Below are 72089 nucleotides of genomic sequence, written 5' to 3'. Positions count from 1 at the left end.
GTCTTGAATTTCGTTTTTCTAAGTGTTTTTCTTCCTTTACTTCTGCATGCACTCTATTCTTATGTCTTTCTGTTTTCCTTCTTTTGTTGTCTAATTTTTCAGGTTATGACAAGCTGGACAGGCGTATTCTCGGGCTGAAGGACAACTTGAAGGATCCCATTACTGCCACTCCTGACAATCCTCCTGAACTTTTTAAAACTCTAGAGGTCCGTGCTGGTGCTTTTAAGGGTGAGATTCGTTTGTCTCCAGTTGAGCTGAGAGTTGTATTTGGTACTATGACTGCTGCTAATCAGGCAAGGTCTGGTCGTGCTGAGGATGAGCCTTCATCTTCCACTGTTGGGAGTCGGCGGGAAATTCGCAAAAGGCCTTAGGATGTTACTTCGGGGTCTGAGGCATTAGTGGCGCAAAATGTTTCTTCTTCTAAGAAGCATCCTGCTGCAGCTTTCGGCCAGGTGGCACCTCAGCTTCCGTAGTAAATAAATCATTGAATCAAGCTTCTGATGATCCTAAAAATGAGATAATGCTGATAATTTTGGTGACAACGTTTTTGAGTATCCCTCTAAGGGGGAGGCTGAAGTTGACGTTGCGGTGGGTGAGAAATTCACAACTTTTGCTGATCATGTTCTGCTCTATTTTACAAGCATTGGTGCTACCCCATTGCTGCTAAGGACACTATTGATCCTTCTGCTGAGGTTTCTGCCTTTGGGTTACCTGATGAGTCTACAATGGAGCTTCCTAAGATTACGCTTCTGTCCATTAGGGTTCGAGGCCGTTTGCGAAGTTCTAGTAGGGGAGGGCACTCTCAGCTTGGGTGTTCGCATAAGTAGGATCATCCAGTTATCAACTTGGAGGATGATATGTGGTCTCTCCTTCAGGTGACGTCGACCAGTCGGTTGCCAAAAGGGCTCGTACTTCTTTTGTTCTTGATCCTTTTGCCTCTCATTCTGCCAACACTAGGCTTTCTAATGAGAACGCTATTAAGGAGACTAGCACTCATAATTCTAGTGAACTTAATCGTTGTGTTCACCATTTTTTGAGTGATGCATTTGAGAATCCTCTCTCTACAACCTTGATCTCTGCTGGAGGTACTTTTTGTCCTACTGGACCTATAGAGTTTGGGAAGGTACCCATTGATGCTCCTCTTCGCCCTTTGTTGTTCCCCGTTAGGACTGAGGACGCTCCGTTTCGCCTTTTGATGAATGTTCAGGCTGATGAAACTTTGGGGTATCGCCGTACTCAAGGTATTCGTCTTCCTGCTGATTCCACTAGCGGCTAAGTCGGTTTTCCCGCTGCCACTACATGTCATGACTTGCAGAAGGTTAGCTTTCGTATCTCTGGCTTTCTTTCTGCCCTAGCTTTTTTCTCTTCCTCTTATTTTCTTTTTTTACCTTAGTTTACTTTTATCGCTTTATTTATTTGCCTTAGCTCATTTTTATTATTTTTCATGTTTGCAGCTCACCAAGTCTGTTGGCGACTTGGCTAATGCTTTGCTTACATTGGAGAAGGATTACCAAAATCAGAGTGCAGCCCTTATTCAGAAGGACAAGGATATTCAGTTGGCTCGTTCTGAAAGGGATGTAATGGCTAGTGAGGTGGTTCCCCTAAGAGAGAGAGAGCGGGTGCCCTACAACTTCAGCTAGAAGAGTTTCAGCTCACAAAGACTAAGCTAGTAGACTGCGAGAGGAAACTGGAAGCTTCTCAAACCAGGGTGCAAACTTTGGAGGCTGAGATGGCCAATTTGCAAGCTAGGAAGGAAACTGAGCTAGGGGCTGCTAAGAAAGAGGCACTTAAGTTTTTTGTGCTTTCTCCAGCATTTTCTAAGTTGCTTGTGGACCGTCATGATGGGGGCTGAGAGGCCACGGCACGTTGCGTGAGTGGCCTTTATGGAGAAGCTGAATATTATAATCTACGTGCTGACCACCCTCGTGTTGTTAATTACAAAGTCCCCAATCACGCCGTGCTGAATTTGGAGGTGCCTTTATGTGCTGATGCTGCTGCTGCCATTATAGTGGAGACTCTAGCTAATGGCCAATAAAGGTTTTGGTGGCTGTCTCCTCCTTCCTCCAGCGGTTCATCGGAGTTCCCCTCACCTAGGTCTGTAGTTACTAGGTAGTGCTTGTTATTGTCTTTGGGGTGTATAGCCTCCAAAGATTGTATTTTCTGTGTGTTTTTGCTTAACACTTTATATTTCTGCTTGCTGGTTCTACCCAGCTTAACTCGAATTCTTTTGCTTTTCTGACTGTTTCTTATTGAATTTTTCTTCGACCTTGTTGATGAGGGTTCAACTTTGTGAATGTTGTAGCTTTTGGCTGAATGTTTTCTCTGTCCTGGTGGGCATAGGTTCAGCCTGTTAGTGTAAGCATTTCATAAGTTTTTCGTTATTTTGCTTACTACTTAAATTATTGTCAATATGCTTGCTTAAGTCTGTTGCTGAGTCATGGTATAGTGGTACCTAACTTAACTCAGCATCTTCTTCTTTATATTGGGTAAAACCTCGTAGCTTGGGTTTTCTTTTATTGCTCCCTTACTTAGTTGTATGGGGCTTCATTGATTTTTGGCCTTCACTACGTTGGGTGGGGACTTTTATGTTTATGTCACTCATCTTTTTGTGACGAGGGCTTGTATGTTATGTCGCCTACTTAACTTTTGTAGAGACTTATGCGTATGTCATTCAGCTTGTTTGGCTGTGACTTGTGTGTAAGTCATTCCGCTTGTTTGGCTGTGACTTATTGCTCATGCTCCTTACTTATTTTTCGTAAGGGCTCATTGCTGATCTACCTCTCCTCCTCCCTCAAACAAGGTGAGCTGGGTGGGACCAAGATAACCTTGGTAATACCTACTTAGCTTGTTCCTTTGTCTTTCATTCACCCCTCCCTGCTCATGTTGAACGTGTTAGGCCTCCTCCTTAGGCGTCCTCGAGGTGGTGCCCTGTGTTACTTTGAGCAGTTAGGTCAAACTTAGGGAAATGTGATATCCACAATTTTAACGATGTCTTGCTGCATCCTCTTTTGATGCTTTTTGCTTTGACTTTTACATATGTACAGTGTTTTCTGCATGTTAGTGCATGATGCTAAAGCATAACTTAACAAATAAACACGTTTAGGAGAGTTTATATAGTATACTCCTCACGTAGAGGCTCGTATTTCATTCAATTTAAATGGCTTAAATCGCCTTGATTAACACATCGTAATTTAAACAAAGTTCTTGCACAGCTTAAACAAAGTTTTTCAATTTCTACTTAGCCATATGCTCTTTAAACAAAATATTTCTTTAACACATCTGCGTTGAAACTGTTCCAGGTGCAGATCCAAGGGTTCTGCTGGCACAAGCTGGGTCCCGTCGATGACCTGCGCACGGTAGCACATGTAAACTGCCCTCGGGGGTGGCTCGAGGAACCCCCCTCCGATGCTTAAGTTAGAATGTGTTTAGAGAGAGAAAGTGTACTTAGAGGGATATAAAGAGTGTAATAACTTGTGTGTCTAACCTCTTTTCCGCTGTACTTTGCCCTCTATTTATAGGCGTACGATCTCCTTTGTGGAGAGTTATACTTGGTCAGCCTGCGTGCTGACTCTATCGGGCTAAGGAGCCCCTTCGACTATCCTTCCAGCGGTGAGTGCGCACCCGGGGGCTAGTTTGGGAGCCTGGTGATAGCTCAGCAGGAGAAATCCTATACAACTAGCCCCTTAAGAGGTGGTATGAGGTCACTCATGCCGGCTCTTGCTTGCGCGGTGAATCCCTTTTTAATAGCTCCAGTTGGAGGCAGTAGCTTAGCAAGAGCTATCCCTTACAACTATCCCCTCAAAAGGTGGTATGAGGTCACTCATGCCAACTGTTATGAGGGCATGGTCTTATTGGTTGTTGCTCAACGGGTCATCTGGCTAAGAAACGATTCTGAGACTTGAGTGGTCATGCTGGAGTTCGGTGGAGATGTGTTGCGTTTGTGCTCGGTGATAGTGACTTTTTTCTGCCTGCGACGTGTATGTGTTTTTGTATCGTTGAACATTTCATTTATTCCTGCTGATGCTAGAGGAACAATTTTTCCTTGATTAGACTTTTATTGAGACATGACGAGCCTGCGGGGAGGAATGCCGATTACTCCCGCTGAAGTCTAAGAAATGATGAGCTCACAAGGAGGAATTTCGATTACTCCCGCTGAAGTCTGAGAAATGACGAGCTTGCAGGGAGGAATTTCGATTACTTCTGCTGAAGTCTGAGCAATGACGAGCTTGCAGGGAGGAATTTCGATTTCCCCCGCTAAAGTCTGAGAAATGACGAGCTTGTAGGGAGGAATTTCGATTACTCCTGCTGAAGTTTTCTCTTTTTTTTTATGTTTTTTTGGCGGGAGCAATGCTTTGCATGAGTGGGACACGTGTCGGTCATCTGAGTGGTCTGTTTATTTTTACTGAAGTGACATGGCGGTTTGGCTTTATTACTTACTCAACCGTCTATTTACTCCCTATTTAATTCACTGTCCCCCCCCCCCTTTCTTTTTTTTTTTTACCTTCTTCATTTTTTCATCTTACCCTTTCTTTTTTCAAATTTCTCGCTCTTCATCTTCTTCATAGATGCGCGTCATTCCTCCATTACAATTGTAATTTTTTGTCTCTCTCGTCTTCGTTCTTGCTTCATTTTTTTTGTTTGTTTGCTCATTTTCTCTTACTCTTCAGTTTCACTGAATTTTCTTGCTTTTTCGTTGCAGTTTGAAACCCTATTCTCTGTTTAGTTTCTTGGGTCGCCATTGTTGTTGTGCTTCGTTGCTTCTGCAATCTCTTGTCATAAAGGTACTTACTTTGTACCTTTCCTTGTATGTGTGTGCCCAATTTTTTTCTTTTCGTATTTTCTTCCGTAAAATTGCGTCTTTTGATAAACTTTGATTGTCTGCGTCCAATTCATTCTCTTCTGTTGTTGTATTTGTATTCTCAAATCTTTCTTCCGATTCTTGCGTTGCTTTTCTACACTCGCTCTTTTAGGATTAGACTGATCTTTGGTTTTTGGCACCCCATTTTTCTTCATCTTCTTTGGGGGGCTTTTTTGTCTTTGTAGATCTTCTTTAGGATGTCTGACGCTTCTGATAGTCAAAACATGAGTGAGCCTCTCGTGGCCACTGAGTCAGGCTCTCCTTTAGAGTCATCTCACTCATGTGAGCGCTTTGCGTGCACTTCTTTGGTTACCCCTGCTTTTCCCCCCTTTCCTTTAAAAACAGTTATGCCTTTCGATTGTCCTCCTGTTGTGGGCAGGGCGAGTACTACTGCGGCTCCTCCTGCTGTACCTTAGTCGGGTAGTAGTCGCCCCTCTGAGAACAGTGCTTTCCGTCCTTTTCGGCTTGGACCACGTCCTAATTTCTTTGACCCTTATTGCGAGAGGGAGCTTATTCAGGACGGAATACCTGTACCCCATCTCGCTTGTTTAAGGAGGCGCACGTTGCGCTATGAGATTTTAGCTGACATGGTCAAGGCTAATCCTCCTGATGTTTCTCTTGTTAGTCTCATTCCCCATGTTCAGCCTTTAAACAGTTTTGCTTGGCTTGATGACACGGCTGATGTGAATCGGTTTGACCATTATGTAGTGCGGGGTGGCAACGCTGCAACTTCTTCACCATCTCATTCTTCAGCTGCGAATATGAGTGGGGTGGCTGAATCTCCTGGTGAGAGTGCTTTTCATGACTGTCAGCCCATCTACGTGGAGGAGCCCGTTTAAGAGGGAAAACCTGGCTTCTTTCTGGACGAAAGGTGTCATGGCCTCAAGAATTGTGTACTGGATTCTAAATGGCGTAAAGATGTAAGGAAGTTGGACCTTGATTCTGTGGGGTAGAAGTTCTACGGTTTTGGTTAGGGCTACAAACTGGTTTTGCCAGCTGAGGGCTCCAAGTTATCTACTCCTCCTATTGGTCATATTGCAGTCTTTGCATCTCAACAGGACTTAGGCTTGAGATTCCCTCTTGACCCTACTTTGGATAAGGTCTTTCGGGCTTTTAACCTTTGCATTGCTTTATTGCATCCTGCTTCTCTGCACACTTTGATATTCTTATTATGGTTCCTGCGCTTTCAGAGGTATCCAGAATCACTACATCTATTCAAATCTCTAATGAGCCTGAAAAGGTCATCTTCGGGTTCTGAGTCTGCGTGGTATTACGTGGCTCCCAAAGAAGGTCGTGTTTTGTATTACCCTAAACTTGGCCGTTTTAGGGACTGGAATGGCAAGTTTTTCTAGGTTGCAGTGCCTTCCTCTTTTGTTGTGCCACGCAATTTCAGGGAGATTTGCACTAATATGGCTGGAGTTACTATTTCCCCCACTGAGGCTGCTCGCGAAACAGATGCTTTTGACATAATGCTGCAGGGAGTAGGCTTAGGTGATGCTAAGTTTCCCAAGTTTTGGCTGCCTAACTCCTTGTACATTGTAGGCAATGCGCAACTTTCTGCTATGCGCTTGTGCTCTACCCATGAGCCTGGTAAGCTTTGTTTTTTGTTCTGCGTTTTATTTGTAAGAGTTTTTCTCTCTACTATGCTTTTACGTCCTTTATTTTGTCTCTTTTGCTACCTGATTTTCTAGTTATGACAAATTGGATAGCGACATTCTTGGGTTGAAGGACAATTAGAAGGGCCCCCTTACTGCTAACCTTGATAATCCTCCTGAGCTTTTTGAGGCTTTAGAGGTTTATGCTGGCTCTTTGAAGGGTGAAGTTCGTTTAGCCCCAACTGAATTGAGGGCTGTCTTTGGCACTATGACCGCTGCTGATCATACAGGGTCTAGTCGTGCTGAAGCTAAGTTTTCCTCTTCCACTGTTGGGGCTCGGCGGGAAACTCGTCCTACACCTAGGGAAGTTACTTTAGGGTCTGAGGCGTTAATGGCGTAGGGTGCTTCTCCTGAGAAGCGTTCTGCTGCGGCTTTTGGCCAGGTGGCACCTCAGACTTCTGTGGTAAATGAACTACTGAATCAAGCTTTTGATGATTCCAAAAATAATGCTGACGACTTTGCTGACAGCGTTCTTAAGTTTTTGGCTGAGGAGGCTGAGACTACTGCAGCGGTGGGTGAGAAATCCACAACTTCTGCTGAGCATGTTCTGCTCTATTCTCCCAGTATTGGTACTACCGTTACTGCTAAGGACGTTACAGGTCCTTCTACTGAGGCTTTTGATTTTTAACTCCCAAATGAGACTATTATAGAGCTACCAAGAATTCCACCTCGCCAGTCTGGGTTGCGAGGTCGCCTGCGAAGCGCTAGCAAGGGAGGGCACTCTCATCCTGTGGGTTCACACAAGCAGGATCATCCAGTTATTAATCTAGAAGATGATCCTGTGGTCTTTCCCTCAGCTAATGCTGATCAGCCTGCTGCTAAAAAGGCCCGTACTTCCTGTACTCTTGATGCTTTTGCTTCTCACTCTACCAACACTAGGCTTCTTTGTAAGAACACTATTGGGGAGACTGGCACGCAGAACTCCAATGAGCTTAATCGCTGTGTTCTTGGGTGCAAAAAAGGCCCGTACTTCCTTTGCTCTTGGGTGATGCTTTAAAGAAACCACTCTCTGCGACCTCGATTTCTACTAGAGGCACTTTTCGTCCTATTGAACCTATAGTGTTTGGAGAGGTTCCCATTGATGCTTCTCTTCACCCTCCAATGTGTCCTGTTGGGACTTAGAACGCTTCGTTCTGCCCTTTGATGAATGTTAGGGCTGATGACTCCTTGTTTGTGGACAACCCACAGAACGGTGGCACCTTGGGCTACCGCCTTACTCAGGGCATTCGTCTCCCCAATGATTCTACTAGCAGCTTAGTCGGTCTCCCTACTACTACTACGTGCTATGATCTGCAGAAGGTTAGCTTTTATATTTCTAGCTTTTTCTTTTTGCTTTGGTTTCCTCCTTTTGCTTATTTTCTTATTTTTGCCTTAGTCTGTTTTTGTTGCTTTGCTTATCTGCTTTAGCTTACTTTTCTTTGCTTTTGCCTTAACTTGCTTTCTTTTGCTTCTGCCTTAGCTTGCTTTTTCTTTGCTTTTTGCCTTAGCTTGCCTTTCCCTGCTCTTGCCTTGGCTTATTTTCGTCCTTTTGTTTGTTTGTAGCTTACCAAGTCTGTTGGCGACTTGGCTAATGCCTTGCTTATAGTGGAGAAGGAGTACCAGAACCAGGACCTTACCCTTGCTCAGAAAGATAAGGAGATTAAGCAGGGTCATTCTGAGAGGGATGCAATGGCTGTGAGGTGACTCCCTTGAGATAGAAGGCGGATGCCCTGCAACTTCAGCTTGGAGAATTCCAACTCACCAAGACGAAGCTAGCGGATTGCTAGGGACAGTTAGGAACTTCTTAGGCCAAGGTTCAAGCGTTGGAGGCTGAGATGGCTGATTGTTGGCTGGACGGGAGAATAAGCTTGAGGCTGCTAAAAAGGAGGCACTTAGGTCTTTTATGCTTTCACCTGCTTTTGCTAAGCTGCTCTCTGATCGCCATGATAGAGTTTAGGAGGCCGCAACCCGCTGTGTAACCGGTCTCTATGGTGGGGGTGAGGAGCAGCAGGCTCGTTTCAACGCCTTTTAAGCTAAGGTTGAGGCTGTTGGGGAAGCTAGCCTTTTTGATCTGCCTGCTGACCATCCTCGCGTTGCTAACTGCAAAGTCCCCAATCATGCCGTGCTGAATTTGGAGGTGCCTTTATGCACTAATATTGTTGTCGCCATTGGAGTGGAGACTTTAACTGATGAGCAATAAAGGTTTTGGCGGTTGTCTTCCCCTTCCTCCAGCGGTTCATCGGAGTTTCCCTTACCTAGGTCTATAGTCACTAGGTAGCTTTTGTTGTTATCTTTGGGGTGTATAGCCGTCAAAGATTGTATTTTCAGTGTGCTTTCCCATAACACTTTATTTTTTGACTGTTGGGATTGTCTAACTTAACTTGAATTCTGTGTTTTTCTAACTATTTTGCTGAATGTTTCCTCATCCCGGTGGATGGGGGTTCAGCTTTATGAATGTTGTAACTTTCCTACTGAATGTTTACTCTGTCTTGGTGGATAGAGGTTTAGCTTGTTAGTATATGCGTTTGATAACTTCTCTATTATTTTGCTTATTGCTTATCTTGCCGCCTGTATGCTTGTTTGGACATGCTGCAGGGCCATGGTGTAGTTGCACCTTAACCGTAGCTTAGCAGCCCCTTTGTTGTACCAAGTGAAGCCTCGTAGGTTTGGCTTTCCTGTTGCTCTTATTCTTACTGTTTCTTTGACTTTGTTCCCTGACTTGGCAGTATAGGGCCTTCCTATCTTTTGGCCTTTTATTATACTTGGTGGGAACTTGCCATATTTTATGCCTTTCATCTTGTTTATGACGAAGGCTTATACGTCGTGCCTTCTGCTTAGTTTTTGTAGAGACTTGCTTGCATACCATTTAGCTTGCTTGGTTGTATCTTGTTTGTATGTCGTTCAGTCTGTATTGTTGTTACTTAATCATGTCATACAGCTTGTTTTGCTGTGACTTATTTATGCCGTTCAGCTTTTTGGCTACTTGTTTTTATGTTGTTCAGCTTTTTTTGCTGCGACTTATTCATGTCATTCAGCTTGTTCTGCTGAGACTTATTTATGTCATTCAGCTTGTTCTGTTGCGACTTATTATTTTATGCATCTTACTTATCTTTGTAAGAGCTTATTGTTGGTCCTTCTCCTGTCTCCCCCACAAAAGAGGTGAGCTGGGTGGAAACCAAGAGAACCTTGGTGATGCCCGATCAGCCTGCCCCTTTGCTTTTCGTTCACCTTTCCCTGCTCAAATTGAACGTGTCAGGCTTCCCCCTCAGGCGTCCCCAGAGGTAGTTCCTTGTTTTACTTTGAGCAGGCAAGTTGAACTTAGGGAAGTGTGCTCTCCTTTGCCTAATGATGTCTTGCTGCAACTTATTGTGATGTTTTCTACCTTTAATAATTCTATGGCATTTTCTGCATGTTAGTGTGTAATACTAAAGCATAACTCAACAGATAAACATGTTTAAACAAGATCATATGGCATACTCCTCACGTAGAGGCTCGTATTTCATTGAATTCAAATGGCTTAGGTTGCCTTGATTAACATAACATAATCTTAAACAATGTTTTTGCAAAACTTGAACAAACTGTTTTGGTTTCTACTTAGCCATTTGCCTTTTAAACAAAATATTTCTTTAGCACATCTACGTTGAAACTATTCCTTAAGACTTGACCTTCTTAATTTGCGACGAGGAAGGCGCCTTCCCAGTTGGCTGACAGCTTTCCATGCTGGTTTCCTCTCGCTACTGCTGCTGTCCTTCTGAGAACCAGGTCTCTAGGCAGTAGTTCTCGGTGCTTAACTCTCTTGTTGAAAGTCTTTGAGATTCTGCTTTTTTGGGCTGCTAGCTTAAGGGTTGCTTTTAGCCGCATCTCTGGCAGGAAATCCAGCTCCTCCAGCAGGCGCTTCTCATTCCCTCGCTACTCATAGTGCTGGATTCTCAGGCTGGGGATTTGCAATTCTACTAGAACTACTGCGTCTGCCCCATAAGCCAGGGTGAAAGGACTTTTTCCAATAGACTCCTTCTCTGTTGTTTTGTTTGCACATAATACCTCTAGGACTAGGTCAGCCCAGAGGCCTTTATGTTCTTCTAACTTCCTTTGCAAGGCTGTAAGGATCAACTTATTTGTTGCTTCTGCTTGGCCATTGCTCTGCGGGTGGCAGACTGAGGCACTTGCATATTTGGTGCCCATTTAAGCTATTGAACCTTTCCTTGTTTATTTCCTTGTTTGGGAAGCCTACAATGGAGTTGTTTGGACCTTCTAGAAGTGTATTAAACCCTTCAAAAGAATTAGCCTTTTGATTCACATCAGTGACCTAGAACATGGGCACAAATCCCAAGAACCCTTCATTACATCATTAATCATTCTCGAAAACAGAGAAACACCTGATCTCGGAATCCAAGAAGATATTTTCTTTTCTGCACTCTTTTACTCCGAATCTTTACTAACTTGATCGTCGGAGAGTCGAAAACGGAACTCCGACTAACCGAAGCTTCCGTTATTTTGTAGGTACAAGCGACCAGAATCCAGACTTAGTGACTTAACTCTCCAAAGGGACACAAAAAACCCCGAAACAAATGGATCTTATTTTAAAGTGATTTTTAAAACGAATTTTATGATGGAAATGAAATCAAGTTATAGGATATATATTAAAAGTTATGATTAATTTGTATATATGGGATATTAGAACTATAGTGATAACAAAACTCTATACAACATTTTTATCTTAAAAAAATCTAAATCTATCCAAAAATCGCTTACTTAGCAACACATGTGTCACGATAATACCTATTTGTCGCCTACGTAGCGTGACACTTGGCGAAAAATTAGAATGTCTAAGTGTCGATGTCTCGTGGACTGGCTGCAAAATCGGCTTTATATATTAGTGATATGATATGATATGATTATTGATTGTGCCCAAAATCAGAGAAAAAAATCAAAGCTTTTGAGAGGCGATTGATTACAAACACTTGATAGTCTGGCTCCAAAATCACATACTCATAGCCGTGTTGCAGAGCTAATCTTGTTGCCATAGCTCGGGCTTTCCCTTTCCGGAGGCCAAGTACCTCTTAGTTGCATAGTTAGGGAAGAAGCATACATAAATTCTCCATTAAATCGACTTCTGAGCTTTCTCTCCTCCATTGAAGCAGCACTTGAGGTACGATGTTTACTTTTTTCTCCTTCTCTTACTCATCGAACATTAATTTCACATTATCACTAATTCAATTGTCAGTAGTCAATTTAGGGTTATTCCATAGCCGTTTCTAATATTTTGGTGACCCAAGGCAAAATGATAATACTTTTGTTGAATAAATCATTTGTTTCTACAATTATAAATATTTATGTAATTTGTTAATTCATAAACAATTTTATGTATTTTTTAATTACTTCATCCGTTATTTTAAAGAAAAATACATTTTAATAATCCCAACTATTGCCGATTTATCTACAATAATCCCAACTAAAGTTTATTTTTTAATAATCCTAACTATGCACCCAGTTTTCCTCCAATAGACCCAAAAATCGGTTACCTGCTAAAAGGGTAAACTTTTTTTTTGTAAAAAAAAAAAATCGCTACATGTCAACACATGATTGGCTTATTTTACAAAAAAATAAAAATAAAATAAAAAAAATATCAAAAATGATCCCAGCCGCCCCCTCCTCCCTTCAGCCACCTTACATCCACCATGAAACCCTAGGTCATGGCAGTTCCACCCTTTTTCTTCGCCCAACTCCACGGCTCCGCCACTGCCACCATCGCCTCGATCACCTGCCCCTTCCGACCAATCGCAACCCCACGCTGTTGTTCAGAACAACCCACGAAACTCCCTTCTCTCTCTCCGTTTCGTGCCTCTTTCTCTCTCCTCCGCACTGATGATCTGAACTACCACCAGTGCCACCCACCTGAACCGCCACCACTCCCTGCCTCTACCGTTCCCCTTCCTTCTTCCTCCTCCAATTCCAAAAACCACCAGTCACCCAAAACCACCAATCGACAGGCCTGTTAACCCCCAAAACCACCAGCCACGGACATAAAAACTATTGCTACTCCCGCAAACCTGCCCCACCGACGACCCTCCCAACCACAAAACCACCAACCAAGATCCACCCCACACCAACCCCTAATTGCTCGCCTCTTGGTCACAGCAAATCGACCTCCATTAACCACCCCTCCTTTCCCTCCCTCGTCGGAAAATCGAAAAACAAACCTTAGTTGGGGAGTTTTGCTAGCGGATCTGGGCGGAAAAGAGGATAAGAAGGGAGGTTGGGGTGGTTTTGTGAGCGAGGTGGTTGTTTTCGGTGGAGTGGAAGGGGAAAGGGGAGGTTTCCGGCGCAGCGGTGGTAAAATTCGGCTGGCCTAGGGGGATGGGGGTGGCTGGTAGGGAGGAGAGGTTTTTTTTTTTTTTGTTTTTTGTTTTTTCTTCAGTTTTTTAATTTTCATTTTTTTTTTTAATTTTTAATTTTTTTTTAACCACTTACTTGATGCCACGTGTCAAATCAACCTGTTATATTAGGTTGATGACCGGCTGGGTCTGCTCTAGAAAAGTGGTTGCATAGTTTGGATTATTAAAAAACAAACCTTAGTTGGGATTATTATAGGTAAATCGGCAATAGTTGGGATTATTAAAATGTATTTTCCCTTATTTTAATTGCATTATTTACACTACTATTCACACTCCTCTTTTAAATTTCTTTTGTGATTTATCCGGTAAAATATCATATTTTTAAATACTATATTCTAAATGGTTATCTATATACTATACTAAAACATGACACACTAGCTCCGAAGCTGACACGTGTCCCTATTTTAGTTTTTTGATTTTTTTTTTTTTTTTTGTTTATTGTTAGAATGTATATAATTGTCAAAGATTCTATTGATTGCATATTATAAAACAATCTTCATAATCTATAATCTCTTATATATTTTACACATGAATATTGAATATTTTAGTTAAGATTATATTAAAGTTTAGTAAAGATATAATTAACTATATATTAAAGGTAGATTATCACTCAAATACACTAATTTTATAAATTATTTTATTTATAAAATATACTAAGTAATATACTACCTCCACTTTAACCTTAGAAATTGTAAATGGATAGAACTCGGGAAAGCGAGGGTGGTATTAAGTAGCAAATTAATTTTATAAAAGATGTTGAATAATATTTCTATACTTTAATTATAGTAAATAATTTTTTATCTTACATACTTAATCTTAAGAAATAATTTTTTTGTTTATATTCTTGTATGGAACTCAATATAATATATATATATATGTATTGAACATATAGATCACTCATTTATCACTCAAGTATACTATTCCTTAAAATATACTACATATATTTTATAATTTTTAATATTCTATCTTTTTCATAGAATGTAATATATTGTTAAGTAGAATATTATTAAAAGATATAGAGTGACGCATATAATTTATAGAAAATATATTTTTATCCCATATTTTACCACTCTATATATAAATCTATGTATTAAAAATCTCTTACAGTTTTGGTAAAAGATTAACAAGTGATATTTTTTCCTACAATGATAGTTAATAATAGATTATGAATAGCTACAAATTATAAGCATTCTTGACCATTTTATGAAGTTAGAAAATTTTATAAATTATATTAGTACTAATTGTGCATAAGAATGATTTTATTTATCTATCATATATAAATTTGCATAATAGACATATATAAAAGCATATAAAAAAATAATAATATGTGGCATGTAGGCGTATATGTACCACCCTATAAAAAAAACTATAATTTTTATTTTTAATATAGATTTTGGTACTAATTTTATATGTGTGTAGCCAACCATCATAGGGTTACTCAGTTAGTGTTATAGGGGTTACCCAATTAGTGTTATAGTTGTTACTTTGTTAATGTTGTACTTTGTTATTTAAAGGTTACTAAATAAGTATAATAAGACTCTGTTCACTTCACCTTAAACATATAATATTTGGTAAAAATAATTTCAGTTTAGAGTAAATAAGTTCAATTTGGTATATTTAATTTCAATTCAGTAAAAAACAATTACCTTAAAGAAGAAATATAATAGAGACATAATTAAAAAAAAAAAAAAATTCAACGAAAATAGTTTCAATTCAGTAAAATTAATTTTAGTTTAGTGAAAATAATTTAAGATTAACAAAAATAATTTTAGTTCAGCAAATATAAGGTGAAGTGAACAGGGCTTAGAAGTTACTATATCAATACGATAGGGGTTAGTTTGTTAGAGTCATAGAGGTTAATTACTCCGTATTTTTACAAGCGGTCACACTGTGTGACCAGCCGCACAGAAAATATGTTGTAGATTTTGTATATGTAGTCACGGGTGATATGCATTTTTTTCTTCTCTCTTATATGCTTGTGTATTTTACTTTTTTATTTACTATTATATATATGCAATAAAAATATTAAATGATTACATATAATTAAAAAAAAAAAGACATATAAACAAACAATTGACAAGCCTAAACATCATTCCGAGGTTAAAATTTTAGAAAAAAAAAAATTATACTTCATACTAAGCTTTAAGTTAGAGGCTTTGTAGATTTTTGGTTGTAGTAGGTGCAATAGGTGTGTGGTGATGATCAGGTGAATTCATCATATAATAAAATTAAGGTATTAAGTGATGGGATCAAAAATCCTATTTTAAAAGTTTCATGTTAAACTTTAAATTTTAAGTGTTTTTAGAGGCCATAGAGGAGAAAAATAAATACGAAATTATTTGTGATATACGAAGTACAATGTATAATGATCATATTGTTATTATAATGGTAAACTTTTCCAAAAATGTACTTCGTATTAAGTTAGAGATAGTCAATTAAAAGGCAAATTTTTATATATGGCTAGCCACATCGTGTGGCAGGGGTTACTCGAGTTACTTGGTCAAGGGTTAATTGAGGGGTTCGGTCAGGGGTTAGTTAAATATTCGATCATGGGTTACTTAAGAGGTTACTTTGTCAGGGGTTATTCGAGGGGTTACTCGGACATGAGTTACTCGAGTTACTCGGTCAAGGTTTACTGTAGGGGTTCGATCAGGGGTTACTCAAGGGGTTCTGTCAAGGGTTAGTTACTTGGTCATGGGTTACTTAAGGGGTTACTCGGTCAGGTTTTACTCGATCAGGGATTACTCGAGGGGTTACTCGATTAGGGAATACTCGAGTTACTCGGTCAAGGGTTTACTCGAAGGGTTCGGTCAGGGTTCTTGAGTTACTTAGTTAGGGATTATTTAAGGGGTTACTCGGTCAGAAGTAACTTGAGTAACCCCTGATTGATAAACTCGAGTAACTCCGGCCACACGGTGTGACTAGCCACATAGAAAAATCCCCCCCATTTAAAAGTGAGGTGGCCAGTGGCGCAAGTAGAAATGAGGGAAAAAATATGACTTAATTAATGTGCGTATTGATTATTAGTTCATTGAGTTGAATTATTTTTCAAATCTTTCCATACAATTTAAGAATAAAAAAAAAGGTTGTTTACAAGTAGTATATAAGTAAATTCATTATTACTCATTAAATCATTTTATTTTAAAATTTTGTGAAATGAATATGAGTATCAAGATTTGTAAATCGTGCATCGCACGGGAGCTATACTAGTATGTAATAGTTTTTGCATTCGCCTCTTAATTTCGCGATTAATCAATTTAATTTATTACATGGTTATGACACACACAAAATGTGCATAATTACACTTCTATATTGGAATCCTTCTTTGACTCAACTCATATCATAAAAGAGTATTAAATTTACTTACTTTTTTCAATCTATAATTAAATATGAGTGAGAAATAAATAATATAAATAATAAATGTAGCTCCTTCTTATAAAATTGAATTAAGATTATATTAATTTTTTCTTGTTACTTATGGTTAAATAATTACATGATTTAGTTCACTTTTAATAAATGTATCATGTCATAATTAAATTATCAATTCTTATCATGTTTGTAAATAAGTCATTAAACATAATTTATCAAACAATCCAAGAATCATAATCTTCTTACAATGATGTCACTTAATTTTCAAAGTATATAAAATACCTAATATGATACTATGCGAATATTAAAAAAAATTCATATATGCATACATACCAAATAAAAATTCATCTCACTCGAATTCTCCTATATCGTAAAAATAATAATTCTCAAAATAAAATTGCATAATTAAAATATTCTAAGCCTTAAACAAGAAAAAAACCATCTCATGTGAGAAATAAAAACTTGTAGATAACTCCTGAAACGACTACTATCATCAGTAACACATACACATCTAAATCCCTTCCAACTACGATTAAGGAGTACGTCACCTTCCTTTAGTAAACTAACCTCGTCGTATGTTGAGTTTTACTATACTAAATGAGTTGGCCTATTTGAGTCTTTCCGACGGTAAGGATCGCCTAATTGATTTTGCTTAGCTATGGTTATGCTCGGGGGTCAGTTTCCTCAATTTAAATGGAATCTCGATTTTGATAACTTTGATATATATTATTAATATAAAAAATAACATTCATTAAGATATCTTTATTTAACTACAATTATAATAAATTATTTTATAATAAATCATTTTATAATAAATTCAGACATTTAATGCAATAAAAATAATCCCTCCATTTTTTAAAGTGCACATCACTTTAATCGGCATAATTTTTTAGGAGATTGACTTGAATTCTATAAATAACATGCACAAAAAAATTGATACATTGTATAAAATTTCATAGTATCAATTAATTATAATAAGGGTCTGTTTTGATTGACTGAACTAAGCTGAACTGAACTGAACTAAACTTATTGGAGCTGAACTGAACTGAATATTTTATGAGAAAAGGAAATTAAGATAAGAACTGAACTAAACTGAACTTATTGGAGCTGAACTGAACTGAACTGAAAATAAGCTGAAGAGAACAGACCCTAAATATACAATCAAAATTATTAAAGGTAAAATAATGTTATGTATCAACAAAATGTATATTAAAGTGTTTCAATTACTTTAGGATGTTATTTTTTTTTTTTTTACCACAACTTTAAGATGATTAATTTTGTAGGATACTACTCCGTTTATTTTTATTGGTTATTATCAAATTTTAAATACTATTCATAATACTTCATCCGCTTCTTTTTATTGGTTATGTTTAGATTTTAAACGTTATTCATAATACTCCTTCCGTCCCAAAATATATGAGACACTGGACTTTTTTCACTATTCATGTATTAGTTTTGATCATAATTTTTAACTAACATAATAAAAACATATTTTATCATAAAATATATTATTAAATAGGTATATATATAAACTTTCAAAATATAATTTTTAAAATAATTTTTATTAATATTTAATTATATACAAATAAATTCAAAATAGTGCATTGGCATGTGTGCAATGTTGATTGTGTCATGTTTCTAGGATAGAGGGAGAATTAGATAATCTTCAAATTTACTCACAAAAGTAAAAGAGTCATGTGAGATCATGTTTGATTCGTCTCAACGAATACTCTATTAATATTCAATCGTTATAATTTTAAAAAGTATGTAATGAATAATAATCAAATAGGTGTATTGACAAACATGTAAAAGTCAAAACGTACCCAATAAAAAGGAACGTAGGGAGTATTATACTTTAGATATAGGGTAATTTTGTTAAAATTTAAGAAAATTTTCTCAACAACTACCATTATAATGACTACTTTGAGAACAACTACCATTTATTTATTTATTTATTTTGTAAAAAAAAAATCTATAAAAATCTACCGCAAAAACCTTGTGTAACACAACTACATTTAATTTGTTGGCAATAATCTCCAATTGAGGGAGCTAAAAAATCGGTCGTTTCAACAACGAGGGAAGGGAGGAGGGGCGGTTTCATCGACCTGAGAAGGGAGGGGCTATTTTGGGGATGGGGGAAGGGGGGTGGTTTCGATGGTGTAGGTGGGTCGCTGAGTGGTTTTAGGGGTAAGGAGAGGTCGACCGACTGTTATCAGTTGTTAGGGGAGGTAGGTGGTCGAATTTCGGTTGGGTTGGGGGTTGGGGCTAAGAGGAGGAAGGATGGTGGTTGGCTGGGAATTTTTTTTAATTATTTTTTAAAATTTGGACCAATTATGTTGCGACACATCACACATGGCTTTTACAAAATAAAAATCACCCTTTCTTCAAAGTGGAAGAAAATCAACCCAAAAGTTCATAGTGCTCCCTAATAAATGTAAGTTGGGATTATTGAGGGTAAATCGCTGAAAGTTCGGATTAATAAATTAAAGTGATTTTTTCTAAAAAATAAAACTTAGATATTGGAAGCACCCAATATAATAGATCGAAAAGCGAAGACAAGTCGAATTCAGGGTTAATTGGAGGATGAAATGGAGTCGTTTGACTCTTGGAATTGCCCTTCTAATTTTAATCTCTTTAGTTTTAATAAAAATGTGTTCCTTTAATGGAAGTGGTGTTACTTATGTTTGTTGGGAGATGTAGCAAAATTTCAATTTCAGATTTACATAAACCCTTGTTGAAGGAGGATGGTAGTAGGTGTTGTTAAACGTATTTGTATGTGATAACAGTAAAAGTCATTACAACATCATGACCTTGTATGAGAATATATACTACCACCGTCCCACAATATATTTTCTGTTTTTCTATTTTAGAGACCTAAAATGTTGTTCCTTTTTCTATTTTGAATAGTATGTAAAGACCATTATACCCTTATTTTTTTACTTTATTCATTGAACTTCCTAATTTACCCTTAACTTATCCACTTGCATTGTACTTTTTTCACTTTATCTCTCTAACTTTTGTCTATAATTGTACTTTTCACTTTTTTCCCCTTAAATTATCCACTTGCCTTGTAATTTTGTCTAACTTCTGTCTAGCTTTTTCCACTTCTCCTCCCATTTCTTAAATACCGTGAAAAAAACACAATATGAACTATATTATGGGACGAAGGAAGTATAAGATATGGTTTTGTTAGGTCGCAAAGAAATGTGATTGACATATATGCAGCATAGATCTCAAGAGGATTTTATCCATTTGAATTATTGGGGTCCCTTAGGGTAAGGCATACTGATTTTGGTTGTCTCCATCATTTCAGCAACATACATAGACTTTTAATTGTATGTTAGAAAATACCTTGCAAAACACGAAACATCATCACCAACTTCCCTCGTTCTATCAATAATCCCATCACATGTTTAAATGTATATTGGTAAACCTTATATGCGTTTTCCTCACTCGTTGTAATAGCTTAAAGGTAAATATCGTTAATGACCTTAATTAGTATTGTGTAAGGGCTTCTTATGCCAATAGTAACTTATGTTACTTTACTGTCCTTTCGTTTGTTGTAAACTTAGTTTAATTACTCCCTCCATGTTTTAATAAGTGTTACAGTTTGACCACCACATAGTTTTAGGCAATCTAATTGACTTAAATAAAATAAGAGGAGAATGGGTAGTTGGAGTATTAAAAAATTATAAAAGAAAGATAATGGGGTTAATAATTTATTGAAAAGTAATGAATTTGAGAGGAAATATATAATAAAAAAGTAACAGTGGGTTTGGGGTGAGGACCGTGAGAGGAGAGAGAGGTAATATTTAAAAGTAGTTTTTAGCTGTTTTTTTTTATTATAAAAAAAAATCTAAAAAACTTGCAAAGAATTGATACAAGCTTTGGTGTTTGGAAATATTTAAAAATATTTAAAACATGTTTACTTAAAACCTTTAAAGTCCACCTGTCTCATAATTAGTCGATCACTAGGTTAGATTCCGTGCAATGCAGGATAATTTCTACCATTTATCATTAGTTTAATATTGTGTCTAATTAAAAAAATTAAAATGTAATTGCAAAATAAAATGAAAGTTTTGTGATTACAAAATAAAAAGAAAATTATATCATACCAAATAAATACACTAAAAATTAAGGAGTATTACATACACAACTAATAAAAATAATTATGAATTACATACATCAAAAAGTTATATATAGAAAAATATTATTGTATGGTATATAATACTTGTATTAAATAAAAGTGTAATATATTTGTGGAATGCGTATAAATAAAATATACTTACTTCATAGGAAGGGATTAATTACAGTGTAATACTCCATATTAAATATTCTCTAGGAAAAACAAAATAACTTGTCACCAAAAAAAAAAAAAAAAAAAAAAAAAAAAAAAAAAAAAAAAAACTTTGGAGGAAATTTTTTTAACAAATGGATGACACGTGTCATTTTTGGTTTCTCATTTAGTATATAGCTATAGATAGTCGGTCATTGATTTTTTCTACATAGATATCAAGGTAATTTTCTTGGCAAAAATAATTAATAAAAATCTTATGTTGATAATGTATATGATATTTTTCTAAAGATGTGATTGTTTATTATTCTTTCTATAATTAAAGATTTGGACAATAATTAATTTATTACAATTAAAGTCGTTATTTATAAAAGATTTTCTAGAAGGAAATTAAAAAAAAAAAATTATTGTTAAAAATCTTATGTTGATAATCTATATGATATTTTCCTAAAGATGTGATTGTTTTTTATTTTTTCTATAGTTAAAGATTTAGACAATAATTAATTTATTACAATTTAGGTCGTTATTTATATTTAAGTTAACTTTTTTTTCTTTTTTTTTCTTTTTTTACCATCAGGGTAAAATTATTTGTCAACTTTTTGTATTTATTGATTAATGATTATTGATTGATTGATTATTGATGATATAAAGAGTCGCCCATTTATTTATCAGACGGATCTAACCCATATTATAACAATGGCAGGTCATGGCTTTCAAAGGCCTCCGTTCCAGAGTTAGTCTCAGCCCTGCACGGTGCTATGCCGCTTTGTCCAAGCGCAGGGGCAAGATCGGTATTTCACTACTTTTTAAAATGTAAGTTATAGTATGCAGATACTTTCTACGTACGTAAATACAGATATAAAAGGTTGAGCTACCCGTTCGAAATTCTCTCTCCCCGTTTCAACTTTGGTCATCTTCTCTTTTTCCCGCTTTGTGTTGAGCATACTCAAGCTTAGTTGGAGTGCTAGTTTCTCGTCGACTTTTGCCCGATTTTTGAGTGGTGTTGCAGCGAGATTGTCGTTTCTAATGAAGAGCAGAGGTGAGTGAATTATCGAAATCGTAAATTAGGGTTTATGTTAGGAGTTTTGCAACATGATTGTGGTGGATTAAGCTTGTATTGTGAAATTAACCCTAATAATTTGGCTTTTCAGTAGAATATCATTTGTGGATGTATGTAATTTAGCATTGTACTTGAATTTAGGGTTTTAGTTTGGACTGAATTATTCATTAATCTATTTGGGCTAATGATCTGATATGAATTTGCTTTTAATATTGAATTGTTGGATTGTTAGAGTTTTCCATGAATTTTGGTTTAAATAAGTGGGAATGGGATGTTTTGAATGCGATATTGTTGTAAATTTGTGGTTTGTCAATGCATGTTGCATTTGAGTTTATTCCTTGACCTAGATTATTCCTTGAACTAGTTTAATTCTACTCATTGAACTATACTATTTACTGATTGCGGTTACATGTGTGTTTTTCATGAAGTTTGGGATATATTATTGTGAATTTTCGTATATTAGTGGGGAATGGGATGTTTTGATTGCAATGTTACTGTGATTTATTCTTCATGAAATAGTTTTATTGAAGTTTATGTGGTTTGTCAATGCATGTGGCATTTGAGTTTATTCCTAGAGCTAGTTTATTCTTTGAACTACTTTAATTCTACTCCTTGAACTATTCTATTTACTGATTGCGGTTACATGTGAGTTTTCCATGAAGTTTGGTATATATTATTGTGAATTTTGTTATATATTAGTGGGAATGGGATGTTTTGATTGCAATGTTTACTGTGATTTATTCTTCATGAAATAGTTTTATTGAAGTTTATGTGGTTTGTCAATGCATGTGGCCCTTGAATTTTAAGCCTCGGAGAACTAGTCTAATCCTTGAACTTCAAATATACAATGTACTTATTGCGGTTACCTGTCAGTTTGTTAATTACGGCATTGTATGTGAAATGAATGATCTGATTGATTTGTTGAGTACTTGAATAAAGGATGGTGTATGTGGTGCTGATTGTTGTGTAATTTGTTGTTATTTAGGTAAAACTGTGAAAAAGGGAGGTATTAATGGTAATGTTAAAGGAGGGAATGGTAAAGGGAGTGGTGGTAAATGGAAAGGAGATCGTAAAAGAAGCAAAACACCCATTGAGAGATTTTATGATGAGTCCGGTGGTTCGTTTTCTAATTCAGACACTTTATCGTATGGATTATTGTCGGAATCGGATAATGTTTATGCTCCAGATTCAGAAAGTGTACACGAATCATATACTGTTGTGTGTAGTGGAGAAGTTAGTCACTACTACAATAGTGATGAAGAGGTAATGAAATATAGTATGAAATATACAATATTAAAGGATGTTTTGTGATAATGTGTCATTTTGGTAATGTGTGGTAATTTTGGTTATTATAGGTAAAAAAAAGGCTGAACGCAAAGCAAAGGCTAAGAAATGTAAAATTGATCCGCGGGTGTATGTGGTGAGTGGTTTGTTGCTCCTTTTTTAAATAATTTGGTTGGTTGCTCTTAGTTGGTTTGTGGTGAGTGGTTTGAAGCTCTTAGTTTATATAATTTTTTGAGTTGGTGATTGCTTTAATTTTTACCTTTATTAATTTTGCAGGATAATTCGAAAACAGCAGGAGGCAGGGTGAAGGAGTTAGGAACTGTTATTACTTCATTTAGGAGGCATAAGAAGGTATAATGTTATGGATACTTAACCTCTTTGATTTGATATTAGTATAGCAATTTCTGTAATTCTTCGTATTAATCAGAAAGTCCTTCAAGCTTTCCTCTATATTTCTATTATTATAATTACAAGTTTATATTCAGATTTCCTAGTCTATAGCAAGTTAATAGACTTATTAATGGTTGTGGTAATTGTTCTTTGTAGGCAATGAATGTGAATTGTCCTATGGAGACAATGGGAAGGGTGTTAGGGAACTTTGACGAAGAGAAGATTCGTTTAGTTAAGGAAATGGGGTTTGGTGGTTTGTTTTATTGTGTTGGTAAGGGACTTCCACAGACATTGGCTTTCTGGTTGTGTACTAGAGTTGATGTGAGTCGAAGATGTTTGTTAACTGTGGATGGTAAACTTTTGCCGTTGGACCCTATTCAAGTGCGTTGGGTATTGGGTCAACCATATGGTCCACGCGCTGTTCTGGATAAGGTAGTGGACAAAGAGGTGGAGGTTAGATTGTATGATACATATAGCACAGTACATCCATGCGGTACAAGAGGTATCACTAGGAAGACTTTGATTGAATACCTAGAGGGTCCTTTGGTTGAGGAAAGTGATTTAAGAAGGTGTTCCTAATGTATGCTCTGAATGTATTGTGCTCATCGACATACCATCGTTTGAAGTAGTCATTCCTTCATGGTGTTAGTGTTGCGGACAATGCATCTGAGTATAACTGGTGTGAGTTTGTCCTAGATCAGCTTATGAAAGCACTAGGGCATTTTAGTAAGAGATTCTATGATAATGCCAGTGCAACAAGCAATGGGGGATGTACTCTTTTTTTTACTATAAGTTTCTTAAAAATTGCAGTGACTAATTTGGCTAAATGGATAGGGAAACTATTGCTTATGATTAATGTTTATATTTATTTAATTTTGAAAATGTAGATCTTTTATCTTGATTACCTTGATCGAGTTCCGTTGAAGTGGGGTGAATTTCCAAGGATGAAAGTTTGGTCGAGACAGGAGATGAACAAGGCAATAGCAGATGATCAGTTTGACTCAAGGGATTTTGGAGCTCGTGGGGTAAGTGTTTTAAAGAATGAGTTTAGTCAGACATTTCAATTGATTTATTAAAATTTATTAAAATTTGAAAGCTGGTGATTATAATATTTTTCTTAGTGTTTGGTAGTCAGCTATGGGCGCCCACATCCGATTAAAGAAGATGATATCCTGCCATGTGTTGGTAACAATTCAAAGGAATGTGTAGATGTAAGTATGTTTGTAGTTATTTGACTACTTTTACATTTGGATTTACTATATAGTGTATTTGATTAATTTGACCTTTATTTTTATTTTTTGGTGTGTGGTTATGATTTGATTTAGGTCCTTGATGCTCTGAGGAATGTTTTAAATAATAAGGTTGGTGAAGTACAAGAAGGACATGTGGAAGTAGATGATATTGATTTGGAAATGTTGACTAAAAATGTTAAGAGGAGAAGAACGGCAACATCGGACCGTCCTTTCGGTCGGAAGAAAATGGTAGGGCAGATGCATGAGATTGTTGAAGAACAGGATGAAGAACAAGAACGTATGTATATATTCATTAATTAATTATGCATTAATTACTTAGGTCATTGAATGTTAGGTCCACATATTTATGGATTGTATTGGGTACATTTGCAATGTATAGGTCCTCAAGTAGGTCCTCAAGTACAAGAGGTGCATGAGATTGAAGATCAGGATGAAGCAGATCAAGAGGTACCTCCTATTGATAATCTTGATGATCAGGGAAGTGTTGTTAAGGTGTTAGCCTCAAAGTCCCGTGAAAAGGAATTACGTGTTGATGAGGGTCATCCTCATAATGTCACGTTGGATAGTGACGACAACCGTAGTGAGGAGGTAAACTTAAGTAGGGGTTTACATGATCATGTTAATGATTTGGTGTGGACTGTGACTGCATGTGTAGGCTGAATACCATTTAATGTACTTGATCAACCATTAAACCTTGACACTTTAGGCGGTCGGTTCAGGGGTAGCAAGTACTCCTTCACCAATGATGATGGTAGTTGTAATTCATTTGCAGATGCAAATGATAAATTTGGTGTTTTGAATGTTTCTGAGGATAGCTTAAGGTTGGATAAAAATCTGGGGATTGCGGGTATTTCTGACAATGCATGTTTGAAAATGCCAAGTGAGATTGACAATGGTGGGTTGGTGGTTGGACTTGGAAATGGGGGGGGGGGGGGAAATGAAGTTGTAGAAGAGAATGGTGCTAAGATGGTTGAAAGACAAAGGGAGAATGCAAATGGGCTGGTTGAGGGACAGAAAGATTATGCTAATGAAGGGAATGTTGAGGGGAAGATTTATGATTCTGCTCGGCAAAATGCTGTAGGGATTGAGGTGCAGACACAGACTCATAAAGGTGGGATCACTAATGCACAGAATGGTGCAGGGATTGGTGATTCTGCTAGGGTGTTAGAAGTGTAGACACAGAATCATGTAGGTGGGATCACTAGTGCACGGAATGGTGCAGGGATTGGTGATTCTGCTGGGGTGTTAGAGGTGCAGACACAGAATCATGTAGGTGGGATCACTGGTGCACAGACTGGTGAAGGGATTGTTGATTCTGCTAGGGTGTTTGAGTTGCAGACACAGAATCATAATGGTTGGATCACTAAGGGACAGGGACATCTTAATGGGACTGGGAGTACAGAGGTCGAGCCAAAACAAACGAATGAAGCTGATTCGGAGGTGCGTGAGGTCACTTATAAATCTGAAGAAGACCCGGTTACCCCGATAAATCAGAGGACTGTTATTCAGATGGAGATGGTAAGGAGGAAAACCGAACGTAGTAGGAGGCAAAGGAAGGCTGTTGGGCCTCCAACCTTGCCTGTTGATTATGTTAAGCACTGGCGACCAAAGTATATTCATCGGTTTCGAGAACCATTGGTCCAGTTTGTCATGGATCATTCATCTGGTCATGGACGAGTCAGGAATTTGGAGTAAGTCCTCATTTTATACTTGATTATTTTAATATTTTTTTCGTATAGTGTATCGGTAAAGAAATTGTAATAAGTTGTCTCGTTTTAAATGTTTTTTTTTCTTATTTTAGGAATGAAATGATTTTGCCAATGTTTTTTTTTCTTATTTTAGGAATGAAATGATTTTGCCAATGTTTTTTTTTCTTATTTTAGGAATGATTTTTCCTTATTGAAATATGATGGGGATTTTGCACCCGTGAGTATATGTGGTTTGGTTGCTAGTTGTGTGGGGCAGATTTCTAGTCAAGTATATCAATGTTTGTTTTTATTTCGAGCAAGTCCTTGATATGTTACTTAGGAAATTCCTCCGTTTCACATTATTATTCAATCTAGTATGTAAGGGTTGCAGCTAAAATTTATGAGAGGGTTTGGGAGATGCAATTTGTTAGTAAGAGTAGGCGTTTCATGCTTGATTCCACCTTCAGAGTAAGTAAAATATTTCTTTCAATTTGTTTAAGGAACCACCTTGATATATTCTCATTCATTACTTTGTTTTAGATGATGGTATTGACCTGTAATGGACGGTTGGATGCAATCCAGAAGCTAGTGAAATCGTACTGCAAACAACTTATGGAGACGGTTCTTAATAGAGTTTATGTGGTAAGTATTGGTTTCTCCAATTTTATAAATTTTCTATCATGCCTGTTTTTTGTTAAAAGGGTGTTTACTTTAATTTTTATTTAGTTGATTATTTAGATCGTTAGTTGATGGTATTGGCGTTGCAGGTTTAAAATTCAGATAAATGAGTGGTGGTTTGTTTATTTTAAATGACAGGTTTTTGTCCAGATAGTCCGTGATGGCCATTGGTGGTGCGTGGCATTTTCAATCAATAGGGAGGAAATTGTTGTAATAGATTCAATTGAAACCAAGAAGGCAGCTGAAAGTAGGAGTGTAGAAGTATCTCGGCTGGTATGTGGTTGAGGAGTACAATTTCACTCACACTACGATAGGAAAAACTTTATTGATATAACTCTTTATTTATATTACAACTGGATTGCAGGCAATTGCCATGGATGTTGCATTTCAAAGCATGGATCCTTCATGGCCAACAGGAACCATTGCTAACTGGGCTAGGACCTCCCTTGAAATGGCTCAGCAAGGCGATATGTGAGTTGCTCTTCGTACACTAGCACTCGATACATTATTTGGTTTTTAACTTTACTCTGGTTATTCTGATTCTTGTTTTTCTTTTGGTGGAATTGTTGCACAGTCACAGCTGCGGAGTACACATGATAATTGCAATCAAACGCAACACCTATAAAATCATGAAACAAATGCCTCCAGTAACTTATTTAACTTTCAATGCTCATGCATCCACTCTTACATAATTACATATTAAAACAAATGAGATTTTGATTTGTTAGGTTGAGGATTTGATGATAGAAAGGTCATGGCTGCTTGTTGAAGACCTCTTGTCAGATTTCAATGAATCAAGAGACGAAGTCTTGGAACTTATTAAACCCCGAGTTCTGTAATTCTTCCTCTCCCCTTATTAACAATTATTTTGGTATTTTGGTAGTTTTGGTAGTTAATTTAATTTTTGCCTATGTATAGGGCCATTACATTCTGACCATTATTTTTTGTAGTCCCATCAAGCTGGGCTATGTTGGTACTTTGGTTTTTGGGCTATGTATAGGCCATTATATTTGTTGAAAGTTGGGATATTTCCTTTAAACCTCACTTTTTACTTAACCCAAGAATTGAAATTATATGCTATGTTGTTAAGACTTAATACATACATAAATAAGTAAATCATATCAATGTGCATATATGTAATACATATTAATATTAACGATTAGGTGATCCGATACTTTTTCTGAGTTTATACATTACATAACTACCTTCAAAATTACCCGGTAAATGCTACTATAACGCATCTAGATTAATAGCCAAAGCAAATACTAATTCCCTGGTAGGTTCAGCTATAACGCATCTAGAATTATAGTCAATTCCAATAAGACTTGGTTCTACCACACAAAGTCTTAGCAAAAACTACATTTAACATATGTCTTACTTAACTTATGGTTTCTAGGAGTTATTTTTGGAGGTGAACTATTAAGTAGGTACACCCTTCAAGTAAAGTATAAATCTGGCTTTAGCACAAGCTTCTCCTTTTCCTCATCTGTAGTAAGCTTCATTAAACCTGATGTTGTCTCTCCTTTTAAAACCTTGAGGCTCAATGTGAGCCTAAACCAAAGCCCCGTCTCGAACCTTCTCCTCTTCCAAGTTCTTTTCATCATTTAAGTCCTCCCCATTGACCCAAAGTCGGACATGCTGCTCATCGACGTTGTGACGCAGGCCCCATTTCATGTAAAGTTCCTTCACACAGGATGTTTTTTTGATTGAAAAGCGGATTGACTCACGTCCGGATGCTACAGTGCAAACCGTGATCACGATTTTGTTGCTAGTTGGTTCCTGTGATGGTGGATCAATAGCAACTCCTTTCCCTTCCTGCAAAATTAAAGGTTGAAACCATATATGAGTAATTGGTTCAAGAAATTATGCTTGTACTAAAACATGTTGATTTTTTGTATTAAAACATGTTGCTATTTGTAATACTAAAACCTGCAAAAAGTATAAGAAATTGGATAAATGCAAATTCATTATCTAACATGCATAAAGGCCCATAATCCAATTTCTAATATGATTTGAGTTCGACCCCAGTTGCTTACAAAATTTAGCATTCTATTATTATTAAGTTGTCATCTATTTTTGGTTGGTTAATAGCTATTAATGTAAATTTTGTATTTCTTAGTACCTTTCCTTCTTATTTAGAATTCTTTGTTGTACTATATAAAGATGAGTTTAAATTACAAATACAAATACTTGATAGAGTTCATTTATGAATAAGCTTTACTCAATTTAGATTTAGTCAATTAGTTAGATCCGTCCTTGCTAACATGAGGGTATGATAAATGCGATTTGTTACGTGATACTACTAGAATTCTTACAAACAAATGTTCTACTTTATAGAAATTTACTTAATAATTAAGAAAATTAATAAGAAATTTTGGAGTACCTTGTCATAAGCAAGAATAACCTCAGACATGTACATTCATACTTGAAATGGAGTGTCTTCCGGTGTTAGTAATTGACCCCTCCACCATAATCGTAAATCCTTAGGACAAAGCCCCACCCTAGCTGCGTATTCATAGAAAATCGTATGTAAACGGTTGTCAACGCTCATCTCGATTGGTTGACCATTGTCATCAACATCCCCTCCTTTTACTAACAAACTTACTTTGGTGGTAAGGGGCTTCCCAGTTATAAAAACACAGTCGTCTCGCTCGTCTGTGAGATCTAGTGACTCCTCCGAGCCCGACTCGTCGTCAGATGGATCCATGGGAACGCTTTGAGTTTAAATGAAGGAGGTAGGCGAAGTCAGTGACTACTAGTGAAGAAGGTAAGCTTTTTAAGAAATGGGAACACTATGCTTGCAATTTACTACAACGGTTGTTATATTGTGAGTGATAGGGAGTGAAATGGAGTGATAAATTAATGTAGTTCATTTTTTATAATATAACTGCGTTGTACACATTGTGGGTTGTATTTATTGCTAAGACCAAATTTGTTTTGTGTTACATCTCCAATGTTTTTAAATTTGTAAAAAAGTATGGTTATGAGTCTTGTCAATTCAAGACCGTAAAAAAAAAAAAAATCAATACCGTCAAAAACACTATGATTGCAAATTTGAAACATTTAGAGTGTGTTAGATAAAAAGTTTCACTTTGACGAATAACACAACTCTTACTATTTATTTTTAAGATTATTTTTAACATATAATACGGATTCTCCTTCTCTTACGAATACACATCTACTTTAAATTACAAAACATGTAATTTAAATTACAAAACATTTATAAAGAAGATAATAGTACGCAATTAAATATATATTTTTAATAATTTAAGGTTGCATTTAAGTCTAAACATTATCAAATGTGACTTTGATTTGATTGTTGTAGAAGTTGTTCCCCATCTCATGTGGAACATCTACCATTCATCATCTGTTTCAGAACTGTGGTACTCATCCGATTCACGACCCGAGTCGGAACTACCCCGGACGCGGCAAACAAGCTTCAAACCATAGTTTTCGAAGGCATCTTCGATGTTCTCAATGTAGGCAGGGGGGTCATGGCTATTATCATACGGGAGGTTACTCACTATTCTGCTGGCCAATGTAGGTTCGACTCCGTTCAAGTTGCACACCATGGCCACGAATTGCTTATATTTCACTTCATTAACATAGAACAAATTACAAAAATCATCATCTCCGAATTCAATCCAATTGATAATTTCCTTCGGCTTTCTTTTCTCGGTTGAATTCACATGAACCTCTTCCCCTTGTTTTAAATCTTCAAGATGAAGGGTAGAAAACTCCCTTCTGAGTAACACCAATGCCCACGCATCATCACCATGTTTGTGTTGCAGCGAGTTTAAAACCACCTCCCATTCATCTAGTTTCATGAACATATTCGTGAACGCCGATATATGCCTAAAAGTGTGCTCATAGTAAGTGCATTTATAAACATAGTTCTGCAGCATAGATAATTGAAAATAGAAGCAAACATCATAAAGATCAAGCGTATAATATAACATGCAGTATGCCTCCTTCCTAAATTTAAGGGGATTTCTTATCTTAAAGGGTCTAAGAAATGGGTACTCTGGATGGAATCGGATTTCTGCGACGTTGTTAACACTCCTTGATATCGTTGATGGTGGAACATTTTCATTCTGTTCCTGGCCCTTAATGTACGAACTCCCAAATCAGCTTGTAGATGTGACGGTGCTACATCTTTTATGCTATCACAAAGTTCAGAGACATCTTCTTGGAGTTTTGGCTTTCTTGAAGGTGGTGAGCAAAAATGATAAGTGCATTTGTTGAGTGGGTTGGCCATGGTGAGTGAATTAGGTTTTACAGTTGGAAGTAGGAGATAGTGAGATAGTAGATGCTCATGAAGGGATGAGTGAGGTTTTATAGTCGAAAACCTAGCGAGAAAGGACTCCAAAAATTTTGCCACCAAATAATTCCAATTTTTTAAATTTTTTTAAGTATTACCCATTCAAAATTTTCGGTATATCACTCCCAACTACACAATTATTTCTAATGACATACAATTGTTCGAGCTTTGACAGTTATATTAAAGTAAATGACATACACATTTTCTTTGATTAATTCAAAAGCGGTCTATTTTGTTTGCCGCATAAATTCATGTGTACAGTAAAGAATTTTCAAAAAAGGCCCATATTCAAATTTGGAGTGACAATCAATTAATTTTAAGTTAATTTTAAATTTTAACAAGTTTTTTAGGTAAAAAAAATTTTTTGACAGAAATTTAACAGGTTCTCTACATAATTTGACAATTAGAGAATGATTTTGAAAATACTTATGATATCTACTTAAAGGAATGCTACTAAAAAAAATTATTAAAAAAAGGAAGTTATTTACGAGAATAAAATAAACAAAGTAGCAATTAATACCACACAGTACATTAATGACACAAAATAGATTCTGAAATGACAATAACAAGTAACTAAAAGATCTAAACATTAGATCCTATAATTGGATCGATATAGTACATAAGCAAAAGCCGAATTAACGAAAGCTAAAATTCACTAACTGACATTAACTTCAACATAAATGACATAATAGATTGTTGTGTTTTGAGAAAAACATCAAACATCCTTAACAAACTGAACTTCGAACAAGTCAGGGGTGTTGAGATCATATGTGAGAAAAATTCCGTGACCCGGCTTCAACTTCATTTGCCTCATCATTGGGCGAATTCTTTTCAGAGTTGCTAGCACAATCTTTAGTTCCCCTCTTGTATCTCCTTTCACTATTTGCAGCTCGGCGTCCCAACGCTTACTTTTATGACTCAAAGTAACGGAATTGGTTTCTCTGAGGCCTTCAAAATTATTTCGAGCAAATTTTACCGGCACATTCTACAACAATCAATGGTGCAGAATAATATTAGTTTAATTATCAATATTAATTTAAAAAAAAAACTCTAACACGATTATAGGATAAATAAAACGTTATAAGTCGATAGTTGAAAATATATACCAGATTGCCTTGTTCAATATATGAAGATGTGAGGGTAACCCTAAACGCAACCTTTCTAGATTGAAAGATCATCCTAGAAAGTATTTGTTTAGTTCGTTGTTTGAGATTTTCCAATTCAAGTAAATAATTGCCACCAAGAACAACGCCATCTCCATGGTCATTCTGATTGTCCGTGTTCTCTTGGACCCCGGTGATATCAACCCCACCCCTAATAACACGACAATGAAACTTACCGGAAAAACCGTAGTAAATTACTAATTCATCATCATAGTGGATATCATTGTCCACAACAAATGCATTCCATCCATTTTCAATGTAGGTTACCATATTCTCATCTTCTGTTTCCACTTCAATTACAAACACATCCCAATACTGCGACGTGTCTAGGCCTCTATACACGAGCATGTCCGCTCATGTCAGACATTATTCCTCTAAATAAATGCGGAATCATCTGCATATAATAATAGTAATTCATAAAGTTAATAATAGCTATTATGTTATGAAACATGATATGTTTTACGTAACTCAGAAAATGTCCTTAATGAAATAATTACCACTCGGTCATTGTCTTCATCACACAAAACGCTGAAATTTGGCAAGCTTTCATACACCTTAAAAATATAAATAGAACCACAAAATGAATTTAGAAACCATTAAAAAAAATTAGTGACATTAATATTTAGTACAAAAATGTTAAGAAAAAATAAAATTAAAACTTACAGCATCCATATTGGGAGTGTTTCAACAAACACTAATTCAGTTGTTTTCGATTTGTAATTGAGTTGCACCTTATTGATTTACAGTCCACAATTTATAGACAATTTTTCACCATATGCTATTGAAAACCACTAAATTAATTCAATGACAACTCCCATCACACGGCTGTGATAGGGTTTGTTTCAAAAGATTCCCTAGTACATATCTATAACGATTTTTTTACTGTCATTTTAATTTTCGCGTGCTTGGACAAATATATTAGTGATTCAGTGACAACTCACTTCAAGCATATGGAAAAGGGTTATTTTCAACAGCTTTCATGATAATAGTCCTTTACATTTCTTTTACCGTCATTCCAAATAGTCATGTACAAACATGTCATTGGGCTATAGTCAAAGATTCCCTTATGTATGTCATTTTAGATTCTTATACCGTAAATTACACTTCAAATGTACAGATTAGTAAGTTTGAAATTTACTAATTGAATTTGATAAATAAAAAAATAACACCAATATATGCACTATATTTTATTTTAAAAACGAAGTAAATAATATTTGACGTATACAACGGGTCATCGCCCAGACTAAATTTGAAAAAATGTAAATTGATAATAAATCAAATGATAGTTAACCAGCAAATGTGACGATTAATAATTAAAATGATAATGTACATAATTGGATCGAACCAACGTATTTCATTAATAACTATACCTTTTCTAGTTTTAGTTTATCCAGTTCAGTTCGGTTCAGTTCAGTTCAATTCAGGTTTAATTAGTTCAGTTCAATACAATTCAGTTCAGTCAATGCGAACATGCCCTATCTATACCTTTTCTTATTTTGTAATCATAACTTCGTAGACAAAGTTCCCAAGAAATTTTCAGTGTACTGTCTTCCATCAAGTTGTCAAACTTCTCATTTAACAAATTGGCATCAGTTACTGTCATTCGCTTCTAAATTACATTCATATTCCTATTAACAAATTTGGGAAGCCAATTTAATAATCAAAATATTCGGTCAAACAATATCTTTTATCATAATGACAATATAGTATGGGCTGATGATAATATCAATAATATCAACTATTGACTAGTTTACAAAACCATATCTTTTTACAATGACTAGTCATGTCACCAACTTAAAAGAATCAAATCCAAATCTACAACACTTTTATGTTGAATTATACAATAGTGTATGCAACAGACTTAATCTATAACACTTTTATGTTGAATGGCTTAAAGACCAAGTTGTTTGGGAAAAGACGACAGAAAAATTATGATGTCAAACCGAAGATAATAAATATCATTGCGTAGATGGTAAAAGTAAAACTTATAACATATTATCATTGACCATGTAATACCAATAAATGACAATATAACTACGGTAAATAACAATATAATTTCTACATATAGTATGTTCAAAGACAATATGTTCAAAGACAATATGTTTAAAGATAATATAGTATTGAATTTCACATATATCCGTCATTTAGTTAAATATATCCGTCATTTAGTTACTATTATGCGTTAATAGTAAAAAGTATTACCGTCTTTCCGTAACGTACTATATTTGACGTGTTATTATAGCTGAATGACAACATAAATTATTTGAAAAATCATATGTTAAACGTAAGATAATCACACCACAAGAGTTAGTGTGTGTAAGATTGTAAATTATCAAATGATCATGAAGCAAATTACATGCAAGTTACAAGCATTTGCAATTTTATCAAAATGAGTTATTAGTTATAAGATGTCCATTGCGTTAAACTAATAACTCATAAATGAGTTATGAGTTATTAGTTTAACGCAATGGGAATCTTATATGATGCTTTAATTTCTGTACAGTAATTGTTCGTGTAAGTTTTATTTAACGCACTTTTGTCAAATATAAATATAGGTCCAGTCCGTTCCCTTCACTGTGATCTCGTACATAGTTCAGTTCAATTTGTTTCAGATCATTTCAATTCACTAATTGTTCGTAAATATTTAAATAGGTATGTTCCCTTCACCGTGATCTCATATAATGTCGTATAGAGAAATGAGTAGTTCACTTATTGTAAATGATACGACATTGTATTTATTAGTGAAATTTATACGGTCATATATAGCTTTTATTTAGTACAAATTTGTAAATATGGTGTCATATTGAAAAAATGTTTAAATTATTGTCACATTAATATATATAAAATGATAGATACAATCATATTGGATTGGGTATATAATTAAGGTTTTTATTTTTACTGTCATTTTGCATTATTGTCATAATAATTTATATAAAATTTAGAAATGATCATATTGTGTTGGTTATATGATCAATCTTTTTAGTTTTATTGTCATTTTTGCATTATTGTCATATTAATTTATATAAAATGATAGATATGATCATATTGTGTTTGTTATATGATCAATCTTTTTTGGTTTACTATCATTTTTGCATTATTGTCATATTAATTTATATAAAATGATAGATATGATCATATTGTGTTATTTATATGATCAATCTTTTTAGTTTTACTGTCATTTTTGCATTATTGTCATATTAATTTATATAAAATGATAGATATGATCATATTGGTGTTGTTTATATGATCAATCTTTTAGTTTTACTGTCATTTCTACTGTCATAGTGCCCCTAGCAATTCTTGTAATCTGATAATCTGATTTGTGTAGTCTTTTCCCTGTTGGTATTGTCGAGTACAAGCATTTTTTTTTTGCAGTAACCCTTTTTGGCAGTTAGTAGATCTTATCTTATTCACCAAATATTCCTAAAACAATTTTTTACTTTACTATAAATACACTAAAATCACCATAAACCAAACATCTTATTCCCTTCTCCTTAAAGAATTATAGGAAACCAAACATCACAATGGCAAGTCGGTATTCTCTCTCCAAACCCAAATATCTTAAGGGATGCACTCCTCTTGATGCTCAATCTGAAACATACTTTCTAGAACCAAACACTACAAGGAAGAGTGAGATGGATTTTAACAATGTTCTCTATGCAATTGTGAAGAAAGAGTCGTACGATGTCAAATATCTCGATGACGACGACGTAAGGGCGTTGATAAGGAATTCGGAGACACCGTGGCCTGATTGTTATCATGGCCTCCAGATGATCAAGGAGGATGGCACCATGCGTCCGGCTCACCTTCCTAACTATTACGACATGTACGGTATAATATAAGATCCCTCCACTTTTAATTCAAAGCTTATATCTTTTGATTATTCTACAATGGAGATTGTCTCTAAGGTTGTTCCACCCGTTTTGAAAAAGATTGTTGACCCTTTACCTGTTGTGAATTTGAAATGTCCAATTTATCGCTTGAGAAAACCGAATCCCACTGACTTAAAAATAGGTTTGGAAGTGATGCACTTGTTGTTTACCATGTCCATGGAATGTTTACCACAGTTGACTTTGTAGTTCTCACTAGCCACCTTGTTGAAGAGGCCCCTGCGTCTAGATGTTACGGTACAAGGTTAACACCAACAATTGAAAAGGATTGTCCCTCACTGCCCATAGGAACTCCAATTTTCGTATGGAATGTTAAGGATGTGTCTAGACCATCTTTCATGGTGAATTTCCAGTCATTGGTTGAGAAACATGACCCCGGAGTTATAATACTCCTTGAGACACGAACAACCATGAAGAATTGGACTCGTCTCTATAAAACATTCATGAAAAATACAAAGTTTGAAGAGGCGTGTCTCCTAGGAGGAGGGCTAACATCAGGTGTTATTGTTCTCTGGGATGCAAATCTGGTGGATTATGAAACAATGTTCAACTCTGGGGGCACATGTGAGTTACTTGCTGTGGGTTCAGTCAAAGTAAATGAACAATTAAATTATTATTAAATTTTGTTAATTAATTGTATGTATTAGTTGTTATTGCATTCTTATATAATATAATAAAACCATATGTACTACAGGTGAAGGTGGAAAAGGAAGGTGGGAATGGAGCTGGTTCGTCGGGCACTGCTGCTGAAGGCTCGGCTGGAACTGAGGAGGAGAGGAGGTTTCGGGTTGCGAGGGGCTAAGCTATGAAGGCCAACTTTTAATTTCGAATTTCGTATGAACCATGTTTTTATTTTTATGTTAAGAACAATTATTAATTTGGGTTGTAATCCTTTCGGCTCTTAGGTGTCGTTGTCGTATTTGTATGTCTTTAGTATTCGTATGTTGTGGATTTAATTATGTTTAATTTAAATTATGTTTGAAGTTGTGTGGATTTTATGTTGTTTTTATTTTTTTGAATTTAAAGTAAGTGAATTTAAATTATCAAACCAAATAATAATTAGGTATAACAAATATGTTGACTTAAATATATATACGAAGTGTTAAAAATATAAAAATATACTAGTAAATATATATACGAAGTGTTAAAAATATAAAAATATACTAGCTTAGTCCAATATTAGTTTGATAGTTGACTTAATGTTTTGATAGTTGTTATTTAATTGTGATCGATGGTTTGATGATAAGTTTGTTGTAGATGATAATTGTTTGTTTAGATAATTGTTTGATAGTAAACAGTTAATTAAAGGTAGTGTACAAATTACATGATTTGATGATTATATAATACTAAGGTTATATTTGTAGTCTAATGTCTAAAACTTCAAAGTTTTAATTTTACGATTCGAAAATCAAAAAACCCAAACTATGTGAATTAATTAAACAAATTATGTAAACACCCGAATACAAAAACCCAAATGCGAGTAGTTTAGTAAAAGTCATATAATAAAAGCGGAAAATAAGGTTCTTATGATGCGAGACAAATCGCAAGCTATTCGAGCTCGACTAGTAGTCGGAAGTCATGCGATTATATTTTTGTAACTAAATTGGTAAAAATAATAAGTAAAAGTAATTAGGAATGGGCCAAACCTACTCTTATGCTTCTCCAAACTGGTAGTGATAAGTGAAACATAATTTTTGGTATAATTAGAGCTGAATGTGAAGTCACCAAAATCCAAAACCCCAAATTTATATAATGAAAGTACACAATATAATTTAACCACATTCAAATTAGACAAAATGTAATTTAACCACATTCAAATTAGAAAAAATAGGATACAAAATAAGATACGAAATAGGAAGTAAATATGTGAATACTACTTCAGCCCAATCCAAAAGCCCAAATGTGAGTAGGTGGCAGGCTAAAGTCGTAATCACCTAGTCAAAAATAATATCTAAATCCACTAACTATGTAGATAGGGAAGAAGGGTTGAACCACAGGAAAACAAGTCAATTTATTCCTAATAAATCTATATAATCTAGATTATCAAGTAACCAATTTGTTATTATAAAGGAGAACTAAACTACTAGTAGTAAAAGTGGAAAGGAATAAAAAGTAGGAGGAAAATCAAGGAATAAAAGACCTAGGGCATAGGTTCACCAATAAATAATATTCCAGGGTAAAACATAATAATCAATCATCAATGCATCAATTAATCATATCATAAAGGGTTTTCACTACGTATTACAATCACAGAATTAATCTACCGGTATTAAATCTCATCTCTCGAATCTCGACTTAACCATTTATAAATTAACCTGCCTATTGAAACTAGACCTAAACATCAATTCTCATCTCTCGAATCTCGAATCAATATTGTCAAACTCATGCATAAAAGATCAGGCCTAATCTAGTCACAAAGCATTAAATCAATCAATAGGAAATTAATCTAGCATTGACAATCAACAACAATAAATTACCCCTTCATATTATTTATGGATCCCTATAAACCCTAGAAAGAAAACTACTCAGACATAATTAAATATAAACTAAACAAAGCAATTAAAGGAGACATAATGAAAGAAATAAAGTAAATAGCTGAGATTAAAGAAGAAGAAATCGTTACCAAAGTAATCAGAATTAAGGAGTTGAATTAAGAACAAAGTTGTAGAGAGTAAAAACTAAGTAGATAGAGAAAGTCTAAGAGAAGAGGTCCTAAAACAAAAGCATTAAATCATAGTTATACAAAAATAATCCTCCTAAATAAAACTAAGATAAATCGCTGGAATCAGCTCCTAAAAACCTCGCGTCCGATCGGGCCCGCCTTTTTCTTCGCCCACTCGTTCTGGGCATCTATACTGGACTTGGATTGGGCTTCATTCTTGGCCCAATTCGAATCTCCACTTCGGGTCTTGATTACTCGGTGTCCAAATGCAATTGGTCATGCCTTCAAATGCTCGTAGTTGTACCGCAATAATCCTAGGAAAAAGCTCCAAAGATGCAATTTCCTACAAAACTCAACCAAAACTACGAAAACACTAGAAAACACCAATTAGTAATAAAAGTGGCTCTAAAGAACCAAAAACACTACTAATTATGACCAAGGGACGAGGGTAAAACACTATACATAATAGACATATCAGTAGACTACTATTAGGGACTCATCAACATTTTCATGAGTACTTGCCCAATCCAAAAGCCCGAATGTGCCAGCCCAATCCAATTGCCCAAATTCAAATATTAAAAGTTCATACAACAAAGAAAGCATGTTCAACCCCAATGAACCCCATTACGCTGGATGAGCTCATCATCAACATACATAGCATCCGGATCTTCTTGGCAATCACCATTAGTGGTAAATGCAAGTCCATCTTCTCCTATAGCTTGGTGGTTCAATTGATTTCCAAGAGTGTCTTCACTGAACTGAAAATACAAAACTCAGTATTAAATCAAAGCTCATATTTATGCAAAACAGAAGTTGTTAACAACACATGAACTGATCAAATATACCAGCCCTTATTGTCCCAAGCTGTGATCGAAGTCTATCTACCTTGCAATAGCTTGATCAGACAATTGTAAAGTTTCAACTTGTTCCTTTTTCTTAGCTCTATCCTTTTGACGTTGCTTTTCTTCATAGTATTTCCTCCTTGCATCCTTCTGTCTACACGCTTCTTCAAAGGTGGTCATAAACCTTGAAGCTCTAGCACACCCAAGACCCCTATTTGAAGGTGGATCCTTAATGCTAACTCCAACACCAGTTTGCTGTGATTCAACCACAATCGTAAGATCAAGTTCATCAGTTCCCGCACCACTATATCCCCCTATGACGCTCCTACCAACAGAAGAAGGAGTGGCAAAGACATTAGGGCATACCAGTACCTTGTTAGTGCTCTGGGGTGTGTTATTTGTAATGACTTCACCAACACTGGTTAAGGGAAGTGTAGGTTTCACAATCTCCTTAATCTTCAACTCTAAGTCTCGTAAGCCTGCAATGACCGTGGCAAAAGCTTCATCCTTCTCACAAGCAAGATATGAAATGGCCTCGAATACAAGGTTCATCTTGTCAAATCGAAGTACATCCGCAGTCTTAGATAAGTCATGGTACGCAACTTTAACTCTAGTATGCTTGCGGTAAATATCTTTACGCCACCTATCCAAGATGTACTTCTATGGCACGTTAGGAACATGTTGTACTTCTAGAGCGTTGATGCAATGCCTGCAAAGAATCCCATTGCATTCGAACATCTTGCATTCACATTCCACTTCCTCACTTTTTGCATTGTACAAAACCCGGTAAATTCGCCACCTTGCCACAGGCTTTTCTTTTTTTTCAAATTCATTCCAAGCATAGACTCTGTCTGTAATTAGGTGCTTATAGCACCCATCCCCAAGCTCTTGCAAGCTACTACAATTACAATACATCAATCTCTTACACTCTCGTTGCACCTCCATGAATTTTGCATCTGTGTATACATTCCTGAACGTCTCTTCAATCTTGAAATCTGTTATTAGTCCCCGAGGATACAAAGCTGAATTACCATCTGCCAACCTCTCTACTTCCCTGCGGTGCTCCATAGCCCTCACATATTTCTCTGCAAAGTCACGGAGTCCGGTATTTCTGTTGAAAAATTCATCAAAAAAATTATGAATACTTTCTGACCTCTGGGTGGTCTTCATTCCAGCCCAAAACATGTGCTTCATGGCCGCTGGTATCCACATTTCCCGCTCTGAATACAAAATAGCAAGCCAGAAGTTACTCTCCAACTTATAGGTGGCTATAAAATCCTTCCACCTCAACTCAAATTCTTCCATACTCAAACTATCATAAATGATATTTTTGAGCACCTCTTTGAAATATGTATATCCTTTACACTTCCCTAACTTAGAACCAAATTTGTCAGTGATATGCCAAAGACACCATCTATGCCTAGTTTGCGGCATAACATCCTTCAATGCTTTTCTCATGGCTGGGTCTTGATCTGTCAAAATAGCCATGGGAGGATTGGAGTTCCCCCAACTGCATCTAACCAGGTTGAAAACACCCACCTATTATAACAAATTAAACAATTACGCATATTAATATCTTAATCAAACTAAACCAATTCGGGTTTATGGATGAAAGAAGGCACAAAATTACAAGAGGACAGCAGAAGAGGACAAAAAGAAGAATTTTCTATGATTTTTGTGTGTATAGCCATTTGGCAGAATAGGACATGTTTCTCTGATTGCTAGGGTAACTGTGGGCAAGGGGTGACTTAGTATTTAATGGGGAAGTAGGGTATTGTAAGGGGTATGTGGATTTTGATGTTAATATACTGTAGTGAGTAGCCAGCTTACCTAGTCTACAGCCAGATAATTGAATCACTAAGGTGACTTATAAAGACAACAACAGCAGCATTGTAAACAGATATTTACAAAGGTAAATGAATCACAAAATTATAACTCACTTGAAAGTTTCAGTGGTTTCCCGCGATATTAGTGCACAACCAAGCAATGTTGTCTGCCCATGATGGTTAACGCCAACAAAATTGGCAAAAGGTAAATCGTATTTATTTGTGAGGAAGGTCGTATCGAAACACACGACGTCACCAAAATCATTAAAAGCAGCCTGACTCCTAGGATCTACCCATAAAACATCCTGCAGAACCCCATTCCGATCCAACTGCTGCATGTGAAAAAATTCTTGTTGTTGTTTTGCATCATTTTAAAATAACTCATCATTGTATTTGCATCACCATCTTTGAATTTCAATTTCTTCTCCCTAGCCCTCAAGTTGTGCAAGTCCTTCTTAGTAAATTGCATATTTTCTAAGTCATTCCTCTCGGCAGCAATCATATTATGCATTGTTGAAGTGCTAATACCGACTCATCACCAAGTTGAAGCCTACGCTTAACATATGGCACTTTCTCCAATTCATCCAACCTGTACTTTGGCACAAACATTGCTTTAGATGGGGTGGGATTATGGTTAGTATGCTGCAAAACTAAATTCTTCAGCTCCCATCTACCATTCTCCAACAGCTTTGCATACACCTTTGCACCATAACCGCATTTTTTCGACTTTTTGGTTGTCGCAGGTTCACCTTCTAACTCCCTTGACACTCTCTTTCCACCAACCCTCCTTCTAGAATCTGGTTTACCAGCACAGTCACATTTCCAGGTTATGGCACGTTTTACCTTCACTCCTTGTACCAACTTATAAGCACTTTGAGCAAGCACTACCCCAAATCCTTCTTGCTTCCCATATGCATTGTAAAAAACATCAGCTTCTTGCCATGAATTAAAAATCATTCCCACCTCAGGGGGATCCACCCTAACACAGTCCATGTTCACCATGTTCGGAACATCAGCATTCTCCTCCTTCTCATCTGGAGTGCAATAACCTCTAGTGTCACCAGTCCCCTCTGCAATAATCTCATCCGTTTGTTGATCATACTCCACTATCTCATCCATTAATTCATCATACTCCACCATCTCCTCCATTTGTTAAACATAATCACCATACTCACCACCAACTGCCATTTACACCTATTTACAATTATATTCAAACAATTGTAAGCCACAAATTTTGACAATAAGTTCACAACAAATTATGTCAATTTTAAAAACCGACAAATCAGAAACGCAAAACTCAATTCAATGTTACAATTGTTGGAATATAATGATAAGCATTATGATATTCTATTTTATATAATACTTAACTATGCTCGTTATTTAATATCTTCCCCTTAATTGTAGGAAGTTAGGCCTAGATTATAGCCTTACCATACCAAGTATAATTATGTATATAATTGCCTTTGAAAGGAAAATACAGCTTTAAACCATCATCAACATACAGATAACAAACCCGCACAAATCATAAGATTCAACACAGCCACCGGTTGATACAAATCATGCATTCATCACATATTGTACACAACAAAACCAATTGGATGAATTTGAGCGACTAAAATAAATTCCTGGAACGAGTGTTAGATTAGCATGTACAAATTGCATAACCAATTGCACGAGTATAAGATTTGTAGGAAAAAAACATACAATTCACACACATTACCAACCATTTACTATACACAAATTCAATGCCATTGCTTCATTCAATTGATTCAACATTAACCAAAAATAGAAATACAATTTAACTACACTTACAATGTAAACGAAGAAGGCTTTGATTCAACAACTCCAACACCCGAAATTCGCAAACAAGAACCGAATTTCGGAAACAAGATTACAGAAACCCTAATTCGCCCAATTCATTATCAAACAGGACACTGGAAATCCACATTGTAAATACACAAACCCTAGCTTTGCAACCCCATTAGGAATTTCTAGATGTGTAGGAATTTGAAGGCATACTCTTACTCTGAGTGGAAGAAAGACGAGGAAGAGAGGAGTTGAGTTTCAGTTTGTGAACAACCCAAAATGAAAAAGAGTAACGGGCAAAATTGTTCAAAAAGGGACACTATATGTCAACGGGAACAAAAAAACCCGCGTATTCAAATACATGTATAGCAATACATGTACTCCGTATAAAGTGCACTCAATACTACACGCAGGACCCACAGGCTAATTGTTTAATGTATTTAATGTGTGCTTGGCCCAGCACCGTGCTGGGCTAAGAGTTTGCCTCCGTTCCTATTTCCTAATTCCTACCTCTCTCAGACTCTCAGTTATTCGTTGGAGCGCACTCAACGTTCTCCATTGAAGCGTTCTCCGTTGAATCTTATCCTTGTATCCCCCATTGAAGCAGCTTCTAAGGTAAGTTGTTTGTTGTTGTCATCATCATATCAATTTCACAATCTAGGGTTTATATTTGATCTAATCTAATTTAATTATCAGTGCTTTAAGTTTAGGGTTCGTAAATTCTTAGTTTATGAAACATCATATCCAAAAGATAAGAAATTTGTGAGCGTAATTTGATTATTGAATCAAATATCCCTAAAATTATGTATTTTTCGAGATAATTCAATATGAAATCAAATCTCTTTACCCTGGGCCTAGGGCGGCTGTCCCTCCTGCCCTGCCTCAGGGACGGGCCTGGCCGTTATTCTAATGTGGATTATATAAACACCTAATCAACAGAGATTTTCTTCCTCTTTGTTGTCTTTGCTGTCGAAGCTATCTGCCATTGCGTCACATACAAAGCTTTACAAATTTGATTTGTTGAACTGTAATTTTTATAATAGGTTGTGAGTTTTCCTTAGCAATGGAGGCGGCACCGGAACCGAACGTCACGGTGACAATGAGAGAGCAAGGGATGGTGGAGTCTAAAGTCTTTAGCATCTACCAACATTTCAATGATCTCCCCAGGAGAGCTCAAACTGTCATGTATTCTTTGCTATTTTTTTTTCTTTCTTTATGTTTGTATGAAGTATATTTTTTTTTGTTATGATTCTCAATTGATTATTGCCTCTTTTTTCAGGATGGAAATCGCGAGTGATAAGCACGCCGAGTATCTCACCAATGGCCTTAAATGGCTTCCTGCTTCGTTCTGTGTTCTTGATGCCAAGTGCGTTTTCTTTTTCCCCTTGATACTTATGCACTTTTAAGTTTTAATTTTATGTTTAGATAGGTACGGACTACGGAGTAAGAGTTAAGATAAGTTATGCTAATTATTCAGGATGTGGTCTTGTTTTTTAAGTAACGGTTTGAGGTTTGATGAAATATGGCTGTTTGGCTAAGCACTCCATAGTGTTTAAGGTGGTGGTTAGTCGTACAAGTTGTGTTTAAACTTTTCTTGTTATTGTTAAAGTGGCAGTGCTTGAAAATAATGTCCGTAGTATCAAAATTGAACTTGAAAACAAAAATCTCTAGAAACTTAGTCTTGGTCCTTCAATTAAGTTGCCTCCCTTTGCAAAATAGTAGGTATAAAAATTGAAAAGCAAGGTACCCATGGAAGGAAGTACGATTTGGTTATAGGTGCCATTGAATAGGAGTCATGTGGCAAGTAGAAGATAATGGCCAATCTCCATAATTGGTTTTACTTTACATTGGAAAATTTTGCCACAAAATAATTATCATAATGTAAATTCTATGTCAAAGTACATGGAGGATGAAAGTTAACATACCATAATAAAAGTAACACACACATATTACGAAGTATACAAATTCAACTTCTAATCTGCTAGACACTGATATTTTGAACTGCTAGTTTTATAGGTAACAGTCACCACTCACCAGCTAGTATAACCTACTCTTGTAGCTTAAAAAACCACAACTGCTAATTTAAAGACTGAGGCCGAAATGGTTAATGTCTATGATCTTAGGAGCTACTAGAACGAACCGACAAAATAAGCAAAACCAACAACGTATTATAGACTACAGAGTATCGCTTACAGTGAAAAATCTATGAGAACTAACTCATACCTTCATCATCCTTCTTCCACATCCCACAATCTCATCCAATGCGCCACCTATGGAAAGTTTTGAAAGATGATACCTTTGTTGTGCAGTCGACCATGGCTTTGCTACTGGATCCTTCATTCACTTGCTCTTTTGGGTGAATCTTTTGATGACAACTTGGAACGTGATGCCGTTGATTTTCTCGGTCAGTGCCAGGTTCGGTTTCATTTCATTTCATTCTTATTCATTCAATTTGTTACATAGTTTGGGGGAGCTTTTTAACTGATCATGGTGGTGTGACTTAACAAATTGTAACTTTTCAAAAACAGTGTACAATTTATGCAAGATTTACTTTTTTCACAAGTTTTTGTCTTTTCGTATTACTATTGTTGTTGTTGGTTTTTTTTTTTTTTTTTTTTTTTTTTTTTTTTTTTTTTTTTTATAGATTATTCCTAGGTTATTATGGACTACAAACTCATTCCTTTAAAATTCGATATGAACATTTGAGCCAAGCTAGGCCAATTTTTTTTTCTCTTGGCCCTCATATTGGAGATATGTGTAGCTTATAATATGGATTGATGTGATGTAACAAAGATACACATGTTTCATAGATGATTTGCTGTTATTTATTTTCTTAGGAGGATATTGCGGCGTAGTTTTGAACGAAGTTCGGAACGCATGTCTTTAAGTTCAGGAAAGGATTGATTATATCACATGCGTTGCTGTCCAAGTGTAGGTTGCGGCTTTGTTTTTCGATGGTGTTGTTCTCCTAGATTTGGAAATTGTCTCATTATGGTTCGGGTCCTTTGTGCTTAGAACCAATTAGAGCATAGAACATACTCCCTTTGTCCCTTTTTTGTTTATCATATACTTCTTTTTGAAATGTCCTTTTGAAGTTCCATTACAATATTTGATAAATTTTACCACTTGTAACTTCACTTGCTCTCTCTACCTCTCTCCTCATCAATCCCACTCGTAAGTCGTAACCCATGTACATACTTTTACTTTGCTTCTTAGAACAGTGAACTTTGCTCTATGGGGAACCTTGTTTGGTAAAGTTCACCACTTGTAACTCCACTTGCTCTCTCTTATCTTTCTCCTCATCAATCCCACTTGCAACCGGCCGTGTGCACAATTTTACTTTGCTTCTTAAAAAACTGAACTTTTCTCTATGGGGCAATAAAAAACGGATGGAGGGAGTCCAGTTTTGCATAGTTGGCATGTCCCAACAAGAACATTCCAATGGCTCATAGCACGAGAGGCACACCAGTGGGCCTAGCATGGACTTCATTTTAAAATTTGGCATGAGCCTGTTAAGAGCATGATGGGCTTGGCTGGATTCTTCTGTTATAATTTTAATCAGTTGATAAAAAGTTCAGAAGTTATTAAAGGATTAAAGGAGCCTGTTGGCACCTTGATTTACATGGCCCCTTTTTATGGAAGATCGACACGAATTTGGCAGGATACAAATATTGCTTGTCCCTAACCTGGTACTGTTGTACCATACTATCCAGCTTTGCTTAGTGTATTTATTTTTAAATTGAAGATTTGTTATGATATTTTTTTAATCCATTCATGAGCTTACCATTACATTGTAACTTTGGCATTGCCTAGGTCATCAAATGGTGAAACATCCTAAACTTAACTATCGATCACTCTAATAAAAGCAAAGTGATGAACCTGGTTTCTCTCACTAGGCTCCAATTTAGGGGAGAGGGCTAGGGGAGAGGGCTGAGAGATATTTATAGTTTTGCCTCCATGTGGAGGAGTCATGGAGAACATGGGTTATCCTATGGTGTTTGGCATCAATTTATCTAGGAATCTCTTCTAGGAAATCCGTTCGATTGCTATATAGGTTGGTTGGTTGTTTATTTTTTGTTTTTTTTTTTAATTTTTATTTTTTATTTTGTACTTACTAGGGTTGGAGATTTTAGATGCTAATGCTGTTGCAGATAGAGTCACCTCAACGCTATCTTCCAAATTTCTTTAGTAGGATCATACATGCATTTCATACTCTCTAAGTAAAATTTTTTTGTGGGTTTTCGCACTTCAGGTATTTGTGGTTAATATCCCATTTAAAATTTCTATACTTAGGAATTTTCTATTTTAGGAACTTACTGATATAGAAATTTGCTAGTGTAACAAGCTCAAACATGGTCAGAGTTAATGTACGTGGTCAAACATAGCAGTGGAGGTGGAACATGGGTAAATATCAAGTTGGATGAGACTTTGAAGACTTATTGTTGAATTTCATATCCTTGTGTCACTAGAATCGTAGTTAGTTTTGTTGAAGTGAGTTCTTATCTTGTTGAATTTGGATTAGATATGATTAGTTTTAGTGTTGGAATAAGGAACAAATCCTAGGCTTACTAGGAGTTAGTTAGACTTGAATTGTTTTGATATGCTTATGTCATCTCAGTTTAGGACAATAGATTAATATACAACTGCAACTTGTATGAACCCTCTGACCATGACTTTTAAGATCTATCCAGTTACATGATAAAATTCACGAGTACTTAGACCAAATTCGAAAGTTCGTTCTACTACGTGTCTGATGCGGGAGACCATGATACTGTGTTTTTTTTAAACTAGAAAGTATCCTTAAGTTCAATTTAGAATGAGGAAAGTGAGGAAATGTCAATTTTATATATGCTGATTTTAAATTTAGGTAGTTCTCCTCTTGCTTTAGGCGTAAAACTAGGAACAAGTTGGTTAGATAACATTTTGACACCGCTTAACTCTCATACTAGAAACATATTGCAATTAATGTTAGAAGCTTTCTGTTATATTTGCTTCTCCTTACCCTCTCATGTTTGTTATTGAAGACGACATTGTATAGAAGTTTTAGTAACAAGAAGTGTGGTGGATTAAATTATGAAAGGAAAGTGGGAAGTGGAAATTGGAAATTGCTTAGCGAGAATAGGTTCGTAGCCAAGGTAGGGCCACTCTGGCCTCGCAACCATTGAAGACAATGCAAATAGATAATTCTAATTTGACATAAGTACAGGGTTTTTTGAGGCTAAAAGATCACAATTTAGATAATGGCCTAGTGCCTCTAAATGTTTGTCTTTCGTGTTTTTTAACTTCTAATGTTGCTTTCATAAGTTGAAATTTTGCATCACATCTCTTGGTTTTCATGTGAACCCCAGTTAACATAGCAAGTCTTTTGCTGTCTTTCTTTGTTTGGCTGATACTAATTTTATCATTTTTGTTGAATTTGGATGCAGGACCCACATGGTGGATATGGTGGTGGACCAGGACAGGCAAGTATCTTTTTCAATTTGCATATAGCTTATCAATCTATCTTGATCATTTTTAATATGTATCCTTTTTCAACCCAACTAATAGTTATAAAATTACTGAACAAATAGTTACAAAATAATGAGCATATAGCTCAAATCTTATGAACATATATACTACTTACATAATTTTGAGCTAAATGTTCAGTTTCTTTGATTTGTTCATAATTTTAAACTACATGCTTATTTTTTATGAATTGTTCTTATATATTGAACTATACAAATTATATGCTCGTAATATATGAACTGAATGTTTGTAATCTATGAATTAAATTCACAGAATCATAATTTTGAGCTATCAGTTCATACGAAACAACTTGTTTGTTCAGGAAATAATTCTTAGGTATCATCCATATGCAAAAAATTCTTGTGCCAGTGAGCCGTTATGAACTAATATATCTTCAAGCAAGAAAAGTCAAGTAACACCCAACTTTGTTATTCTGACTCCATTTTTCCCCAAGTAGCCTTGTCAAAAACTCTCTGAAAAGTTTATGAAATGCTTTGATTATTAACCTAAGACACACTATCTTGAAATACATATTTAAGTGAAATCAAAGTGGGAACAGATGATAATTTAATGTGAAATATATGCTTATAAATGCTTTGGAGATCATACAAGGCCCGGAATACTTTTTATGAATGTCTTGTCCTTGCACCCATTAAACTTAGCACGGCCTGCTACAGAAAATATAAACCCTAATGTGTCTAATTCTCGAACAGTTGAACATGTATCCTTTTTAATTTTTTATTCCTAGTGTGCCACCACATTGCAAACAAAATCTTTATCCTCTCTTAAGCAAGCCAGTATTTTATCGTCCTTAAGCCCATCAAAGCTCTTCCCAAACAAGGCTATAACGCTATAAGCACCAAATAGAAAAAAACATGGAATAGAGAGTAAATGATTAATGTAGTTTTCCTCCTTAATGCACAACTCCAATGTCTTGCAATAAAAAACTCTTTTTCTTAAGAATCCTGAGTCGAGTCTGCTCTTTTACAACTGCCCAACAGAGAATCAAAATATTTAAGGATGAGTTTTCGAACGACTGTGAGGTTTCTATCATTAACATAAGAGGAGGACTACCTATGTGGATATTTTTTCTTTTAGGAGGAGAAAGTGTTTAATATTTTATATTAAACACTTATTATTTTTTTTTTATTCAGAAAAACAGCTTGTCACTTGCTACATATTTCTCAGTACTCTTCTCTTTTATCTTTTTATTTATTTATTTATTCATATATGTGTCTATTTACATACGACTGAGTGTCTTAACAATTCCAATTTTCAGATGCCTCATCTGGCAACTACATATGCTTCTGTGAATTCACTTATCACACTGGGAGGGCGCAGTGCATTGTCATCTATTAACAGGTGACTATTTTACTGAATTAGAACTTTTGTTTCCATTGTTATCATTTCATACATACACATGAACAAACACCACACACATTCCAAGACATCTAACTTGTGAAATAATTGGCTTGCTAGCGTAACTGCTTAAATTTTTTTTTCATACATACGCAATGGGGAAAGACTTTTTTCTTTCACTTCTTTCTTGGAAACCCAAGTATACTCCATAAATTAAGGGTATCTTGGGAACCTGTGACCTAAAGACATGATATCCAATTGTGGAAAAGTGCATTAACTCGTGCACACACTCATGCGCATAGTATCAACATCATTACTAAGACTATGTTTTATTATGCAGAGATAGATTGTATGCGTTCTTGCAGCGAATGAAGGACCCAAGTGGGTCATTCAGGTATAGTAACTATTATCTTCTTTCTCAAAAGCTTCTCTGTTCGTTGCTATAAATTGTGCCCCACCCCTCTTTTTTTTATGACAAATCTGGTTCGATGGCTATTTTGTTCCCCACCCTCCCCCTTTCGTGGTTCTTTTTCATATTTTTTGTCCCACCCTTCCTGTAATGGTTCATCTTTCATATGCAGCTTCATTCCTTTTACATTTGAGAAAGACTTGCACTTTGTTTGAATAGCAAAGTGGAAGGGAAGGAAGAGTAGGGGGAAGCTGGAGCTCCATTGTACCTCTAAATTTCTAATTTTGGAGAGAGAGCTATCAAGAGGGGGGGGGGGGGGGGGGGAGGAGGAAGGGGAGGGAGAAGGTGGAGCTACATTTTCCCTCCAATTTTGTTTAATTATTTATTTTCCAATGTTGGAGGGTTGGTGTTATAAAGAGGGAGGGGAAATGGATCCCTCCCGTTCTCTTCCCTTCCTTCTCCAAAATTACATTCTTCCAAACAAAGTGTAATGATTACATGCTTCCATTAGTGTCACAGTGTTTTAATGGCTGGATTTTTTAGGTGGTCATTGAGTTAAAATATAGGAAAAATTGGTAAATCTAATCCCAACTTTTGCCCGTTTGCTCAAAATAATCTCAACTTTGTATTATTTTTAAATAATTCGAACTTTGGGGGTTATTTATTTTAAATGGTCCTAACCGGTCACCCATTATATCAGGTTATGGGACACATGGCACCACATGATTGGTTGAAAAAAAAAAACAAAATTTAATAAACCCAGGCCCCCCACCCACAACTACTAGGAAAGGCAACGGGTCGGATTCGGATATCCAACCCGATTAATATACGGACTATAAATTCAGGTCCGAGACCGAATCCCAGTCCGGGTTAATAACCCCCGAGTCCGAATCCGATGGATTTTTGGACCTCCAAACTGCCGGACCTCCGAATCCAAATCCGGCAGAGTTACACCATAAGCTATAATATCAACAAACAAAAATGTATAAATTTATATTCAACCTTCAAATTTTACAGCAAATGCAAAAATATGAGTGTTTTATATGAAATCACATATTGTGGAAAAGAAATTCAAACAAAAAAAGTAAAAAACAGCCCAAGTCAGAGATTATTAGAAGGCACCCAAACACAATAATCTTGTTAAATTGCTAAGTAGTAGTGACTTTGATTCTTCAAAATTATTATGATAGATATTCTCTTGGATTACAGTGAGATATTAAGAAATTGGACTTTGAGAGAGGAGAGAGGAGAGAGAAAGAGTTGAGATTGAAGGAAAATGAATAAATGAAAGAGGGGTGGCAGCTACATGTGAAAAGTGAGGAAGGAGGGTTGTTAGGGTTTTAATATATGTAGTTGTTAGGGTTTTAATATATGTACAATATTTAAATAAAAAATAAGTGCATGTCTTACTCTTTGTCGGACTCGAGTCAATCGGATCGGACCCTACATAGGATCCGAGTTCGATTCGGCTCCCATTCAGAGTCGGATTTCATTTGGTGGATTCGGATTTTTTTATATTAGATTCGGATCAGACTTTTTTCTCTCGATCGGGTCAGATTCGAATCGAATTCGAACTAAATTGCCATCCCTAACTACCACCCACCGTCTGCTTACGGAGCCCCCAACCACTGTTGTCTACCCTCCCCTCACGTCAGCACCGACTACCAGACCCTCCCTCCTTCACGGCGATGCCGGTGCTTCCCTCCTTCCCCCTTAAATCACCTAACCTCCACCGCAAAAAAAAAAAAAAAAAAAAAAACCCAAGAGCCCCATCGTACAATCCCCCCCAATCGATGCTCCCCCACCCTTGGAGCCTTAGAGCTAGGGTTCCGAGGGTGGGGAGCGCCGATTTGGGGGGGGGGGATATGTGGTGGGCTGGTTTTTTTTTTTTTTTTTTTTTTTTAAGGGTTTGGGTTTAGACTAGGAGGTTTCACGGTAGAGGGTTTGGTGGTTGAGGGGGAGGGGTAGCACCCGAGTCAGTGTGGTGTGGGGGGGGGGACTGGGCGCAGCGGCGAATAGGGGCGGAGGAGTAGTGGGGCAGTGGGAGAAGGGGGCTGCCGGAAAGTTGGTGGTGGCCTAGTGGGGTTTTTTTTTTGTCAAGCATCACATGGTGACACGTGTCACATAAACAAAAAAAAAGAAGTTTATCTCTTTAACAGGCCACTTAAGTCCGTTTAAAGCGAATAACCCCTAAAGTTCAGATTATTTAAATATTATCCAAAGTCGGGATTATTTTGAGTGAACAAGCAAAAGTTAGCATTATTTTTATCAATTTTTCGTAAAATATAAAGGTAAGCTAAAAATTGTAGGAGCATTTGAAACTTATTTAAATTATTTGTTTCTAAATCCTACCTAATGTGATTTTAGGTTATTTCTAGTACCATCCCACCTAATATGAGATATATTATTTGATTTAAGGCTTCATTTTGTTGTCTAGGACCTAGATTAAAAGTTGTTTTGGGCTATTTTACATGGACTCGACACTTGACTCCTTTGTTTCTGTTTGTGAACACGACACAACCTGGTTCGGGTATGAAAACCGGGGTTAAACCTGACATTGTTCAGTCGGACACAATGGAGAGATAATAGAAAAACTTATTGCACAATGAAGAGAGAAAGGGAGAAAGGGAAAGACCAAATTGCAAGATAATAATAGTTGTCACGGTGTGGGGGTAGGTGAAGATGAAAGTTGGGTGGGAGTGTGGGATAACTATTATATAGTCACATGTTGACTTTGGTATCTGTTAGGAATTGAAATTCATTTTTTTAGCTTCTAATTTAGACGCTAGTTCTTCATTTTTTTTATTGGAAATTGAAGATATTTTAGTTTTTACACGCTATAACTTATTGAATTTTAATTTTTTGATAGATAAAACTAAATGAATTAAGTTTGCATCTTTATTGTCAAATTGCCTTTGGAAAAAAATTCTTAGAAGTAAAGATTTTTGTTGTGCTCCCTTATCCGTGTCCAAACCTCGGATAGAGACCCCGCGCTCTAATGGGATTGGATTGATTTATTGGACACTATCAGATCCTCCTATCCAAGTCCATGTAACATAGGTCTCGGCTTTTAAGTTTTATGTTGTTGTCACTCTAGATATTGGACTATGAACTATAGGAGAATGCTTACCGTTGTAAAAATCCGATTTGGAATGAAAAAAGAGTTTATCCACTTGATTACCTTGTTAAGAACTTCACGATCCTTCTTTTTTGGAACATCCTTTATTTTGCTGGTTCTTTCTTGACTCCATTAATGTCTACCATCTGCATTGGTTAGTGAGCCTAGCTCTTGAATTAAGGGCTTTACGGTCATTGTTAATATCTACCATCTCCATTAATATCTACCAACTTTGTAAATAAGGATAACATGAGAAAGCCAAAAATGTGTAGTCAAATAGGCATAAGGATGGTGACAATGTGACATTCTTGTAGGAATGTTGGAATTGTTATTTAAAATTTTCTTTTATAATTGATCTTTTATGTAGCATGCTTAGTTGTCTTTTGCCTTTTCAGAATGCATGAAAAGGGGGAAATTGATGTTAGAGCGTGCTACACTGCAATTTCTGTAAGATTTTTCTTATTTTGCAGTTTGATCTACGTTGCTTTTTCATTATGTGATTTAATGTACAAGTATCTTTATCTTACTATAGAGAACCTAAAGTGAAGTGTTAACTTAAATGATTGTTGGTTGAATGTGGGAATAATATTGTCCACTACTTGGGTATTAGGGATTTTATTTTTCATTTGTGATCATAGGCTATCTCAAAATGCATTAGAAGGTTAATTTATGCTTCTCACATTCGCTATTTGGTGGCTAATTTGGTATTAATAGATGGTTGTTATACTCTATTTTGAAAAGATGGGATCATTAATTTGTTTTAAGATGTGAGAACTTAGATCTTATTTAAGAATAGTTTATGAGATAACTATGGAATTTCTTGTGAGATAACAACTTCAATTGTCTCTTATTGTTGCAGCCCATGTTACCTGCCTCAATTGTTTAAACTTTAGGAATAGATATAATTGCCAATATTTAGGTTCAATTCTTTCATTTATGAAGTTGGGAAACACTTTTGAATTGGGGAGTAACATATTAGCTTTATCTTATAAGATAACAGTTTCAATTGTTTTTTATTGTTGCAGCCTATGTTACCTTCATCAATTGTTCAAATTTTAAGAATATACATTGTAATTACTGTAATTTAGGTTTAATTCTTACGTTTATAAAATTTGGAAACACTTTTGGATGGGGGAGTAAAATATTAGCTTGTAAGAGGACAACTGGAGTGTCTTATAAGATATCCTGATTGCAAAGTGATGAAGCAAAGAGTCCTAAATACTCCATAATTACAAATGATTAATCAATCAATCAAAGCTTTAGTCCCATAATTACAAATGTTCAAGTGGCATGTAAATGGATGGTAGTTGAATCATCCAATGAATGCAGGTAAGGAAAGCTAAGAGGTATACCTCATCATTGGAATCAAGGCTTTGTAATTGTTTTTATTGATGCTATCTACCTTGCTAAAAAGTAGTTTCTTCACCATGCCTGGATTATCATCGTGATTTCATCTGTGTCTAATAAATTCTTTTCCTTCCAAGGTTGCAAGTATTTTGAACATCTTGGATCACGAATTGGTGCAAAATGTTGGGGATTACATTCTGAGGTTTGTTGCATCTGGCTTTTGTTTTGTTTATTTTCCAGTTATTTCTGAGTTCATTCCTGTTTCCTCTTTAAATGATTAAAGGTTGGTATATACATGAATAAACAAATTGTGGCAGACTACATTAACTTTTCTTGATGTGGTGTGGATGTTTCTCCAGTTGTCAGACATATGAAGGTGGCATTGCTGGTGAGCCTGGTTCAGAAGCCCATGGAGGGTACAGTACTATTAATGACTATATGTTGTGGTTGATTTTAACTCTGCTGTTTTTCCCCTTGTTCCTTGTGCTTGATGTGACATAATGTATTTTGGCTTGCAATAGGTATACCTTTTGTGGATTGGCCACAATGATTCTTATCAACGAGGTTCATCGATTGGACTTGCCTGCTCTAATTGTAAGAATAATTCATATCCTGTTAAATCTATTTTTTGATCTTCCTCCCGTTGGTGAACAAAAGGAGGAAGATACTGCCTTTTCCCTTTGAAATATTATTTTGATTAAATATCTTAAAAACAAAAGTATCCTTTTACCATTTAATATGTACGATTTGAAAGTTATCATGATGAAGACGCAAACTTGAGGCCTATGTCATTGGATAGAAAGTTTGTGTATTTTGGGAGAAAAATAAAAAGAAAGGAGTGGTTTATCTTTTTTTGTTGGTTGGACAGTCTTTTAATTTTGTTTCCTCTCTTAAATTTATTCCTCATTCCCTATTTTTTGGAGAAAATAAAAATTAATCTTTATGATTGACAAATTTTGTCAATCTAGTGGCAAAATTGTAAATAAGTGTACTTTTTTTTTATTGTTCATGGACAAAACCGCTACTTGAATTAGCGGTTTTAGGGCATAACCGCTACTTGAAGTAGCGGTTTTGCCCATGAAGTAAAAAAGTGCACCTATTTACAATATTGCCACTAGATTGATGAATTTTGTCAATCATAAAGACTAACTGGGTTTGCCTCTTTTTTTTATCTCCTTTGAACTACCTTACTTTATTCTATGCTCTATATTTTCCCGAAACTAGTTGGGATATGTTGCAGCAATTTTTTTATTTTTATTTTTATTTTTTTATTATTGAAAAAATAAGAGAAATCAAGATAATTGATCAAATCTTATAGAGGATACGCATGTGCTGAAAATAAAATAAACTGTACTTTTTTTTTTCAGCAAGAGTTGTGATCTTTAGTATGTAACTCATGTATTTAGTGCTGATTTAATGAATCTCTAACCAGAATTGGGTTGTATTTCGTCAAGGAGTTGAGGGTGGATTTCAGGGGAGGACAAACAAATTGGTGGATGGTTGTTATTCCTTTTGGCAGGTGATGTTTTATATGTTGATCTGTCGTTTTTTTCACTTTTTTTTTCAAAAAAAAAAAAAAAAAAAATTCATACAAGGAACTGACATGTATTATCTGGTTCAAGGGAGGTATCTTTCCACTAATTCAAAGGTTGCTGCAAATTATTGAGGAGCAGCTGGGTATGATGTCAAATGGCTCTTCCAAAAGAAATCTTAACTTACCTGAGGAAATATGTCAAATGGATAGTAGCCACATTGGACAAAAAAGTAAGGATATTACTGGTTTTGTCTTTTTTTTTTTTTTTTGGTCACATATTTAATCTTTTTGTACTATCATTTCTGAAAGTTCTTGAAACCGCTCTTTCACTATAATCCATTTTTGGCAAACCCCTATTACTACCTTACCCCTCTTTACACTTGAATATTATCACCTTTCTACTCACTCTCTTCTTTATCTACATTTTTCCCTTACCCCCCCCCCCCCCCCCCCCCCCCCCCAAAACCATTTTACACATATTATTTACCTTTTTTTTTTTTTAACACTAACTCACTCTTTCTTTCCAATCTATATGTAATATAAGCGAGTCTGGTTGCTCATTTTTTAGAAGTTCTTGGGTTCAGTACTTTTGCTCACAAGCCTAAATTTGATACATGCCTCACATAGGCATATGTTTAAAGCCCATATATATGTCTAATTCTTGAATTAGAATTAGTTTAGGAATTTTTTCGTAGTCAGATAGGCTTTCCTTAAACTTGCTGTAGACGCTCGTTATTCTTATTATAAGCATGTAAGATTAAACTGGTGGTTTTATATCTGCAGGCCTACAAGATGTTCTTGATGTTGCTAATTTGTCTGACATTGGTTTTGAATTTGTCAAACGTTCAGCCAATATTGGACCCCTCTTTCACAACTTCGCTTTGCAGCAATATATAATTCTTTGTTCTCAGGTAGTTTTTAAATTGGGGAATTTCTTGGTATGGTTTAATTAATGATTTTATTTTTAAGTTGTTGCCGTAGGTACTAGAGCCTACTAGTAGCATGGTTGCCTGGTCTTGGGATATATTTTTTAGCATTTATAGTAAAATAAGGAGTATAATTTTTTTGATAGACAACTCAAAGAAGTAGAGTAACTTCCATATATTCAAACATTATAACCTTTTTTTTTTTTTTTTTTTTTTCCCCACTTTGGGCTTTCCATAAGTAGTCTTTCTCTTGTGCTTGTAGAGGTGAGATTGCAGACATTGCTCAAGGCAGGATTATTGGGTTATTATTTTTGCACTGCATAAATCACTCCATCTATTACGCAAGTCCATCTATGTATCACAAAATCTAGTTATGTAAAGTTTATGGTATTAAAAGTCACGTGTCAACTTAAAATATTTAGTATAGCTAAAAAAGAAAATCACTGTGTGAATTAGGAATGGAACATGAAATCTTTTCCTCAAACCCCTCAATACATCCCCATACAGGCATAAGCTATCTAATGAGAATTTAAGATGCATCTAATTGACATGGAAAAATTAAGTGCATGTCACCTATATGAACAAAAGTTCTAACTTGAGCTCACCCAATTGGAATTTTGGGCTGCCTCTCACTTGTTTGAGGTAGCTGCATATAATTAGTCGTATATCTGTGTATTAAATCAGTGGAGAATTTTGCAGCTGATGCTGCTTTTATGCTGATCAAGGTTGTGTCAATGTGTCATGGTGATAGATAGAAGACATATTTTGATAATGTGAAATAGTTTTGTTGAAATCACATCCATCTGAAAATCATCAATTGATCTAGTGATTTGGTAAAGCTACCTTCTTTTCCCACTCCTCCGGGAGATGGAAAATAGAGGAAAGGAAGAAGTGATAATATGCCTGCTATTCATGTTTGTTATTTATTAAGATATTTTTAACTACCTTTAACCCCTTTGATTATCTTAAACTTTTCACAGAGGTGGCATAATTAATTGTTGAAGCGATTTTTTTTTTTTTTTCCCCCTCAAATAAGTGAATGTGATTAATTGGTGCAGATTATGGATGGAGGATTTAGAGACAAGCCTGGAAAGAGCAGAGACTTCTACCACACATGTTATTGTTTAAGTGGTCTATCAGTGTGCCAGTATATCAGTTTGAAGGATGCTGACTCTTTGCCTACGGCGCAGGAAGTGCTTGGTCCGTATTCAAATCTCTTGGAACCAATACACCCTTTGTATAATGTTGTCCTTGACCGTTACTACAATGTTCATGAGTTCTTCTCACAATTTTAGAGTATCAGGTGATTATCTTCTGAATATTAGAAGCCATGGAGATAAGGGGAGCGAGGGAGAGAGAGGTTTATTGCAAAATAGTTTTAGTTCATGTATAACTAGGCGCAATCCAGCGATCTAGTGGTAAGTTGTTTGTATATTATGATGAATTGACGAGTATGGTCATTTACCAAATGCTTGATGCAAGTTGTTTGAGCCTTTTAGGGGTATTTTAAGTTATCGAAAATATAGGGTATCTGATAGACCAATACCCAAGATTGGATTAGAGTGTCCACTATAAGAAAGAGAATGGTGAATTTAACCAAATTGAGAATGTTAGACCAAAATACTATTTAACAACAACAATGATCTGGTTTTAACAATCTGGTATTAACAGAAGGTTTTATGTCTATGACTTCAAAGTTTATAAGTATTTCTTTTGACAATAATGTTTATAAGTATTTGAATAACTAGATTTGCTTAAATGGCATAGTGTGGCACCTGGCACTAGTTATTATTTTATTGCCCATAACAAAAATAAATTAATATTTATGTCTAACCATGCTTATTAGGAGGTGTTCTATTTTAATGTAGAGTAAAATGAATCTGAAATGCAAAATGAAACCCTGATTGTATGAGGTTGGAACATGAATCTAAAAACATGTTTATTTGTTATTAATTATGAGGCTCTCCAGACACAATGTTTGGGGGTTCATAGCCCTCTAGTGAAGTTGGATCTCATCCCACTTGAAGAGGATAGACCAACCGTACCCTTTCGAATGGGTACCGAGTTACATGGAATTGTGACTCAAATTGTAGTATTGAGCCAAGAATCCCTCTGGACTATTCTAAATTTGGGTCGTAGGGATTGCTCAATTTGTGAGCATTTAGTCTTGCTCGTAAGGTTTTCTCAATCAGGCCAAGGATTTTCGTTCCTTTTGCTACTTCCTTCCTTTGTCAAGTTGTATATGTGTATAAGGGTTTTATTTCAAGCTTTCTGTCCTAGCTTCTACACTTCCTCCTATAACAATGCAACCTTCAGATGTTATGGGTTGATGACAATGCAATGCAAAGGTATAGTTTGTTTTGACAGGTTTTTACGGTTTCGTTCGTGAATTCCATCCAACACCCAAGGGCTCCATCAAGCGCACATTACCAAGTTTTATGATTTTGTTTTTCATGTGTTTTGTCCAAGATAGTAACGAGTTTTTAGTGTGTCTTGTACTTTTTACTTTCTTGTATTTAGTATAGGTTGTAATCGTGCTTTTCGTTGAATGAAATCTTTGTCTGAAAAAAAAAAAGAAAAAAAAAAGAAATCTTTAATTTGATACCTGAATGTTTGTTATGAGCTATACCCAACTTATACTGAGCTATGAAAAATTTAAATCCATACCATATTTGGAAACCTTGAGAGGGTGTTTGGTCCACATGCATACTTAAGGCATAAGGTATGTGTTTATAATGGTTTAAACCCAAATCTTATGTTTGTTTTATGATTTTAAGAGTTGCAAACCCATACCTCAAACCCCCGAACTATGGGGTTTAGAAACCTAGGGGGAGGTGGGTTTGGCTTAGGGTCTGTTCTGATTTACTGAATTGAACTGATTGGAGTTGAACTGAACTTAGTAGAGCTGAAATGAATTGTTTATTAGAAAAGGAAATTAGAAACTGAACTAAACTAAACTAATTGGAGCTCAACTGAACTGAACTGAAATTAAGATGAAGAGAACATGCCCTTATTCCCATACTTTTAGCCTTTAGGTATCAAATAAAAGAAAAAAAAATTGCATTCCACAATCATACCCAAACATATAGTATTAAGAATCAAGTTCTAAGCCCATACCACTATGGTTTCATTCCTGATTCCAACCCACACCAGTTTGAATTGAAAGAATGCAATTCTAAAATTCGAATTCCAGAAATTCAATTCCAAAATATCATATTTGGGAAATTCTAGAATTTGTATACAAGCATTTTCAAACATAAAACAAAAATACATGAATATTTTGGTCAATTTTTTTTTTTGGAAAAGTGATAAACCCTAACTTTAGAATTCCAAAAACCAAAGAAATCTCTAAAACAAAGCCCTAATACAATAACAATAAGAACGCGTGTTATGAATCACTCTTATTATTTCATAATCTCCAACGATTTCAAATGATTAATTAGGGCTAGAAATTTTTAGGAAAAGAGGGAAAATGTAGTATATATAAGAAAATGAGACAGATTAGGGTATTTTTCTTAGAATTTCTTTCGTGACTAATTTTTTTATTTTTTGTTGTGATTTTTGATGTGTTCATTTTATATATATATTTATCCCCGTCCCTTGGTCGTAATTAGTAGTGTTTTTGGCTCAACCGAGCCACTTTTATTACTAATTTGTGTTTTCCAGTGCTTTGGTAGTCTTGCTTGAGTTTTGTAGGAATTTGCATACTTGGAGCATTTTCCCGGGTTTTTAGAGGAGCATCTACGAGTATTAGAAGACCGCGACCCAGTTCGATAGCCCAAGGCCGATTAGAGGGATCAAATCGGTGATTAAGGGCTCGGTTATGAAGATCCAAGTTCGGTGGGCCAAGAGATCCAAGTTTGGAGGCCCAAAGCTCCGCCCGGAGGCGCGCCCGGCCGGGCGGGCCAAAGGAAGCCCCGCCCGGTGTACGCGCCCGGCCGGGCGCGAGAAAGCCACTTGAAGTCAAGAAGACGGGCCCGGTCGGGCGGCCCCTTGCCCGGCCGGGCGCGTGTCGTTCCCTAGGGAGGATTAGCCTTCCGTTCAATTTTGTTTAGCGTTTAGAGCTCGCTTAGTATTAATGTAATTTATGAACATGGCAAGAGGATTATCTCTTATCATTATTATTACTCTAGTTTTAGTTTTTCTCCTCCTTCTCTCTACTTAACTTTCTCTCTCTAGATTTTATTTTCTTTCCTTGCTCCTCACACTCTTGTAATTCCGCCGTCTTGGTACGATTTCTCCTTTAATTAATCTCAGTATTTTACTCTTTCCGATTTTCTGTTATGTCTTGGTTAATTATTATGTTTTGTTTAGTTTTGATTATGTCCGAGTAGTTTAATTCTAGGGTTTATGGGGATCCATAATTAATATGAAGGGGTAATTTATTATTATTGATTATTGACTATGCATGATAATTTCTTATTGAATTGTTTTAATTCTTTGCAATTAGATTATGAATCGAGCAGATGTAATTTGATTGTGAATGTTTAGCAATATTGAATTGATGAATCGAGCAGATGTTAATTTGATATTAAAGGCTATTTTCAATAGGAACTTAGATCTAGTAAATTGCGAGAGCCTGTTAGATCTATGTTGGTTAATAAATTGCGAGAGCCTGTTAATCATGTTATTTGTGCGATGTTGATTTATTGATTGTTATGTTTTATCCCGGAATATTAATTATTGGTGAACCTATGACCCTAGGCCTTCTTATTATTGACTTTCTCCCTAAACTTAATCTCCGTAGAATAGTTTCACATTAAAAACAACAAATTGGTTACTTTAATAATTTAGACTATATTAATTATTTAGGAGTAGAAAGACCAGTTTCCCTGTGGATTCGACCCTACTTCCCTATCTACTTTAGTTAGAGGATTTAGGTAATACTTTTGATTAGGTGATACGACTTTAGCCTGTCAAAATTTGGCGCCGTTGCCGGGGAAACGGTTTTATTTTTTTTTATTTCTAATTGTTTTTATAGTTTAGATTATTTTCTCTTTTACCTCAAGGGACTTTAGTTCTTTGAGGTAGTACTAATATCTGTTTTTTTTTTTAGTTCTTTGTTTATGCCCAGGTGTTCCAGATCAGGTTACATTCCATTCGATCCTGAGATCGAACGCTCGTTTCATAGACAAAAGAATCTTTACAGGCAGATCTTAGCAGATTCCGGGAGTAGTGATATTCCTGGAAATCCATTACCTTCCTCTAGTGATTCGGAGCATTCATCTGATTCAGAATTAGAGATGGGTACACCACCACCTCCACCACCTCGTAAGCTTAGCGATTATTCGCAACCATCGCTGACAGATTTTCCGCATCTTTCTCCTACGCCCGATCTCGAGGGAGTCCAGTTCGAGATCAAGCCCCAATTCATTACGATGATAGAAAGGAAGCAATTCAGTGGAGCAAAGGGTGAAGATCCTAATCTTCACATTGCAGATTTCTGTCAATACTGCAATACTATTAGGCAGAATGGGGTAACGCAGGATCAAATCAGGGAGATTCTTTTTCCCTTTTCTTTATGTGGAAAAGCTAAATTATGGTTTAATGGTTTGAATAGAGCTGCACTTGGTATTACTAACTGGGAGACTCTTGCATTGAATTTTTATAATAAATATTACCCTGCAGAGAAAACAGCTTTATTGAGAAGCGCCATCCAGAATTTTGCCCAAGAGGCAGATGAAGCATTATATGAAGCTTGGGAAAGATTCAAGGATCTGCAGAGGGAGTGTCCCCACCACAATTTGGCGAAGTGGCAGTTGATTCAAGCTTTTTACAATGGTTTAGGAAATGCATCTAGGACAATTTTAGATTCCGCAGCTAGCGGTAGATTTATGAATTTAAATGTTGATGATGCAGGTCAGGTTATCGAAGATATGGCAATCCATAATTCCCAATATGGGAATGCTAGAGGCTTTGCTAACAAGGGCAAGCATCATGTTGATTCAGTCACTTTATTGCAAGCCCAGCTTACTTCTATTTGTCAGAAACTAGATAATCTTACTACTAACAATCCTAATTCTGTTGCTAATGTTTCTGCTGTTTCTAATGATGCTTTCTGTGAAAATTGTGGAAGTGTAGGTCATTCTGAACAAGATTGCAGGAGTTCAATGGAGCAAGTTAATGCTTTTCAAACTTACAAGCAAAATAACCCATACTCCAATTCCTACAATCCTGGCTACCGGAACCATCCCTACCTATCTTACCGTAGCACCAATGTTCAAAATCCTCCACCTCCACAACAACCACAACAAGCACCCCCTCCACAGCAGAAATATTACCATCCTCATGCCAATCAGAAACCCCCATCACAACCCCCTACTACATCTTCTGACCCTGCTTTATCAGAAATTAGGGCAATGCTGACTAATATGCAAAAGCATATGGAGAGTAGAGACCAACAGATTGACTCTATTATAGCCCATAATAAAGTCATGGACACCCAAATTGCCCAATTGTCTTCTACCCTTCAATCTCGTCAGCAGGGAGCTTTACCAGCGCAGGGAATGCAACCAACGGATCATGCAAATGCAATCACCCTAAGGAGTGGTTCACACTATGATGGGCCCCAAATGCCCAAAGAGGATGAACCTGAATTATCTGACATTGCTAATCTTGATTCCTTTGTACCAATTTCCCCTGCAGGGCTGCAGGGTAAAATTCCTGATGCTAATATTTTTGATGATTCATTGCAGGGTACAACTCCAGGGAAGGATGCACCCCAGGAGAAGAGTAGGGAAGCACCACCAGTTATCAAGCTACCTTTTCCCAACCGTCACTTGACGACTAAGTTGGATAAACAGTTTGGTAAGTTTTTGGAGGTTGTTAAAAATTTGCAGGTAACAGTTCCTTTCACAGAACTTATTACTCAGGTTCCTGCATATGCTAAATTTATGAAAGACATTCTGACTAGGAAGAGGGCCTTTAATGAGGTAGAAACCGTAGCATTCACTGAGGAATGTAGTGCACTTTTACAGAATAAATCCCCTCCTAAATTAAAGGATCCCGGTAGTTTTTCTATCCCCTGTCATATTAGTAATGTCTTCATTGATAAAGCATTATGTGATCTAGGTGCTTCTGTTAGTGTAATGCCATCGTCTGTTTGTGCTAAATTAAATATGGGTGATTTAAAAGTTACTAATATAACATTGCAAATGGCAGACCGTTCTGTTAAATACCCCTTAGGTATTTTAGAGGATGTACCTGTTAGAGTTGGTAAATTTTTTATCCCCGTTGATTTTGTTGTTCTAGACATGGCTGAGGACACGCAAATTCCCATTATATTAGGTAGACCTTTTCTCCATACTGCAGGAGCCATTATTGACGTCAAAAATGGTAAACTAACCCTTTCTGTAGGCGACGATAATATCACGTTTAATTTAGGGAAAGTTTTAAAAGGTCCAATGCTTGAAGAAAATTGTTATTTGATTGATGTGCTTGATACAATGGATGATATTTGTGAGGAAAGCTTACCACATGTTCTTGCAAGGGACCCCTTGGAGGAAATTCTTTGTGGAAATTTGTCTGCAGGTGACATGAGCGTATGGAGCAAGGAGGTGGACGATATAGAAAGAGCTCTTGCCACCGAGGAATCTGATCTTAATGATTGTGTGAAGGTAGTAAATTTGGTTCAAGAATCAAAACCTGCAGAGGTGAAGAAACCTGAACTAAAACCTCTCCCTTCCCATTTAAAATATGTTTTCCTTGATGAGCAGGAATTGTACCCTGTGATCATTAGTACTGCACTGGATGACCCACAAATTTCTCAACTTTTAGAGGTTCTCCGAACCCACAAAAGGGCAATAGGGTACAGTATTGATGATCTCAAGGGTATAAGCCCTGATTTTTGTATGCACAGGATACACTTAGAGGACAATTACAAGCCCTGCGTTCAACCCCAGAGGAGGTTGAATCCTAATATGCAAGAGGTAGTCAAGAAAGAGGTTATGAAGTTACTTGATGCAGGTATCATCTATCCTATTTCTGACTCTAAATGGGTAAGTCCTGTACAGGTGGTTCCTAAGAAGGGTGGGATGACTGTCGTTAAAAATGATAAAAATGAATTAATTCCCACTAGAACTGTTACAGGGTGGCGTATGTGCATTGACTATCGTAGACTAAATGTCGCCACTAAAAAGGACCACTTCCCTCTCCCCTTTATTGATCAAATGCTTGAGAGGTTAGCAAACCATAAGTTCTTTTGCTATTTGGATGGGTATTCGGGATTTTTCCAAATTCCGATCCACCCTGACGACCAGGAAAAGACTACATTTACATGCCCTTATGGCACTTTTGCATATCGTAGAATGCCTTTTGGATTGTGTAATGCGCCTGCTACTTTTCAACGTTGCATGATGAGCATTTTTTCTGATTTCATAGAGTCTATCATGGAAGTCTTTATGGATGATTTTAGTGTTTATGGTTCCTCATTTGATGCATGTTTAATTCACCTAGCTAAAATCCTGAAAAGATGTGAAGAATGCAATTTGGTTCTAAATTGGGAAAAATGTCACTTTATGGTGACAGAGGGAGTAGTCTTGGGTCATATTGTATCTGATAAGGGCATACAGGTGGAAAAAGCTAAAATTTCAGTGATTGAGCAATTACCTCCCCCAGTTAATGTTAAGGGAGTTAGGAGTTTCTTGGGTCATGCGGGGTTTTATCGCCGTTTTATCAAGGATTTTTCTAAAATTGCTAAACCACTAACTCAGCTTTTGCTTAAGGATGCCCCTTTTGTTTTTACTGACGAGTGTCTTGAGGCTTTTGACAGGATTAAGCAGGCTTTGATATCAGCACCCATCATATGTGCTCCCGATTGGAACCTTCCATTCGAAATTATGTGTGATGCAAGTGACTATGCTCTAGGAGCCGTGCTTGGACAGAGGAAGGATAAAGTTTTGCACGCTATCTATTATGCAAGCAAAACTTTAGATGAGGCCCAAGTCAATTATGCCACCACGGAAAAGGAGTTTCTTGCTGTTATATATGCTTTAGAAAAGTTTAGATCATATCTCGTAGGTTCTAAAGTCATTGTTTTTACTGACCATGCAGCGTTGAAATATCTAATAGCTAAGGCTGAATCCAAGCCAAGGCTACTCCGGTGGGTTCTTTTGCTCCAAGATTTCAATATTGAGATAAGAGACAAAAAGGGAGCAGAGAACGTAGTGGCAGATCACTTGTCACGCATCAGGTATGATGAGGGTAAGGATTCTCTTCCTATAGATGATTCGTTCCCCGATGACAACCTGTATGCAGTAGTAGAGAATCACCCTTGGTATGCAGATTTTGCTAATTATTTGGTGGGTGGTACTCTACCCCCTGACTTGTCCTACCAACAGAAAAAGAAATTCCTTTCTGATGTTAAACATTATTTTTGGGATGATCCTTTTTTGTTTCGTGAGTGTGCAGATGGATTATTTCGCAGGTGTGTTCCCGAATGGGAAGTTCACGGCGTCCTTACTAGTTGCCACACTTCACCCTATGGTGGACATCACGGCCCCTCTAGAACGGTGGCCAAGATTAACGAGTCAGGCTTCTTTTGGCCTACCATGTTTAAAGATGCTAACACTTTTGTGCAGGCTTGTGACTCTTGCCAGAGGACTGGCAACATTTCGCGGAGGCATGAGATGCCCCAAACTGGGATACTTGAAGTTGAAATATTTGACGTTTGGGGTATCGATTATATGGGGCCGTTCCCATCTTCCAATGGGAATTGTTACATACTTGTGGCCGTCGATTATGTGTCCAAATGGGTTGAAGCCATAGCATCACCAACAAATGACTCCAAGGTAGTCATCAAGCTATTCAAGAGAATCATATTTCCCAGGTTTGGTGTCCCACGAGCTATTATTAGTGATGGAGGTTCCCACTTCCACGAGAGACAGTTGGACAACTTACTTAAGAAGTATGGTGTATATCATAGAACCGGGCTTGGTTACCATCCCCAAACTAGCGGTCAAGTTGAGGTCTCTAATAGAGAAATCAAGGCGATTTTAGAGAAGGTAGTAGCCAAGTCTAGGAAGGACTGGAGTATGAAGTTAGATGACACACTTTGGGCATACCGAACGGCATTCAAGACACCAATTGGTACTTCACCTTATAGGCTAGTTTATGGTAAGGCATGTCATCTTCCCGTAGAATTGGAGTACAAAGCTTTTTGGGCAATCAAGGAGCTTAACATGGATTCTAAGGCCGCGGGCAAGAAGAGACTTCTCCAACTCAATGAGTTGGATGAGTTTAGATTGGCGGCCTATGACAATGCACGCATCTACAAGGAGAAGACCAAGAAGTGGCATGACAAGAGGATCCTACCAAAAGAGTTTACACCGGGTGATAAGGTCCTTCTCTTTAACTCTAGATTGAAGATTTTTCCAGGAAAGTTGAAATCTAGGTGGTCCGGTCCCTTCACTGTCACAAAAGTGAACAAATTCGGTTCGGTGGAGTTGGTGAATAACAAAGGTGAAGAGTTCAAGGTCAATGGTCAAAGACTCAAAGTGTATCATGATGGTGCTACCATTAGGGATGTGGAGGAGACTCTCCTAACTCCGCTTCCTAAATGAGCTCAATGGAGGTAAAAAGGTCGTGCAGGACCTAGATAAACCAGCGCTTTGCGGGAGGCAACCCGTATTTTACTTGCTTTAATTTTTGTTTTTTCTTTCTTTTTCTTATGAAAGGAGAGAGGAGGGAATTTAATGAGTTTTATGAGTTTTTGGTACAGTTTACAGGAAAGAGTTAGTCAAATTTTGAGGAAGGAAAAAGTTCGTCAAAACTTACTCTCGGGCCCGGCCGGGCGAAGTGTCGCCCGACCGGGCGCGAGAGTTGACGTATACGGACTTAAAATTGGCCCGGCCGGGCGGGATTTCGCCCGACCGGGCGCGAGAAGGGACGTCAAAATTGAAGGAAAATCGCCCGACCGGGCAGCGAGACGCCCGACCGGGCGCGAGACAAAAGGTTCCCAGAGGCGAAAGATCGCCCGATCGGGCGAAATGGCGCCCGACCGGGCGCGAGAACCAAAGGCAACAAGACTTAAAGATCGCCCGATCGGGCCCATGACCGCCCCGGCCGGGCGCGCGAAGCAAATCCATAAAGTTAAAAGATCGCCCGACCGGGCGCGGCACTGCCCGGCCGGGCGCGAAGACATTCCCAGCCGTCCTCCTTCTTTTTCTTTTTCTTCCTCTTCTTTCCTCTTTACTTTCTCCTTTCCGCCATTAATTTCTCTCTCTAGAAACCTTAAACTCTCTAACTTCTCTCTAAGATTTTTCCTCCATCTCTAACCCAAATCCAAAACTTTTTACATATCCTTACTCCTCTCTTCATCCTCTACATTCCTACACCAAAAATTTTCGGTTTCCACAAATTTAATTTTTGACCACTTCCTAAAATGGCGGCTAAAAGAGCAAGAAGCCTACTCGGAGGAAGCTCCAGCTCGTCCCAGCAGTATGACCCGGCGCTCTAGCTCCCTCAGTGGCCGACGATCAAAATCGCAACGGCGGAGCAACGGGAAAAACTTGAGGTGCTCTACGGACGCGAGGTAATCCCTTCACGGTGGTTACACCGCCCTACTTTAGAAGCTTTAGGTTTATATGGTTTTGTTAGGAGATTTTTAAACGATATTGGTATGCGTAAATTTGTAGATATGCATTATGCCACATACCGTGAATTAACCTGTGAATTCTTGTCTTCTCTTGTGATTCAAAACCATAAAAGTGGTCCTAAATTAATATTTAGGCTTAACAATAAAAATATCACTCTTTCTTTTGTGGAATTTTATAAATTATTTGAACTGGAACCTGATTTGAACAGACAATGGAATGTTGAATTTAAAATGGAAGATGTTTATTTAGCTTTGACTGGCATTTCAAATGTTCATGCTCAACATGCTAGTGCTAGGCCCATTCACCACCCCATCCCCAAATTGTGGCAAAGATTTGCCGGTGTATGTTTCCTAGGTAGAAATGAACCCCATAACTGTCAGACCAATGAACTTGCTGTGATTGGCCATTACATTTCTGGGTATGAAAAACTGAACATCGCCCGGTACATTATTCACCACCTAGGTAGGCACGCTACGGCCAGCAACCACCACACTACCCCTATCCGTCTTGGTGGCCTTATCACTAGGATAGCCATCAAGAAGGCCGGTTTTGTAGAGAGTGGACCTCATAAGATGACCAACATGGGACCCGACACCTACATGACCTCTAGGTACCTCGAGGAGCTTGGGTGGTTGCGGGTAGACGAGAACCAGGTCACCCATTGGTGCATTAGGACAGGGACTGAACAACCCTTGCCCATTTTTCCTTTGCCCAGCCCAGACCTGACCGCCTTTCCACCAGGGCAAGAGTCCTACACTTACGCCCTGTTAGTTGCCCATGCTAGGGGTGAGGATCCACAGCAGGCCCAGGCTCAACCACAGCTCGTAGTTCAACCCATTCCACAGCCACCATCACCACCCCGACAGTCCCATTCCGTCCCTCACGGTGACTCTGACCCAGTTTGGGACCTGCAGAGTATTGGCCAGGCCATAGGTCGCATAGAGCAGACCCAGACCGAGTTCAGACAGATGATTGGTTCTGTCGACCAGAGGCTAGGCTACCTAGAGAGGAACCAGGGTAGGGGACTCTACCCCATTTATGATGATTATGCTCGTCGGGGCAACATTCCCGACGATGCTGTTTACCCAGACTGGTTCCAGCCCCCACCTCAGGGATATGATAGGGATCCCACTGCCCATGGTATTTACACAGACTATTCCTCGTTCCATGGGTACGGCCAGGACATTCCTTTTGGGGGACCGCCGGGGGGGACTTTTCAAGCTAACTATTTTGGTGGTAGCTCTTTTGGTGCAGATGGTGCAGGTTCCAGTGGTGGAGAAGGTGGGTCCTCTCATATGGACCAGGATGAGGATGAGTAGCCAGCTGGGCTACTTTCGAGACAATGAGGACATTGTCCGATCTTGGCTTGGGGGAGGATTTTTGGATTTGGTATATACTTTTCTCCTTTCTCTTTCCTTTTCTTTATTTTTGTTTTTTTTGGTGTGTTTTGTTTAGTTTAGATTTATTGCTTTCTAGTTTAGTTTATTGCTTTCCTTATATGAAAAATACAAAAAAATTGAAAAATAAAAAAAAATATAAAAATACGAACCAATGAACTGTAAATCATGCTTCCCTGTGCCCCATACTTGAGAAAAATTGTTTTGATTTTTGGTATTTGATTGTGAGCATTGTGGATTAGTTGATCATGACTTGAAGTTTAATTATTTGGATTCCTAAACATGCGTCAATTTTGCCCAACTACTTGTGAATATAGTGCTTGACTAGTTGATTTGGTTAGGAATGTGTGATTAGTTCCTGGTATGTCAATGAATTTGAGTATTGGTTTGCAACTATGAGTAGTGTTTCATGACTCATTATTATGCACATGAGGAGGACGAAGGCATTTGTTCTTTTAGGTAGCCTTCAGATTTATTTAAATACATTTGTTCCCTTCTTGCTACCCATATTGTTGCCTTGACTTTTTATTGTTTTTAGCCACATTACAAGCCTTATTTGCCCCATTGGTTACTAGTCCCAAGCTCGGCTTGGGGGAGCTATTAGTGAGTGAGGTGAGGGAGTTTGTAGTGTGCACATTATTTGTACAATTTGGGTGAGAAGTATTTTGTTCTTGATCATATTTTTGTTTTGATGAGTTTAAAAGTGTATATATTTGAGAAAAATAAAAGTGTGATGAAAAAGAAAAAAAGAAGTTCAAGGAAAAAAAATGAGAAATTGAAAAAAAAAGAAAGTGAACTTCTAATGAAAAAAAAAGAAAAAAAATGAAAAAAAGAGCAAAAAGAAAAAAAAAGTGTTTCATGTTCAAATTATCTAAGTGAAGGTTAATCAAGAAAAGAAGGAAAAAAATTGAGTTTCATTGTAAATATTTGAGTTTGAGTTTGTTTATTCACTCTAGTTTATATTATCATATTTTTATGAGTGAATTTTGTAAGTATTGGGATTGATTTTTATGATTGGAGTATGTTTGGTGATTTATGTTGGAGTTAGTTTTGTTGGAGATGTGTATGATCATTATATTTGGTCATGGGTTTATTAGGATATGGCTCCCTTTATGCATAGCTTTTCTCTCACATATTCCCAAATTTATCCTACCCTTTTCCCTAGCCTTGCATTACAAGCTTTAAAAGACCTTTTGACCTTGTGCATAGAGTTGTGTAAATATGAAAGTGTTGTTTATCAGTGCAAGTTATGATTTGACATATTCCGAGTCGACTATTAGGTTGAGTGTATGTCTTTTTAAACACACGAGTGTTGTGAGTTTGGGAGGGCATTGTTCACATTAAAGGGGTTGGGATGGAGAGCGATCGAGTACATCTTTTACTCGCCACATAAATGAGAGTTGAGTGTGTGAGCACTAGTCTTGAATTCTATATGCTCTTGTGGTTTGCTCTATTTGACAATTGTTGGGGATGAAGGGTGATTAGAT

General features: G+C 36.6%; 2 protein-coding genes across 3 annotated transcripts; one reads left to right on the top strand and one right to left on the bottom strand.

Annotated features, from left to right (window-relative positions):
- Window positions 1-40441: 40441 nt before the first annotated feature.
- Window positions 40442-42756, bottom strand: LOC145565172 (protein FAR1-RELATED SEQUENCE 5-like). Its single transcript, XM_081625254.1, has 2 exons — window positions 42136-42756; window positions 40442-41320 (listed from the first exon to the last, which is right to left on the bottom strand). The coding sequence occupies exons 1-2, from the start codon at window positions 42754-42756 to the stop codon at window positions 40442-40444; spliced, it is 1500 nt and encodes a 499-aa protein (XP_081481380.1).
- A 1133-nt stretch (window positions 42757-43889) lies between these two features.
- LOC145563908 (protein farnesyltransferase subunit beta-like) lies at window positions 43890-59297 on the top strand. Of its 2 annotated transcripts, XM_081624300.1 has the most exons (15): window positions 43890-44028; window positions 44457-44598; window positions 44693-44779; window positions 45723-45828; window positions 48840-48875; window positions 50198-50280; window positions 50618-50671; window positions 54200-54251; window positions 55289-55353; window positions 55511-55567; window positions 55673-55745; window positions 56584-56670; window positions 56774-56915; window positions 57469-57596; window positions 58670-59297. In XM_081624300.1, the coding sequence occupies exons 2-15, from the start codon at window positions 44477-44479 to the stop codon at window positions 58904-58906; spliced, it is 1329 nt and encodes a 442-aa protein (XP_081480426.1). In that variant the 5' UTR covers window positions 43890-44028; window positions 44457-44476; the 3' UTR covers window positions 58907-59297. The 2 variants fall into 2 exon arrangements, with proteins under 2 accessions (XP_081480426.1, XP_081480427.1); XM_081624301.1 differs by lacking the exon at window positions 43890-44028 and having other exon boundaries at window positions 44460-44598; window positions 45723-45817.
- Window positions 59298-72089: the final 12792 nt, after the last annotated feature.

The sequence above is a fragment of the Chenopodium album genome, chromosome 10 (genome assembly GCF_948465745.1).
Source record: "Chenopodium album chromosome 10, dcCheAlbu1.1, whole genome shotgun sequence".
In the NCBI taxonomy this organism is placed as follows: Eukaryota; Viridiplantae; Streptophyta; class Magnoliopsida; order Caryophyllales; family Amaranthaceae; genus Chenopodium; species Chenopodium album.
The sequence above is the reverse complement of the archived record's forward strand: the minus strand, read 5'-3'. Positions and strand labels throughout refer to the sequence as shown.

Excerpts from the sequence above, each read along its gene's own strand:
- LOC145565172 (XM_081625254.1), bottom strand. The coding sequence starts at position 42,756 with ATGGAGGAGATGGTGGAGTATGATGAATTAATGGATGAGATAGTGGAG. Across the intron at positions 41,321-42,135 it reads TTCAACTTGGTGATGAGTCG|GTGGGTGTTTTCAACCTGGT; the intron begins GTATTAGCACTT and ends TTGTTATAATAG.
- LOC145563908 (XM_081624300.1), top strand. The coding sequence starts at position 44,477 with ATGGAGGCGGCACCGGAACCGAACGTCACGGTGACAATGAGAGAGCAA. Across the intron at positions 44,599-44,692 it reads AGGAGAGCTCAAACTGTCAT|GATGGAAATCGCGAGTGATA; the intron begins GTATTCTTTGCT and ends CTCTTTTTTCAG. Across the intron at positions 44,780-45,722 it reads TTCTGTGTTCTTGATGCCAA|TCGACCATGGCTTTGCTACT; the intron begins GTGCGTTTTCTT and ends TTTGTTGTGCAG.